At 46.4% G+C, this 72089-nt stretch overlaps 1 protein-coding gene and 1 non-coding gene across 3 annotated transcripts; both read left to right on the top strand.

Moving 5' to 3' along the window:
- Positions 1 to 14275: 14275 nt before the first annotated feature.
- On the top strand, positions 14276 to 70001 carry LOC144140855 (putative Kunitz-type serine protease inhibitor). 2 transcript variants are annotated; one of them, XR_013316365.1, is made up of 4 exons: positions 14276 to 14594; positions 17650 to 17817; positions 25416 to 25607; positions 69892 to 70001. XR_013316365.1 is itself a non-coding variant. In XM_077672364.1 (4 exons), exons 1-4 carry the CDS (start codon positions 14528 to 14530, stop codon positions 29691 to 29693), a joined length of 456 nt encoding a protein of 151 aa, XP_077528490.1. In that variant the 5' UTR covers positions 14276 to 14527; the 3' UTR covers positions 29694 to 29734. The 2 variants fall into 2 exon arrangements, 1 of the variants encoding a protein (XP_077528490.1); XM_077672364.1 differs by lacking the exon at positions 69892 to 70001 and adding an exon at positions 29665 to 29734.
- Positions 28992 to 29064, top strand: Trnat-ggu (transfer RNA threonine (anticodon GGU)). Its single transcript has one exon. It is a non-coding gene; the product is annotated as a tRNA-Thr (tRNA).
- Positions 70002 to 72089: the final 2088 nt, after the last annotated feature.

Here is a 72089-nt window from a genome sequence, read left to right as displayed (position 1 = left end):
CCGTGGGGCAGAGCTCAACAATGGAGATTGGCCGTCTTCTTTGACGAAATGGTCTTCAAAGACCGAAAGTTACCGCTACTTCCTCACAGCCTGCAGGAAATGTTCCAAAAAGCGAAAAACCATTACAAATTGCCACAAGATCATTTTTGCAGAAAGTAATAGTGAGATGCATTTATTTCGAATGGAATATATCGACGGATTCAGTGAAAAATCTCTTAACTGCAAACTGCCGCAATTTAAGAAAAAGATAATTGACTTGACAGACCGCTTCGTACCTACTCGAAAATTATTGCCTAATCCGAGCGCGCTCTTGCATAATCCTAACTTTAAACGCATATCAAACGAAAAGAGAAACGACTACACGGTCTCGTCGCAGTACTTGTAGGTGGGCCTTATACTCCTCCACACTCAATGAATATGTTGCAAAGCAAAACTTCCTGATGCAAAGCTTCCTGCAAAGCAAAACTTCCTAACAAATACTATACCTAATTTTTCGCCAAATTAGCCCGCGAAAGTTTATCGCGTCGTGAACCCTGCTGACGGCTTTGGCATTAGGTTGATAAAAACGGCGAACAAATAATTCATGATGAAAGTGCCAGTGTGCTATACCAGGGCCGTGGCTAAACAGAGTGTTTTCTGATGCTTTCTATATCAACCAAATGTGAAGGCAACGACTATTTACCTAGGTACTCTCTGTAGATTGACCATAACAGAATAATTAAGATTGTTGACTGACTTGTAATTTCTTCTGCTGGCGTTGATGGTAATAATTCAAATTTCTTAAAAGTACTAACGCAACTGTTCTATTCTCCTGGCTAACCAGTTTCAGCAATCATTAAAACAAAGTAACATCTCTGCTGATTAGGACATATGAAAATGGTACTTGTCTTTAAATCAGGAGGTCAGCAGACCCCCATTGAATTTGAGGTCAATATCTATCACTAGCATACCACGCAAAATCTTAGAACATAGCATTTACTCCCACGGTGCCAGCTTTCTCCAATCCAAACAATGCTTTGACACTGAAAACATGGTTTTGGAAGTCGTTTTTATGCAAAACCTGGTTATTTTTTTTTTAAACGCACAAGCTTCATTCTATTCTTGACAACCGTTTAATTCTGGACTGCATTTTTTTCGTTTTTGCTGAACCATTCAACAAAGTTACGCACGCATTTCTCCTACTCAAGATTGTGTGTAGCGATGCATTGGTGTACGTGAATTTCGCACGTTCAACATACGTTTGTTTTTATTTTGAGGATCTTTGTGACAAATGCCAGGTATTGTTATCTAACTGACCTAATGTCTTACCCGAATACCACATTCAAACCTCAGCTGAAGGTCTCACGTTGCAGCAGTAAGATTGCAACCTTACCCGCCGGGGTGGCTCAGTGGCTAAGGCATTGTGCTGCTGAGCATGAGGTCCCGTGTTCGATTCCCAGGCGTGGCGGCCGCTTTTCTGATGGAGGCGAAAAGCAAAAACGCCCGTGTGTACGAGATTTCGGCGCACGTTAAAGATCCCTAGGTGGTCAAATTTAATCCGGAGCCATCCACTACGGCGCGCCGGATCGCCTGCGTTGCGCGGCGCGTTAAACCCTACAATCAATCAATCAATATTGCAGCCTTATTTATCTGTATAAGGTTGCTTTTCCAGAGGTGATAACGACTTCTATTGTGCTCTTTGTACTGCAGTTTCCTCATTTGTTGTATTGTATTTACCTACTTTCCCCTTGAATGCAACTACCTTGAGGGTATCCGAAATAATATAAAATGTGTATGTGCACAGAAGGGGGCAATGCAAAGTACCTCTTTCTTTATTGATTTATTTATTGACACATTGCTGGCCCGATTGTCAGGCTGTAATCTGATGTGGGTGAACGCGGCACAAGAACGTCACCAAAATAACAGTGAGGAGAGAGACATATCGGTGGACTATACAACACACAATACTCTACAACACCGACGTAGCTATATGTGTGGGTGCGTTATGGTATGTGCGTAAAGCCTAGTCACAAGACACGTTAGTTATAAACGTATACAAACACTGTAATAAGTAGAGCCACCACGTACTCGCCACAAAGTAAAAGAACAGAGAAACAGTTGGCAACATTTTTACCGCAATACAAACAGTAAAAAACAATTATGGTAGTTCTCTTAAAACGCAGGTACAGTGTTGGAGTCAGCCGTTATAAAAGGTAAAGCATTTCAATCAGCCACTGTGCTTGGGAAAAGTTGTGTTTGAGAGCATATGTTCTACATCCAAATTCCGTGAACTCTTCTGAGTGGCATGACCGTGTTGAGTGCCGTTGGATCAGCCCAATATATTTAGTTTTGGGTATGCCAAGTTTATCCCTACTAATAAGATAGAATAGCGTTAACCTATCCCGGTAACGTCGGGCAGACAATATGTCAAGTTACCTGTCTGTAAAAGACTTGATGTCGGTGTACGTCAGTTATAAGGGTTAAAAATAGACCTAACAGCTTTCCTATGCAAGTTTTCTATCTTATTTATATTTCTTTGTGTTTAGAGATCCCAAACTGCAGCTAAATTTCGCGCATTGATTTTCAGAGGCTTCTTCTGAAGTACCCGAGCTTTTTCGTTGACTTATTCAAAATGTGTGTAATGTAATCCTTCCACCGTAAGTCAGACGTAAAAATACGCCTAAGTATTTGTAAGTAGGTATTGCCTTTATACATTTATTATTGACATGGAACTGGAACATGAGCGGATGTTTTTGCGAGTTACAGTCAGTGCAGCCATTTTCTCCAAATTTATTGCCAATTGACATGTTAAGCACACTTCCTGTATTTTGTTTAGTGATGAGTTTAGAGTAATTTGGTCGCTAGAAGTTTTCATTTTATCGTACAATATGCTATAACCCACAGACAGTTTTAATTGTTTAGGTACGTTGAAGGCAATACCATTAATAAATATTCGCAATAGAAGTGGTCCTTAAAATGAACCCTGGGGGATTCCAGACTCTACATCGGTGGGGATGACAGTTGCTTCTTCAATGCGTACCAGTAGGCGCCTACATAACAGATAAGCTTTAATCCAGGCGATCAATGAATCATTTTGCAAACTTTATTTTAACTTTAGAGAGAGTTTTGGACGGTACACCCGGTCAAAGGATTTTTTAAAGTCCAAAAAATTACGTGCACTTGCAGTTGTCTGTCTGTAGCGGGTGCAAGATCATGGATAGTTTCCAGCCGATATGTTATCGTAGAAACGTTCCTACGGAAACCGTGCTGTCGATTGTCGAGTGGCCTATTGTTTTAGAGAAACTGTTGAATACTATGTGCTCGGACACTTTGGCATAAGTGCACAATATACAAAGGGGCCGATAAGCAATGGGCAATAATTCATTTGGTTTTTGCGGTATCGTGCTGATTTTTGCTTATTTCCAAGCGCTCGGGAATTCAGCGGGTGAGAGTGATTTCTTAAATTTAAAACATAAATATTGAGCACTCCACTCAGCATACCTAACGAGAAAAGCATTCGGTATCGCATCCATTCCCCGTGACTTCTGTACGTCCAGTTTAAAAAGAGAAAATATCCCCTCCCCTCTTATTTACACGCCATCGATAGGCAGGGCGTCAACACAATGAACAAAACTGGGGATAAGACCGTTATCAGAGGTAAACACTGGGCAGAAGTAATGATTGAGTGCATCACAGGTCCTTGTTCTTTCACTAGTAACAAAATTATCAACCATATGCTGGGTGTCAACTTTTTTTATTTGAAACGTCGCGCCAAAACTTTCCACAGAAGGAAACCAGATAACGTTTTATTGTACCGCGCTGATAATATTATTTGCTGTCTTTATAGTTCCGTTAAGGTGCAGGTGCAGGCTGCAAAACTAATGGGTGTTACAAGCGCTAGGGTTTCGCTTGCTTTGCTTTCTTGATTTTTGAAGGTTGTGTGATAAAATTAATATTCTCATGTTAATCCATGGATTCGAGTTGCGCACCAAATTTGTTTGGAACGGAACAAAGGAGTTGACGCACCTAAAAACGATAATTTTGAAGTGACGCGAAGTTTAGTCCACTGAGTGCTGGTCAGATTTACAGAATGACGCAAATGACGAAAAAGAGCTCACAAGAGCGTATACGTCTGCGCCACCAGCGGGAGAGGAAACCAGGATTCCACTCTCTGTATTCTTTGTGACTGGAACGAATTTTCTTTGCAGTGTTGGGCATACCATTTTATGATCAGAGAAGCCCTCAACAATGTGTACTCGCGGTTTTCGGCGAATGACGTTCGTGTTGGCCAGGAATAGACAAAGGATGGATTCTGCGGAACTTTGAATGCGTCTAGTTTGGTTGACGAGCTGTGACAAATTGTGAAATAACAGAAAATCGACAAATGCCTCCGATGAAGCAGGTAGTGCGCACGGGAAACTGTTGTACCAGCTAATGGAAGGAGAAATTGAAATCTCTGGCTAGCACAATGTGTTACGGACGTTTTTTATAAGGGTATAAAAAGGCATTAATCTTTTCCAGGAATGAATAATAATAACTGACGAATAATAGAAGTTTTGTTAATAATATTAATTAATTGTTTGTGATAATTATGTTGTTCTTGTCAATTAAATATTTTTTTTGTTAATTGTCTAAGTGAAAATTGATATTGTTAATTGTTTTTGTTCAATACATATTTTGTTATTTAATATTAATTTCTGAATAACAATCGAAGAATAACAACCTGCACTGAACTGAACTGAACGTGTTGTCGCTGTTAGGATACCAATAAGACCCCCCTATTAGGTGATTGCAATCGTTTAGCATGAATTTAGCTAACATGGATTCAACTCCAGTGGTATCGGGAAGCCATATCGTGTGCAATGTATTTTTAAACATAATGGAAACTCCACCCCCACGAGAATTCCTATCTTTCCTGAAGACTTCTTTACCGGGGGGGGGGGGGGGGGGTGGGCAGCCGTGGCTGGTGGCATGGTGTAGAGATGATGGTCATCCCGGTGTATAGCGATGTGTAGCCCACAGCTGTCAGTGCCAAAAAGGATGGAATTAACTCGAGCATTGAAATGGCTGTAACAGCCAGAATTTTGTAGAAAATAGAGACACGTGCATACCTAAGCTTCAGCGATCACAATGCAGACCTCTCTTTGAATGTGTAGTAAAAAATAGTTTCCTATAAAAATATGATAGCTGCATTTAAATCTGCCAGCGATGCTGTGCTGTACTTCAAGCATGCCTCCATGTATTGCAGTATGCCGTGATTTTGTAATAGTGCTCATAACCTGTAAAGGCTGGGGAAACGAAACATTATTCACCAGGGTCCAAAAGTACCACACACAAGACCAGGTTCACCTATTTGGCAATTAGAAGACACTCGAAGACACTTCCATAAGTGCACATGATTTTGGCTATGTAACACTTTCCGTTACTAATACTTTTATACACTAATTGAGCTGAGGTTTAATTGTCATTCTTACAAAACTTCAGATCAGAAATATACAAATCTGATACGTTGAAGCTGCTTGTTAGATCCGAAGACAAAAAGCAGGTACGACGCGACACTCACAGGTCTCTTTTGTGGAAGTGCATACTTTATTTAGTACGAGAACAGAATAACCCAAGCGTGCGTGAACGTTACAGAAAAAAAAACTACCTTTACGTTTCCAAGCAGCCCCAAAGCCCATGATACCGCATAAGGTTCAACATAATTGGGGATGTGTCACTTACCGGACTTGAACTTCTCCCGTGTTACACGAGAATCTTACTCCTTCCACGTCACTTTTAAGATGTGCCAGCTCTTTGTAATGTAGTGCAAAACAATTGTGCCAGCCCCATTATGTAATGAAATGCATGGAGGCGAAGTCCCTTGCTACGTCTTTGCAGTGAGCGGCTTTCGCCAAGACTAACGCTTAGTCGGCCTCGTTGCACTCCAGACTGCTTGTGCGCTGCTTTACCAGTGAAGTCTTACGTGCGTTCTTGTCATCTATCAGCCGCGATGCGATTTGTCGGCAAGTTTTTTTTTTTGTTTTTGGCTGTCGCTCATTCTGGGATCTCGCACTCTGTATCCGAAGTAGGGAGGTCATGTTTTCCGCCAAAAAGCACAATATTCAAGTGTTCCTTCGCTTAAATTGATGATGAAATTCTCAATAAATCTTTAAAACATGCCTAATGATTTCTATGTAGATAACTGTGGATAGCTATTTCTTTCAACGGTACTGTGTAAACAATTACAATATGAATTTATTTGCAAAAACTGTTGTTTTATTAATCTGAATTTCACATTCAAAACAATATTTCTCGTTTACTCGGGATCATAGCCGCATCGGCTCCCTCCCGGCTGAAGTCGCCAGGTCACTTGACGAAGCAAGTTAGCTGCAAACTAAATGAAATGAAGCGGTCTTCTTGAACCCGTTCAAGCCATTTCTGATCTTGGAGCCGAATTTCTGAAGGCAGCTCACTGCCTTAGTTTAAGGCAGATCTATGAATTCCGGGGTAGTCGCTGTACGGTTCCAATGTTGATTCTTCTTGGAAAGTAACGTTTGTACCCTTGCAAAAAAATGTTAGTCAATTCTGCTGGTTCACGGGACAGCAACTGTTTTTCTTCTGATGATTAACCATTTAATTTTCCTATTACCTCTCTGGACAAATTGGTGCTCTCATCAGATTAAACGTTGAGCATTGCAAATTCTCCCCACTGGACGAACCACCCACACCAACAGTCTACATGTTGTTCCCTGAGTGTTCCTTGGGGGTCAACTGGTCTTCGATTCGACCGGTTATTTGTTTGTCTGTGCAGTTTTTATGAAGCCATCGGCAATAAAATTTTTTGCTCTCCTTTACGCTTTCTGGAGATAAGCATTACTTCTTACCGGATCAATCGCTTTATCTTCTGAAAGCAAAAATAGGCATAAGTAACCACGGAGAATATTTTATGGACACCTAAAGTAATCGGGACAAGAATTGTTACTTTCAAGCTTTAATAAGCACTGAGTTGGAACTCAACACAGCACATATAAACCGGTATGTAGACTGAATGCCTGAAAGTTGAATTTGAAGGTCTGTTATAGACAATGTAGAACGCACAATATTGACCATTTGTGTTTACATGGCGGATGTCATTAACGAAACCCTGCTGCGCTTGCACGAGATACTTTTCTGCACACAGGACCGAACTGCCCTTCATGTCACTGTCGGCATGTTTGTTTTTGCTAATGTTGGCTAATCTCCTAAAATGGGCATGCTTGGCTTGACAAATGTGTGCCGGAGACGCTGGGTGTTCGCCCAAGGCAGGCACACGCGAACGCTCTGCATTTTCTTGTTTTTTTTAACTGCCAGGAGGTCACTGCAATCTTGGCCAACCAGCTTAAGTGGGTATGCTTGGCTTGACAAACATGCGATTGGACCCTGGTCGGTCGTCGCGAGACACGCACACATGAGGGCTAGGCATTTGATTTGTTTTCTTAACTGCCGAGCGGCTGCGGCAAGGACCACGCTCACGTGTGCACGCTCGGACATTTGTTGGTATTTTTAACGGCGCACGCGATAAATTAATATTTGCTAAACAGCTTCGCTTTTTAAAAAGCACGGGGGTTACCTAAATCCTACTGTGCTAATAAGGACGTCAGGTCCCTCAAGGCTCGACAAAACCACGCGAGCACACATCACAGCCCAAGAATTCATTCTCCGGGCACAACTCGAGCCAATCCGTGCCCAGAGCCTACCCAGCCAGATTACAGTGCACTTCTGCAACACCACCGCATGCCAGGAGTGCCTACCCAGCACCGCACCAGGCGCTCACCCGAGAGGAGCCTGTAGCAGGGCGGCAACTGCATGCCAGCACGAGCCCCACCTTAGGTTACTGAACCCACCGTATACCCACCGCTATATCTACTCTGCAACAAATACCCGACGCCGCTGAAGCTCTGGAGTGAGGGCGTCTCCTGGTTTCGAGCGCGAACTTCCAGTCACTTGAAATAAGTGTTTTGCCTGCCCTAATATTGGTTATTTCTGCCGGTACCACGAATATTAGTGATATCATTACGCCACCACAAGGCAAAGATGAGACAAACTATGATTAAAGATGAAGAGCGATCTACAAAGAATATTTACATTGGGGCCTGACAGAGCCTCTCCCGGGTGTGTGCACACACACCTTCTTACTCAAGTAAATCACTGAGTGGAAACCATGGGTTTTTCGTTGCACATGTCGTGTAGTGATCTCATCTACAAGTTTTCGCCTGTTTTTGTGGGCCCTAAACTAAAGAAGAGCACTCTGCTCATGCATGTCTTCGTTAACTTATTCTTACGCGGCACCACGACTTCATTTCATTTCATTTATTTCATTTATTTTATACTGCAGACCTTCGCAGGTCCAAGCAGGTGAGCACGGTACAAGTAAAAAGTACATATACAGGCACTCAAGTCAGTTAGAAATGAAAAAGGAAAAAGGAAAGAATTCGACACACAAGTACGGGTTTACAGACCCAAACAATACACAGCGAAATAACCAAAGGGAATCTTTATTCAGAGCCTTTTAGGAAGTTCTATTCTTCCACTGTTCGTGGAAAAAAGAAAATTTGAATGTATCTGACCGTTCAAAATAAGGTCTTAATGTTCCGGGGTGATGGTGTCTCGCATGCTTTTCGATATGGGCGTCAGGTACTGCGTCGGGTCTAGTGCTTTTTGTCTCTGAAGAAGGTGGCAAAGAAATTTAAGCCTAAATATGTTCCGTCGTGACTCAAGGGGTTCAATTCTGTAATTCTGTAAGGGGTTCAAAGCTGTAATTAAATGAGAAGGTGAATCAGTGTGACTGAAATTAGAGTATATATACTTTACAGCTCTTCTTCGGATTCGTTCTAGATTCTTTACGTTTTTCTGTGTGAACGGTTTTCATATTACGCATGCATATTCTATCTTTGGTCGGATTATTGATTGGTAGGCCAGGAGTTTGATATCTGAAGGATCGTTTTAAATGCATAGCATTTTAGTAACTCACAATGTCACGCGGCGTTGGCGTGCCTTGTCGTAGTCCGCATGCGCGCCTTGTCGTAGTCCGCAGCCTATGTCCGCAGCCAGGCCACTCACTGTAAATGAGGTAACAGTTTCCGGCGCCCGGTTTCGAACCCATGACGCCGCGGGCGGAACGCAAGGTGCCCGGCGCACTACCGACCGAGCCACGAAACCGACACCGATTTCGATGCACCGAACGCGCCTTATATCCTTCACTCATTTCTCGTTTGTTTCGAAAGCGCCACAAGTTCTCCCGCGCCTCCAAAAGATGGCGACACGGGTCCCGCGATCGAGAGATACGACTTGCCGGCGCACCCCCTCGGAAATGCTGTGCATTTGATCGTGCCCCTGGCGAGGGGGATGTCTTTTTTTAATTTGTGTCGCAAGAAAGACAGTTTACGGAAGGCGGAAGCGGAAATATTGTCAATATGTTGATTGCAAGATAAATAACTTGTGATTGTTACTCCTAAATATTTGAACTCAGAAACTTGCTGTACAGGTGACTCATTTAGTGTATAAGTATACTGAAGTGAATTTTTATTCCGGTTTATACGCATATATACAGTTTTATCTAAGTTCAAAGCCATTACCCAGCGATTGCACCAGTGAAAAACATTAAACAAACTGTCATTTAGGTCATTAAGGTCCAGAAACCTTTCTGTTGCCTTCTTTGTTCACATTCCACTTCTGTACATATCAACCGCTGTATTTTTGCCCATTTCTGCTTTACTATCCTTCCTTGTATGTTGTGCGTTTCTTTGCCTTATATTCCTCGTGTACACACTGCATCACCCTAGAAAACCAAGCTAAGGCAGTGAGCACTTGCAATAAATAAATAAATAAATAAATAAATAAATAAATAAATAAATAAATAAATAAATAAATAAATAAATAAACGCTTTTTTTTTCATGTTATGGCCCAATTGTTTGTAACATTCAAGTTGTGTATTCAAGTTGTGCATGTTGTTTAAGTTTGACTCTGCATTTATTGTTAAATCACTTGCATTGATTAGTGTATATTTCCTTGTACCCCCCCCCCCCCCCACTGTAATGCCACAGGCGCTGTGGGTACTGAATAAATAAATAAATAAATAAATAAATAAATAAATAAAACTTTACTGACACAAGGATGGCGACTCGGCCTATGGGGGTGGGTGGGGAGGGTGATGTTAATTTGGGAAAACTTTACCTTCTCAGATGAACGCCAGTAGTGAGAGCGAAGTCCCACAACGAGGCAAACACCTGCTGGGCTGTGGCTGCGGGTGGGTAGAGCCAGTCTGTCAAACACGTAACTCTGCTTTGTTTGCAAGACGTGCGCTCCGCGTGTAGTCCAGGACACATCCAGAGGAGATGTTCAATGGTCGGTGTGGCTCCTAAAGAGCACGTCACGCACGTGGGTGGTGTCATGGCCGGCGGAGGTGAATTCCTTGCGGTAGTGCCTGGGAGGACGGTTGGCCTCCCTTTCTTTGATATGTAAGAACGCAACTTGAAAAGGATTTCCTCTGTAAGCGCCGCCCTAGCACGAGTCTTGTGGATCAGAATCTGAAGGCCACGTGGCAGTCCTGTAGGTAACGGGTAGTCATTGGCAGGGATGTGGATGCGGAGTCGAGCTCTAGCACATCGCTGGTACGTGGCACGGGCTTCAAAGGGGTCCAATTGGGGTCGTAATGAGGCAAAACTGGGTGGGAGCGGGTGGAAAGAACATTGCTCGCCAGGGAACGCACGGCCTCCATGGAGGAGTTAGCGCAGTACCCTGGCACCCAGTCCACCGAATTTGTAGTCCTGTTGTACAATGTAGCCTCCGGGCAAGCATCTTGGTGGACGCACAGATAGAATCCTGATACGGCACCCGGCGCAATGCGCAGAATGCCTCCTGGCTGGCTGTGAAGACAGTTGCACGAGGCTGGTTGGTAGGCCAGTGAGAAATGTGAAGTTGTCGGACAGCCAGTAATATCTCTTCGAGTTGGAGGTAAGTAGACGATGGCGCAGTTGGGTATTCTTGTTGACAGGCGTCTTGAAATGTCGAGTGAATGGCCGCTAATCCGGAAGTATTCGTGGTTGGGTCCCAAGTGGCGTCGGTATAAACAGTGCTATGTGGAAACCGCTCGGTCATTTCAGCTGTGCGTCTGTGCTGTTAGCGTGGCGAAGAGTAGGACCGCTGACTGGGAGTCGCTTTGGGTTAACGACGATGAAGCCGTCCCGTGGTGGAAGCGGCTAAGGGATGGGTTGTTTTGGTGCCGCGCATTGTGGCAGTACCGTGAGTAGCGCACGCCCGGCGAGAATGGATGCTCGTCGGAAGTCGTGGCCTTCCTGACGGGTTCGGATGACTTCTGTGAGAGGGGGGAGTTGAGCGTGCTTGTAGAGCTCCTCGAGTTTGGCATGTAATAAATGGCAATAAATAAATGACAATAATTTGGTTTGGAAATAAAATGCTTTGGCAATAAATAAATCGTTAAAAGAACAGGGATATGTTCCACTGCCCTCTCCTTTATGTTCTCGTGATATCAGCCCCTATTTGTATCCGCGGTCCGGGTAGAAACTGCAGCACAGTAACCAGTGCGATGTAATTGAGCGATGCGATTACCCCAAATCGTGAAAAAGTGCCTGTTGCCCGCCGAATATGATTATACCACTGGTGATGCCTGATCCGTGTACACCAACGTGAAAGAGACGACAAAACGTCTAAGGTTTCGAACCCAACGTTTGGAAAGGACAGGGATCGGGATACAGCGTGTTCTGTTGGTCCTGTATCGTTTCATCTGCTTACGGGTGGTCTTGATAGGCTGGACGCCCGCAGGGGACCCGGAGCGGTGCACGTGGTCGAGTGGTGGTCACGGCGGAGCTGTGGCTGCCCGACACGACCCGCGAACTCACCACGGCTACGCCAGGGTCGAGACATTGAGAAGCTGGGACCTGCATGGGGATTACTCCGCACCATCCACCAAAGATGAGGCAAAGGGAAAGATGAAACGAACCATGATGAAAGATGATGAGCGCTCTTTTACACTATTTCCAGGGCGGCTGTCACGGAGCCCATGCCAGCTGCGCTCGCACACATCTTCGTCCTCAATCGGCTCGACAAACGCCGAAAAAGAGGGCAGAAGAACATCCCGCCTGCCCTCTTCTTTGTCTTTTCGTTACATTATCTTGGTTCTCGTGGAGGTCTTCACGTACAGTTAGTCATAACTATATACATTTGTTAACTATATCCGATATGGATCGTTACATGAACGTAAATAGTCGTATACCGAAGTTTCGACACCAAACTCCGGGAACAATCCCCATGAACCTGCTGATCCTCTTGCCAAATCAACCAGCGTCCGGGCGATTTGTTCCATGATCGGCACCAGACTTCGGGAACCAATCAATCTTCACGGATGGAAGGAGGAAGCAGCAGAGGGCTCTCATGTCTTCTTCCTCTTTGTCCCAGCTTTGGCATACTGAAGGTGCTCTCTTCTGTCTGATTTTATCCTATCCTACCCTATTGTGCTATATTAGAGCAAATCTTTAAGTACTCAATATATAGCTAAAAAACAGAGAACTAAACTTCTACTTTCTTCACTACACTTTCATGAAAATATTTCAAAAGTGCACCGCTATTTTACTGCACTATACCATTCGACTATTCCGGCAAAGCATTACCAAACTGAAATACTACTTTGCTGTACTACAACCACCCACTCCTACAGTTTACACAGCACTGCACCAGACACAAATTTTCTACAAATATTTGGTCTGACCTCTCTAATTTTCATTCTCTAACAAACAATATATTATTAACCAAGTCTATATTTCCTAGGTATCCCATTTCAAGCCAAGTCGATACCGTGTTTTCAACCCGCTACATTGATCTCAGGCTTCATCTTTACCTTTGTTCACCTCTTCCACTTCACACCTTTGGCTATGCTATCAGTTTTGTTCTCAGAACCAGGTGTGCTCACATCGGTAACGCACTCAAGGCATGAAACCCGGACCAACGGTTCCGCTAAAAACCAGGGCCATTCGGTTTCATCCACTTCTTTTTCATTGCGAGGGATTCTCAGGCCAATTTATGAGCTCGCCACCAGAGGGACGCACCGGGTACTTGGCAACTTGCGCTGTCCAGCTTCCGGTGCTTACGCTGGACCATTATTTTTACTGCTCGGCGTTATGCTTTCTTCCCATCCAGCTTCACTATTCTATTTCTTGCCTTACACAAGACCGTTAGTTTACGTTTCGTTTTAGGCCTACCCTCATCAATAGGCGTGCTCCTCAATCTCCTTGCTTAGCTCTGTTTTTCGTGTCAAGGAAGGGTTGATACCGCTTTCTCCAGGCAGTGTGTTCGGCCTTTCATAGGTGTTTGCATGGTTTTCCCGTGACCTAGTGGCCCCCTGCACGAACACCCTGTCTTTTATTTGAGGGCCTTTGTTGACCTCGAATACTTCTGTCAGAGTTCGGGGTCCCAGTTGGTTAGGCAGCTCGAGCCACGGCTGCGCACCGCTGCTATTTCCTCGCCTTCCGTGCGTGCGCAGCTTCACACGTACCGGTAGCTTCATTCCATCGCGGCTTCATACCATCAGTCCTGGATGCATAGTATGGTGCTTACCAATGTGCTAAATCCCTATACAGTAGGCCGTTCTCGCTGTAAAGTATTCGACTACGCTTTATAGGGGGAATCTTGCACTACTTTCGTACGATGTGCCTTCGTTCTCGGAGCCACCAATCGGTCAATTTTCAAACCATAAGAAATAGAAAAATAGAAGTGCAGAGATTGTTTTGTGTCTAACGTACATTAAAGACACCGTTTCAAACCTCTGTATTGCCAGTAATGAGGGCAATGATTATGGCCACTGCCAACAGGCAAGTAACCACGGGAAAACCAAATATATAAAATCACTACCTGTAGAGTGTTGAGCGACGTGAACTTTAAAAAACTGTGTGAAAAAGCAGTATCTTATATTGCAAGTTCACAAAAGCTAGTGTTATCACACAGTGTTATAAATATAGGTGTGAAAATGTGCTATCTAAAGAACATTTTTTTTGTTTTCAGCACTGAATACCGGCTGTTGCTTTGTTTTGAATTTCTTGGTAGAGTCGTAGCTTGTTGTCTTCCTATCGCGCAAACCACAAAGAGTCTGAGAGCTAACACAAGCTTTAAGGCAGGTCGTTGCTTCCTTCGGGATATATGGTTACCACAGCTTTGTACTTTACTCTGGATGAAAAAACACCTGGCTGTCTCACAGTTCACACAATAAACAATGAGCTCAAATGATCGCAGCCAGCCGCACAGTCCACTTGACAGCCCTAATGCACGCAGGTGCATCGTGGTTTTCGTAAGGCAGCTGGGAGCAACGGAGCACTTGCACCTTAACAAAGAGTGTGAAAGGGTCGGCGCTAGATAGAGAGTAAGGTTCACCCTGATTGTGCCAAATACTTGGGTTATTAAATACAGTAGAAATACTCCGTTAATTATCATCTTCGAGCCAACTCAGTGACAGAAAGAAGTTCCTAGTACTTTAGGACTAGAAAGGATTTCATTTTGTGCATCACGCATTTGACGATTATGGGCTCACTGCTAGTGGCAGCAGTGCTTTTCATTGTACACGCCGTACAAGGGCAACATCCAGTCGGTAAGTAGCGTAATTCGCTGTTGCCTAGTGCGGAAAGTTTACCATACCGCAAATGTTTCATGTTCACTTTTTCACTTCCACAACAATTATCAAGCTATCACTACTGTTCCGCAATAGGTATTGACGTTTCTTTATATTTTCAGGCTGTGCGACAGCTATGGACACAAAACATTTGAGTGTAAGCTTAGACAGTTGACAACACAGTGTCAAGGCTTACAGCATGGTTATTAGCACACCCACCTAGGAGCGCTCCTGTTTCCCAGTGCCCCGTGGCCGTCTGATGGTTCTGTAGGAATCACTGTCATTACCGTGGGCGGGAAAGAGGTTGCACTGCAAACTGTGGGTAAAGCGATATCTTGCACATTCTCGGAAAAAAAAGTAGCGATGAGCCAACTTGTGGGTTTAAACCTCTAATACAACAGGGAAGAAATTTGGAATATTGTTAGTTTTATGGCTGTTTCAAATTGCACTTCTCGAGTAAGTCCTGATTCTTTTGAGAGTCACGACAAGAACGTAGGTAAAACTAGGAGGGTTTTTCGTGGGTTTGTGTGCAGATCTGAGTTCCCAGAATACGGTAAGAGTGCCATCGATTGAAACCCAGCCTATAAAGGCCCGCAAATTCCGGTTCCGTTCCAGGTCTATATAAAAAGGCCTAGAAAACACGAATAGTGTGGAAATGAGGGCGGAAGGAGGATAGGGAGTGGGCGGGGCAGGGGCTGACTTCGTGGTGTCGCTCTATTTTCCTCTTATCCCGTCAATACTTTTCTGGCCTCGGTCCGCGCCTAACGTAAAAACGCGTGCCAGCTAATGATTATTCGCCAGCACTACCTTTACAGCATCAAACATAGGAATTAACCAAACTTCGGCAGCAACCTAAAATTCACCTTTTGCAAGTATTCTCATTGCGACAGAAACTGGGAACTGATATAAAGATCGGCAAGCGCTCATTTTGTCTCCGCTAAGAGCGCTTTATCATAACAAGGCGCTTGCCGAGCCTGGCTGCTAGGGGCTGCTTGCTTTAAACGCACAATGGCGTGTATTCGTACGCCCGGAAGAAAATGAGTAGTACCCCGATATTGCTGCTTTGAATAGGAAAGAGGCAATCAGTGCTAACGAGCAGGGATAGCTGCACGTGATAGTGATAGCTGCACCCTATCATAGCTGCGTAGCTGCTCCAAGGGGGCATGCGGGAATGCGATGTGGCGTATTGCTTCTAACGCATTCGGCAGCCCGAAGCCGGTGTTAACTGTGGGCTTGGAGCAACAGGAAGCTCGCGCTCACGTGTTAGTGCCGGTTCAAACTTTTTGTTGAGTATTTCTTTCATGATATCCTAATACTTCATCGTGGCGGTGTAACTGATAACTTCTTACAAGAGTAATTGCGGACATCGACGATGTTTTCATAAAAGCAAAAAGTGAGTTCGCGCAGTACATAGTTTTTCTAAGTTATACGGAAGCAGTGTTTCATCACAAAAACTAAAGCAAAATACAAAAGGTTAATTTGCGACGATTATTCGGGAAACGAAAATTTGGAAAAAGAATTTGTGTACTTCAATACAGTAAAAAAAATTCTATATTTCATAAAAATATCTCCTGTGTAGCTATTATGCTCATTTTCGTCTCTTATACCTTGGCGTATAGCTGGTAAATACGTAATGTGCTTTTACTGATAATATTATAGTTCGTAGCCGAACAGTGACCATATCCAAGCATAAAATCGTTGCGGAGCTTAAGTAATTAAGTAGTGACAATCGGGAGACCAATTAAACACTGATACTAAATTTTTAATTTTATCACCAAGCCGATAAGGTTGCGACTACGGTGCCAGTAAACGTTACAGGAATAACTGCAGGATAGTACTTTTAACAGCGGCGCCATTGTAGCTGGCCGCACTGTGTGGGGCGTATTGGGTAACGCGTTAGAATTATTACCAAGAAAATTCCGAGTGCTCGTGAGCGCGTGCCTCGAGGTGACCGCCGACCGTCTCCGGAACACGCAGTGGGTATAGAATAAAAAACAGGCGAAAACCACGAGGAGCGAGAAAAGGCCAAGCGTGCCCTACACCGCGGGCATCGGGGAAAACTTGCCAAAATCTGGAGAAAACTACCCTTCAAACCCAGGCCTTCCCACTCTTACATACGAGCAGTGGGAGAGGGAACTTCCCAGGTCGGGTCTCCGTTAGCAGCTCTGGCTCGCTGAAAAGGCGAAGACGGCAGGCCGCACCAACGGAGTCCTTTGATTTAAAACCCCGCCCACTTACCAGCTCGATCTCACTGTCAAATAAATCTTCTCCTGCTCATGCTCACCCAAGGAGCTCCTTGCGTTCTATAGGAACCAACAACGCCACAGCTGGAGCAACAGTTGCTCCACGGAACGTCGACGCGACTCCAGTAACGTCGTGCATGCTTCGTGCATGTAGGCGTGGCCGCTCACCCCAGCTATCGTCAAGCGCTAACGCGCATGGGATACTTCGCATGAGGAACATGATGGTATCGGTGCATATGACGATGACCATTACAAGCACAGGGCAACGCGATGAAGAAACATGCAGATAAACAATTTCTAACATGCTCGAATGCACGGTGATGTGTCCTTCAGTGCTCACGAATAAAAAATTCCTGCAGCTTCGTTGCGGTTCAAGCGCTGTGGGACATAATCCAAACTTCGGCAGTTTTTTTGGCAAGTAATATAATTTAGCGAACTTCAGGCATTTCAATGTGGACATGCTGTGAACGTTTTCTGTCAAACCGTGAAGAAAACTCCTCCGGGTGAATGTGGAGCTTAGGCAGCGAGCTACTGCCTAATCCTGTGTCGCGTGATGTGTATACATTACGTCGGAGTGTTCTGGGATTCCTTAAAAAGCGAGCGAAGAGGGGTTTAATGATGGTGAAACTGCTGCGACTACCAAAAAAAAGAACACTTCGTGTCAGCAAAAGTACACTCTACGGCAGGAAAATATAACGATGTTTTTGTTGGATAATGTGCGAGATACGCCTAATATAGTTAATTTTCGAAATTATACACGAACCCGTGTTTTGTCTCCTGTCAACATGTAGCAAGAAATGCCTCTTGCAACGTGGAACCTACCTTAGAGGGCTGCACCATTATACGGTTGAAATGGAGCTTCAAAGCAGACTCTGGTGCCTGCGAGCAGAACTATGTTTGCAATGACCACGCCAACAGCTTCGAAACAAGGCAAGACTGTAGTAACGTTTGCCCACCAAGTAAGTGAAGCCTTCCCTATTTCTTTAAGCCTACTAAGAGTACCTTGCCCAAGAAACATTTTCTCAATTACTTAAACAGAAGCCTAAAAAATTCGTTTAAATTGATGTATACTTAATTACCAGTTGACCGGAGTATAAAAAACATTTTAGGCTTTCCAATTGGAAGTTAGCAATTCCTAACTGTAACAATCTATAAGGAAATGCATTTTCAGTAAGTAACACTCACTTCAAAAACGATCCTTAATAAGAGCAGCCCAAAAACCGCGAACGGGGATACAGTTTTCAAAATGCCTGAAACGACAACAGTTGAAACAACGTACACAGGAAATTTTATTGAAAACGTAACAGCAGCTTTCGATGGCCAGTTCGAATTTAAATATTTTCCAACCTCCATCGACCACCCAATATAAATTTGTATAAATTAAAGTGCGCTTAATTTACCCCACCAAAATAAGTAGACCTTTCTGCGCATCGGGAACCGAGGTACCGAAAAGTGTATTTAAACAAGTAATGGTGCGGTGAATGAAAAGTAAACATTGTGTATGATCATTTTTACACACGAAAGAAAAAATTCGGGGTTTTCAGGAATAGTACCAAACATTTATAATTAATTACATGGCAAAAAGGTATGTAATGTTATATAGCGGGGAAATGTTTATATGGACTGTAAATCGTGCAGATATCTTGAACGTGGGGAATGGGGGAAATTTAGCGTAATTTTGATCTTGCGTTCTTTGGGCATACAGTTGTTATTGCTATATGCGGGAGCGGCAAACATGTGCCCTTGATGATAGAAACCGGATGAGGTAATTTGCGAAAAGCTAGAGGATGAAGAAACTTATGGTGGTTTTAAAATTACCACTCTTCTTGAGTGGTTCAGACTGGGTTGAAAAATCGGGTTGAGAAAATGCCACTTTCTACGTGCTGTCCAGAAAGCCTTACAATACTACTGAAATTGAAAATTCCATTGCCGCGGGACAGCTAGAATATTGTGTTTCTGCGTATTTAAAACGATTTCGTTTTGTTTTATACCTCGTAATAGTGCTATGTATGACTACAACGTACGACTACTGATATATATTCGACTGACTTCGAGCATACATTTCCCTCATCCGTACAACCCTCGACTATGCTTCTATTATTTGGAACCCTCACACAGCTATTCTGTCCGACTGTATCGAGTCCATGCAAAATAAGGCTGCCCGGTTCATTCTGCGCTCGTACTCGCCATACCAAAGTGTATCGGCATTAAAACAGATTCTTAATCTTCCAGACCTTAGCACTGGTCATAAAGTCTTCCTTTTGACCTTTTTTCACTCTCCTTATCATGGTGTTACATCTTTTTCGTGTGCTCATATTTTTCCAGCCCATTATGTGTCCAATCGCACTGACCACGATCGTAAAGTCTCGCCCATATTCGCAAGAACCAAAAAGTACCAAAATTCCCCTTTTGTGCTATCCGTAAGCGAGTGGAACGAGCTACCCCGCGATATTGTAGCGGTGGATGACCCGTCTAACTTCCAATCTGCTCTGCGCAAATTTCTGAATGTGGAAAGTTCCGACTGATACTTCTTGTGTGCCCTGTTGTATCTTGTGTGCCAGTGCAGCGTTGATGTTCGGCTGCCATGTGTACTTCTTGGCATTGGAATGTACTGCGGGTATGAGATGCGCTGTGTGGTAACTCCGTGTCGCTTCTTCTTCTTTTTGTTTCCTTCTTTTTTTTTACGAATGTATCTTCCGCCCAGTTTTTCTGTTCGCTCAGTGCGGTCTTTTTTACGCGTGTTCACGTATGCCTTGTATGGATAGTATCCCCCCCTATGTAATGCCGCTCGGGGCCTTTAGGGTATTCAAATAAATAAAAAAAATTAAAATATATTCACCCTAATTATTTTATTTCAATGCGTCGCGCCTGAGTAATGGGTATGTAGCAGTTGAGTATTTCAACACATATTACGCCAGTGAGGGGATGTTTTTATGTAAACTGAAATTGTTCTCTTGTCACACACAGACAAAACGTTATGTGCGGTACATTGGGAGGTTACTTGTCAATTTAGATTAGAATAAGGACATTAAAAGCTGTCGAAAAAAGTGTTTTGCTCTATGTGGGGAATCGGGGGTTAAGGGACAGCAGGCTGGTACCTCTTGGTGGCTAGCTGCGGACGTGCCAATAATTTCTACCGGTTTAGAAAAGCGCTGGCCAGGCAAAGCAGGGTCGCGGGTCAGTATGGCAATGCTAAGCTAGCAAAGGCACGTTTATTCTCGCCCACCTTTTTTACAATTGTGGCAATGCTACATTTACATTGCTTCTACCGTCGTTTCCGCTGCTCTCCTGCGTATTGACCATACGATGCCAATGGTTTGGCTGTTTTCATGGTGCCTTGGAGGTTAGGATGGGAGAATGACAACAATCGTTAGTTTGTCGAGGTCAGAATGTCAAGCCAGCCTACAGCAAACTTAACAAGCAGACGGAATGCTCAGTTATCACACTGTGCGCATGTGTGCCACAGCAGCCTGAAGAAAGAGGCAATAGAGGCGAGACGTGCCTGGCTGCAGCATAGCAGCGAGACGCCGCCTCCTCGTTCTGACTGGCTGGTCATACCGTCTTTATGCGTTGCCATGCAACCAAGACGATCTGATTCTGGTTCGCATTGTTTTCTGAGGCCAGCTTCCCCCTTAGGCATTTCGCAGACGGCACACATGCTTATCTTAGGTTAGCGTGAACTGTTATAGGTTGATGTCACTGCTACTAGCATATGCAGCTAAAGCTCGTAAGGGAGGTGTAATGTAAGCGTATAAATACTCTTCAAAGTTCCAAAAAAATACCCTGTTGCAGGGGATAGATGAACGCAGAAGGGCGCTCCTGCCACGCTTTTTATTCTGCAATATAATTAAGGCTTGTATTGAAAGCATGCACGTGAACGAGAGATTCATTACGTGACATGAAGTTAGCGCACTATCAGTAAATAAAAACCTTACATTACAGTTGCGCTTCGTACGCTGCACTAGGAAGATATTATAACAAGCATTTGGCGGCATTCATCATTTATATTGGTGTTACTGTGGTAAAAAACCCCATACCAGGAAAAACCGTCAATTTGAGGGGCCGTGTCTTCTGGTGCTTTGTTAACCAAAAAATGCTAATAGGTTTAGTGTATACAAAAGTTTTCCTTTAATTGAACCCAATGCTATTTCATTTATGGTACAATAACGCTTTGAACCAGCGGTTGGTAAATGCTGCAAAGCTGTGCTGTCTGCAGCTTTTCCCTACGATAGAAGATGTTTGAACATCTACGTTCACCTTTTCACAACTGGTCAGCTAGGCAAGCAATAAAAATTACACGCCCATTTCGGAAAAAAAAAACAATATTAAAACTGTGCCTAGTATATGGCAAAGACATGGACGTCTACAGAAGGGCACACACACGCACAGGTAAATGGAGTAATGAATTTGAAAGTGTTATTCGCCGACCACAAACAAACGGGCTACGAACACATTGCGATGCGAACGCGGCAATGGACGAACGGCGACGCGCAGAAACATATACACAGAAAAGTTTATATAGGAACATCGCATAATTGTTTTTCTCTAACGCGCGGTTTTAAATGATACAGTTACACATGAGGCTGTGCGAGACAGTCGGAGCTCTCGATCGACTGTAGTCTAATAAATTAATATTTCATCATGAGTTACCTGGTGGATAGTTACAAATACACAATTCTTTTTTCTGTTGCAAGTTTCTGAGATGCCTTAGGTGAAACTTCATCCTCGCCGCGCCAGCTGCGCTCTCCTCCGCTCACCCCCTCTCCTCTCCGATAGCGGGAAGCCAGACTCACACTTTGTTTTGTACTCAACATAGCCTTCACCGCAAAGTCATTGATTGGTTATGAGTTTTAACCCGCTGATGCTACACAGATGATGGGGCGCGCCGTAGTGGAGGGCTCTGGAATAATTTGGCCACCTGGAGATCTTTAACGTGCGCCGAAATCTCGAACATACCAGCGTTTTTACTTTTTGCCTCCATCACAACAGCGGCCGCCACGGCAGGGAATCGATCCCCCGTACTCCAGCCGCAAGGTATCTGTTCTCTGCAGTTAATGTGGTGAATTAGTATTAATATTACTACTTTATTTTCAACACAAAATAGAAAGTGTACAGAGCTCAGGCCTGCAAAGATATATAGAGCTTTAACGGCAGTGCCTGGCCGCGGGGACAAACGTGGTAAATAAGAAAGCTTATTTAACAGAAACTTCCAGCCAACTCGCAAACAAACAGAACACTGTTTACTGCACAGGCACTGAGGCAAACATACCCAGCATACTCAAAGCACTTATACAATAACATTCCTTGATGCCTTCTTTAGTTTATAATTAGTTTGAAAAGAAAGGTATTTTGGAGAAATTTGAATAAATTCCAATCCTTTTCCCGTATTTTGCTGCGGATCCGAGTATCAGATACGGTTCTTTTAGGGCGGAGGCAGAGCTTCAGAATCTACCGTGTTTAAAACGACTACTCTAGAAATGCTTCAATGAAATGGTCTCTTACAATAGCGAGTCGAAGTTTGGCCTAAATAACCGGCAAATAATCTAGTGTCCCTACAAAGACACAGGTCGTACGCCACATTACGCAGGCAATTACAGGAATTACAGGCTATTCGGGACTTGTAAACGTGTTTCGCGGCTTTGCATGAAAACGAGAAACTGATTCTTTTTTAGACGCTGGAAGAAATTTCAGTTACAGAAACATCGTAGTCTTTTATATAGCTGAGCCACCATAAAGAGGCCAGCTAGGCATATTTTTGGTCGCACTGGTAGAAGAGCCTGTGTCATGTAGAAACCCTTTTTGACACACGCTGGGTTGTCGGTGAGCGAGAAGAACGTTATTTGCGGCATTGCCTTCTGAGCTACACGTGAATGTGTATTGGATTGGTTTGAAAATTTTTAAAGGGCAGACAGAATCTTGGACAATAAATTGAAACCCTTGGCGTCTGTAGGGTGTTTTTTAAAACATCAAACTGCTGCTGCACCCTGATTAACATAAGGTACTAGAACGCAAATTCCGCCATAGAGCGACCATTTTTTTGGCATGGTGAACAAATTTTTTGGTCGCAAACGGCATGCGGCATTGGTTACCGAAGCGAGTAAAAAAGCAATTTTAGTATCCACCGGCCGTTAAGGCCTTAGTTTTTTAGAAGTATACTTTCTTGATTGTGCTATCAACAACAACAAAAAAAAAACAAATATAAACATGTCTCTGAACTTCAAGTTTATCCGTCAAAAACAGTTCGTAACTTAACATTTTGCTTGACTTTAGGGTCTAGAGTGCCGTTCGGTGGTAGAATAGGCAGTCTACTAAAGCGACGTCCACGGAAGGTTTGTGAAAAAAGGTCTGCGTCTGACATTTTCTTTTGCTGTCTGACGTTATGTGACGTAACCTTAGCTAACAAAATCTAACGATCAGAAAGCAACCATTTAAAACTCTTTAGGCTATATTGAACCCCGCAAAATATAATTTAAACTAAATATGAAAGAAAAGCTCAAGAAGGCAGTGGCCGGACTCGAACCACCGTCATTGGTATTTGGAAGGTAAAAGGGAACCTCGGCACCAGAATCGCATACATTGTGTCCTGCCAGCCTAGTCGAAAACTCGGATATCGTCGGACGGCACTCTAGCCATGCCTCCAGCTCTGAGCTAACGCGTCACGGGACGGCACTCTAGACACTACGATCCAGGAACGGGAGCTGCATATAATGGTCATTACGTCATTACTAGTGAGATCCCGCAGTTTTATTTCTGCATTACAGACCTCGCTGTTCTCCAGACATAAAAAGTGGTAGAAGTTTCGGGTGGTTCATTGATGCGCCTTTGGTGTTTTGGGACTGTCTTGGCAGTTGTATCGCATTCGCTACTCACAGATAAAAGCCAATTTGGTTATTTGAAAGCGGAGCGGTTTGTTTTGTCTGCATTAAGGACGGGGGCTGAAATAAACTAAAACAAGTGCTTTCGGTTTATACGTGTAAAGCGCGGGCGCCCCGCTTCCTTCACCTCACATAGAGAACAGAAACTGTTGCATGATACGGGTTTTTTATATACCTATTACGATGTTGTCGTAGGTACAGACATAGGTAGAACCAGTTACACAGAATGTGTTTTAGGCGCTCCGTTATGTGGTTACGGCCGGTGCTATGCTGGGTCGGAGAAGCAAAGTGGCGAAAAGACGCACAAATTGATACACAGGAATGTATTTTTCTAAAACCTTAAATCATTAAACATATCTAGTGGTCGCGCCAATTCGAACTTAGCTTTGTGCCACGGAAGAAAACTATTTCCTAGATGACGTTAGGCTAACAATGTTAACAAGATAGCAACCTTACAGATAAAAGCTGCCTTACTACAACCTTACATGTTATTAGCAAATTCACGCGTTAGAACACTCTGTTAGGCCGTTCAACTTATTCGTTCTTCTAGGGGAGTGTGTGCACTACAAAACGCAGATATCCGAGACGTTTGAGCAATTATTCTAAAACTAACTTGGATATGCCGTTCAATAAAGGCATATCCAAATGGAGCATATAGTATCTGTTTTCGCTCAGGATGTTTCTCCACACGAGTGCACGTATTCAAAATATGAACGTGCGAATTTCAGAAGGCGACTATGAATTAATAAGTGTAGATATCGTAATACTGCAGAATTAGCAAGTACCATTACCAGCAAAACAAAGCGTATTTCCTTTTAAGATTCTTTACCCGCCGCGGCAGCTCAGTCGCTAAGGCGTTGCGCGGCTGAGCACGAGGTTGCGGGTTCGATTCCCGACCGCGGCGGCCCCTTTTCTGGTGGAGGCGAAAAGCAAAAACTCCCGTGTGTACGATATTTCGGCGCACGTTAAAGATCCCCAGGTGGTCAAAATTAATCCGGAGCCCTCCACTACGGCGCGCCTCATCGCCTGCGTTGCGTCGGCGCGTTAAATCCTACAATCAATCAATCAACCTTTAAGATCCTTTAAATACTTAGGGAGAAGAATAAAATTAGCCTCCCTAAATACCGCCTTTGAGTTTGAGTAACACGGGACATTTTGTTGCCGTAGATAATTACTGCAACCAAATTTTATTGATGCAAGCTATTTGGAGAACTTACACTACGAGTGCAAATAAAGAAAAGAAAACTTGCTTTTTATATTGAGCCCGCTTCAGCTAAAACAACATGATGGGCAGTATACCAATAGCAACATTAACAAGCCTCGACGGTGTAAAACAATATAAAACCACAAAAGTAGAGTATTTTACAAATCTGTGAATAAACGCTTTCGTGTGTTGGCTGCCGCAATTTGAAGATCGCCACTGCCTGGTTTCTGTCTTGACGTGGTATTCAATTTCGTTTCATTCACAAATGCACACTGGCAATATTTCACTGCGAATTTACAACGTAAACCACGTGATTGTGGTGTTGTAATGCCTGTAATTTAAAAGTAAGCCGTGTCAATGGCTTCCATCTAATAAAATAATTTTTGCCATACCTATTTGTATATGCATAAATTTATGTACGGGTTGACGCTTTAATCCCGTACATTGTTCTAATACTCGTCCTCCTTTTGTTGCCCAGCCACAGGTCCCCGGCCGGGATTGCAACGGAGAGACTGCAAATACTGGCTCGTACATGGCGCATCTTGTGGAAGACAGCTCACAAACTCTTATTGGGGTGGCAAAACGTGGTGCTATGTTGTGTTGTACACCGGTTGTGGAACATCGAAGAACAACTACTATGCCTACAACAGCTGTTTTAAGCAATGTATCGGTAAGTAACACCGTAGAGTTTTGAAAATAATATTTTGGGGGGTTACCTAGCGCCTTTGTCTTTGTGTCTGCCTGTCACTTCATTCCAAAACCTGGCAATTGTGATAGACTTTATGAAAACAAGGAATTAAAGGCGGGACCTTCCCAAACACCTAAAACTGTTAACACACTTTAGACATGTCAACATTATTCCATTAAACGGGAGGCATATTTGAGGCAACATACGCCAACAGCAGGCTTTTATAATCAGGAATACATGGTGGACCTATTTTTACGATAGCCCTTCAGAAAACAAAAAAATGTCCTAACAGCGGTGTCGGATACGACAGCTAAGATAACATGAATTACCAGAGCGCTCAAGCTGTTGTTAACACGTTTGCTCTCAACGCTCGTGCTGTTGAGGACAAAAAAGTAAACATAAATGAAAATGCGCTAGCAGCACCAACATCGGGCTTGCCAACGGAGGGAGCGTTGGAAGGATAAATGGAAATTAAAAACAAAAGCGTTACATTTATCATATGATAAATGCGAGGCGAGGGGAACAGCGTTAGTGGTCGAAGAAAAAGAGACTAGAAATATGTACTTGTCAAGGGCAGCAGACTGCCCCGTCTTTTTACGAAATTTGCTTAAAAGGGAGAAGTTATGGAACTATTTTTTGCAGGCAAACATTAGAAATTTTAATTTAATGCCAAAAATTCACATGAAAAACAACCATGACATCGAATAAATTGCCCACAATTTTACTAAATTGTTACGGGAGTTCGCCGTAATGACCTACTTCTGATGCCGGCGGCTGTATTGTCATTCTCCCTAGAGCCAAGAGCGCTGGGTAAAGTGGGCGCACTCAATGGCGAGTGATTTGTGTACTGACGTCATTCTTTCTACTGCGCATTTTTATCTGGGCAGAATGTTTCCTCACATTTTGGCGTGTTGTTCTTTGTTGGAGTTCTGGAATGTACACGTACGTCGTACGTGTAAAAAATGCCCACCCGGCGGGCAGTTTTTCTCCGCTTTCTTTCTTTCCAAATTGTTTATTTGACCTACCATATCGTCCCCTTTGCTTACCGAGGTTTTCTTGATTGCCAATCATTATTTCTGTCTTGTTTTCAACCAGCCCCTCACTTCCCATTCTGATTCGTTATGTGCATAGCGAGGGCCTCTGTTCTGGCAGTCTTGGTGCCAAAGGTAGCTTAAGGGGGTTAAACGCTGGTCGACCACTCTCGACATGTCGTACACACTGGAGTCCCGGCCGGGGTTAAAAAGACGGCCCCCTTAATCCCGTGTAGTCTGAATGGCGCTGGCTACCACCCCCAAGCACAGAAAACAAAAATACCTTACCATCAATACCCCAGAAAGTGGAGGGGAAAATAACCCCGCTGGTAGTGTAGTGGTCATGGCACCAGACCGGTATTCTGGAGGTCGTGGGTTCAAATCCCACCTGGCGGGCATTTTTTCCCCACTTTCTTTCTTTCTCTCCAAATTGTTTATGTTGCAATGACCTACCACATTCTCCCCTTACTTTCCGAGGTTTTCTTGAATGCCAACCCTTATTTTTGTATTATTTTCTACGAGCCCTCTCATTTCCTATTCTGGTTTATATATATATATATATATATATATATATATATATATATATATATATATATATATATATAAATATATATATATATACATATACATATATATATATATATATATATATATATATATATATATATATATATATATATATATATATATATATATATATATATATATATATGTATACATATACATATACATATATACATATACATATATATATATATATATATATAGTTTTGAGGAAGTAAGTTTACAATGGGCCAAATGATACCACAAAGTAGAGTCCGCCGCACGTCTCCAACAGCCTCCAATATACCACTATGGGGCGCCACCAGATCGCACTAGACCCGTATTCTGACGGTTGTGCCTTCTTGCCTGTTCCACCCGGCGAGCATATTTTCTTTCAAATGTTTGAATAATAAATAACTATACCTGATTCCCCAAGAATAATGAACTTAAAACCCTTGCTCTTGTTTCTGTCTCTGTTTCTTCCCCTTTAACCATGTTAATCGTGTTATATATATATATATATATATATATATATATATATATATATATACATATATATATATATATATATATATATATATATATATATATATATATATATATATATATATATATATATATATATATATATATATATATATATATATATATATATATATATATATATATACATACAGAAATAAGTGTTGGCAGTCAAGAACACATCGGAAAGCCAAGGGGAGGATGTGGTAGGTCATTGAAACAGATAAAGAATTTGGAAAGCAAGCAAGAAAGTGGAGAAAAAATGCCCGCCAGGTGGGATCCGACCCCACGACCTCCAGAATACCGGTCTGGTGCGATAACCACTACGCTACCGGCCGGGCTATTTTTCCCCTCCACTTTCTGGGGTATTTACGTCAATGTAATTTTTTCCTGTGCTTGGGGGTTGTAGCCAGCGCCACTCAGACTTTTCGTGGTGAACGGGACCTTCATTTAACCCCCGGGCCGTGACTCGCGTGTCTACGACATGTCGAGAGTAATCGACCAGCGTTGAACCCTCTTAAGCTTCTTATGGCACCAAGACTGCCAAAACAGAGGCCCTCGCTATGCATGTAGCCAATCAGAATAGGAAATGAGGGGCTCGTTGAAAATAACACAGAAATAAGAGTTGGCAGTCACGAAAGCCTCGGAAAGCCAAGGGGAGGATGTAGTAGGTCATTGAAACAGATAAAGAATTTGGAAAGAAAGAAAGAAAGTGGAGAAAAAATGCCCGCCAGGCGGGATCCAAACCCAAGACCTCCAGAATACCGGTCTTGTGCGATAACCACTACGCTACCGGCGGGGCGATTTTGCCCTCCACTTTCTGGGGTATTTATGTTTAGGTATTTTTCTTTCCTGTGCTTGGGGGTGGTAGCCAGCACCACTCGGAGTTTTTTCTCCACTTTTTTTTTCCAAATTCTTTATCTGTTTCAATGAACTACCACATCCTCCCCTTGGCTTTCCGAGGTTTTCTGGACTGCCAGCTCTCATTTCTGTGTTATTTTCAACGAGCACCACCTCATTCCCTATTATGATTCGCTATATGCATAGCGAGGGCCTCTGTTCTGGCAGTCGTGGTGCCATAGGAAGCTTAAGAGGGTTCAACGCTGGTCGACCACTCTCGACATGTCGTAGACACTCGAGTGACGGCCCGGGGGTTAAAAAGAAGGTCCCCTTCACCCGAGTCGTCCGAGTGGCGCTGGCTACCAACCCAAGCACAGGAAACAAAAATTTCTAAACATAAATACCCACGAAACTGGAGGGGAAAATCGCCCCGCCGGTAGCGTAGTGGTTATCGCACCAGACTGGTATTCTGGAGGTCGTGGGTTCGGATCCCACCCGGCGGGCATTTTTTTCTCCACTTGTTTCTCCACTTTTTCCCCACATTTTCTCTCTCTCTCTCTCTCCATATATATATATATATATATATATATATATATATACAGGAGAAAAGCTTCCTGGCAATAAGGTTAACCGCACGATAGAGTTGTCACATTGAAAAACAACAATAGTTATTATAACGTTTCGACCGGGGGCCGGTCTTACAAAGACTGTCCCCCGGTCGAAACGTTATAATAACTATTGTGTTTTTCAACGGGACTTCTCCATTATATATATATATATATATATATATATATAAGGTTAGTAGAGGCAGAGACACACGAGAAAAACGTAGAAAAAATAAAAATAAGTTTTCTGACGTTTCAGAAAGACGACCTTCGCCAGACGTTTCTTTGCACTCTGATCTAGAGCGCTTCGAAATGTTTTGGTCATGTCATGCACGTGGGGACTATTGCGAATACCTCTTTCGGATTGCAAGCGCTCGCTCTGAGGTAGACAAAACACTAGGTCAAAACATTCTACCATATTGAAGAATGTCTTTGAAAATGTTTTTATTTATGTTCTCGCATCCGATCCACGTCTAATGCTTTCTTCGGATTTTGCAGAAATTGTTCCAAGAGGTCGCCAGGCTTAGGAATGAAGCGGTGCGAAATAAATTGTGATGTTTTAACCCAATTTCCGCATGTACATTTTTTTACACAAATTCGCTTAGTGCGTGCCTCGTGTTTTAAGTATACGGTGTTTCTAACACAGTTCTATACTCATCGGCAGAATTCTATATATTTCTCTATGCAAATTTTATGGTACGTTTGTGTTGAGTTGTTTATGAGAACATTGGCGATGTACGCGCATTTCAAGGGTAATGATAAGACACAGTCAAACACAACTTGTAGTAAACACTGTTCGTGTACATTCAGATAAATATATCATCAGCTTAAACTTTGTTAAAGTTCTAGAGGTAAACGTCGCAAGACTCCTAAAATGACAAAACAATTGTAAAATTTTAAGGTTTTAACTACACCCAAACAATGAGAACTCACAAAAAAATAAAAATAAAATCATTGGTCACGGTACGTATGCTGTGTCGCCCTCATAGTGTGATAACTTCACGTAGCCGCGGCAACAGAACTCTCTTGTTAGTCATTCGCCGAATTCCTTGTGTTGAGAGCACGTGCATTTTGTTCCTGAGTACGACGAGTGGGCAACCACAATATCGGTGCGAGGGCCACTATGTTGACATTTTTATCAAAAACTTGTTTCAATAAACAATGTTGCAAAACATAGTAACTTGTGAAAAAAAGGTGTTATCGTGTTTCTATTGTTAGTCATTTTGTTTTTGTAACATAAAGGTTTGAACAACGCGGTGTGATTCCGAGGCTGCAAGTCTAATGAGTCAATAAATAGATAATATTATAGCGTCTTACTTTTTTGTTTATGAGGGCAGCTATTCGTCCTTGGTTCAAGAATTTTCGAGACTACCTTGCAATTGCTTACAATATTTTGCGTTTTGGTACTCCACATTAGGAAACATGAAAAACATACAACGTGGACGTGAGAGTTACAAGGGCTCACTGTAATTTAGACCATTGATTCTGTTTTTTAAACATTGGCTCTATATAAACACCACATGAAACAAGACGTAACAAAACATACTGAATTTTGGGGTGTCTTCACATTGATAAAATGCGCTTAAAAGTACGTTCCCCGACTGCGTCGATATGACACTGGAAACTTTACTTTTATCATCAAAGTAGACTGGTTTACTTGTGCGGCACTTCTTTGTGTCTATGTGACTTTGTAAACTAGTTGCTGTTATCATCAAAGTGCATAGATTTACTTGTGAGGCACTTTATCGCATTTTAATATTTCTCCATATCAAAGCGTTTCAATTTGACATCATAAAAACAGAGTTCTTTTATCGGCGAAGCTTGGACCCGCCCTATAAGTTCGCGAGAGAATAATGCATAATGGTAATATTAGATAACATCGTTGTATGGACGGTAAATAAAGAATACCACAAAATTTCTAAAGGGTGATTCCAGTTTCTAACATGGATACATCGTCGCTCTTTCTTTTAATGCCGCAATTTGCAGGCTTGCACGGTCAATATATTTGGCACTGCATGCATATCCCCATGTAAAGCAATTTAGCTGGCTCCACAATCATCTGTTGTTTTTTGAGAACGTGAAATTTATATTATCCTTGTTTATCAAGCGTCGTTTCAAGAACCTTGTGAATCCTGCTGATACCGTTCGTTCTACAACAGTAGGTTTTTCTGTAACTAAGACACAAATTGAGCGTCTACTCTACCTCCTAGTATTCTCTTAGGAACACCCATAACTTTGGCGGTGTTATTTTGTTCATAATTGTTCCACATTATGGGAGTTTCCCGCTGATAAACTGTTATTATTCTGTATTTAAAAAATCGCCAAAGGTGTTATTAAACTCGTACCGTCTCAAGTAGGCGGCCGTACAGCTGGTAAAAGTGCGGGGCCCCCCTCGCAGGCCTGGAGTTGCAAGAGCAGTATATGACCCCCATGGCTCCAAACATCCGTAGAAAGCTAGCGTATCCACATGAGCTTCCGACCTTCTGTTTGTGGACATTCCGCCTTGGGGGCCGCGCATTCTTCCATTGTTACAGCTACGATGACGGCAAAGCTTCGCTCCCCTTTGTTAGGAGTGGGAGTTTTCACACCATGCGGGACGATAAAAGAACATCCTGACGTCGTTTCTATATTAGGGGTGTTTCTAAGCAGTAGAACTGCAGCCTCTGTGATGAATTTTCCTTAGATGCCACGTTCAGTACAAACTACAATAAATGGCTCGTATACCTTGCAGTTGGAGCTTATCCAACTTTTGCGCTGTACAAAACTTGGGTGACTAAAAGGAGCCAGCATCTTAGATCTTAAGTTGTGTAACAAATATGTACCTGTGAAAGTGCGGAAACATTTCACTGGTAGAAAACGACAAGGTAAGCCGCATATTTAAAAGCAGCAACAATGACGCCTCTTACACGCTTCTGACCCAGGACTCACCTGTCGCGCACGAGACGTACCGGCTCATGTCAGCGATATATGGAGCTGTGCCCGAGCATCCATTTTCTTGCATTATTAATTCACACCAGTGCATAGCAAGTTTCAGCCTTAGCCAGTCATAACGAGTAAATTTACCTTTACCGTTCAGCTAAGCGCTCGCCAACTAACGAACGATGGGCCACTTATAAAATCGCATCTAGTATTTACGCCAGGGCACTCAAACAAGCTAAAGATAACTTCGTTTCTAACGTATTGCCGTCAATGTTAAAAACAAATGTAAAAAAGTTTTGGCGGGTTATCAATCCTCCAAAAGATGATTCCATCTTATTGCAAGACTCATCTGGTGACACAGTTCCCATAAATCAGTGTGCAACAGCCCTCAACAACGCATTTGCGGCGCAGTTTACAAAAACATCTGATGTTCCACTTCCTTCCACCTCTTGCTACAATCACCTCCCCATGCCACCAATTTTAGTAGATGTTTCTGGTATCGCTTCCCTTATCAACAAATTAAGCAACCATTCTTACCCTGGTTATGATTCGATTAGTAGTAAATTTTTAAGAAATACTGTAGAAATTAGTTCCATCATATTAGCCAAGATATTCCAACAATCGCTCGACACTTCTACTCTCCCATCTGAATGGAAAATTGGAAAAGTGGTTCCTATTCATAAATCTGGTAGTAAAAATTCCCCTGCTAATTATCGCCCCATTTCCCTCACCAGTACGTGCTGTAAGCTATTAGAACACATAATATTCACGAACCTTGTTAATTTTCTTGAAAGTAATTCCTTCTTCACGTCATCTCAGCACGGCTTTCGCAAATCATACTCCTGTGATACACAACTGATATCTTTTACTAATAGATTACACCGCATTTTGGACAACTCATCGCAAGCTGACTGCATCTTTTTGGATTTTTCTAAAGCATTCGATAAGGTCTGTCATAAACTGTTACTTCACAAACTAAGCCAACTTAATCTTGATCATAACGTGTTTAAATGGATTGAATGTTTTCTCACAAATCGCTCACAATTTGTTTACGCTAACGGGTATAATTCTTGTTTTACCGAAGTACACTCCGGCGTTCCTCAGGGATCGGTAATTGGGCCTCTCTTATTTCTAATTTATATTAATGACCTCCCCTGTCACATTAAATCCAGTATTCATTTATTTGCTGATGATTGCGTTATTTTTCGTGAGGTAAATAACATAATTGATTCGTGTACTCTTCAATCAGACCTTAACACTGTTGCTAACTGGTGCCGTACATGGTTAATGGAATTGAACATAAACAAATGTAAAGTTATGCGCGTGTCCCGCAGTGTTTGCAGTCAATTTACTTACTATTTAAGTGACATACCTCTTGAATCTATTACCTCGTACAAGTACTTAGGCGTCCACATAACAGCCAATCTCTCCTGGGCACTGCACATCGAACAGATAATCAACCTCGCTAACCGCACGCTCGGGTATCTACGCCGTAACTTTTCCAAAGCTCCATCTTCATTGAAATTAACCCTGTACAAAACATTAGTACGACCTAAACTAGAATATGCTTCTTCGGTTTGGGATCCCAGCCACGTTAACTTAATTACATCGCTTGAGCTAGTTCAGAATAATTCCACACGTTTCATATTTTCGAACTACAATCGCACTGCTAGTATATCTGCAATGAAAAATAATCTGTCTCTGCCTACTCTGTCACTTCGAAGAAAAGTATCCCGCCTATCAACTTTTCATAAATTGTATCACCACCCCACCTTGCGCGACGAACTCATTTCGCAGCCCCAGTATTTTTCCCACCGCGTCGATCACCATCATAAGGTTGGAATTATCACCTATCGTACTAACACAGCTGCGCAGTCGTTCTTGCCTCGTTCTTCTCGCGAATGGAACCACCTTCCCCCTGAAATTGTTGCTATTCATGACAACCATATTTTCCGTGAAACCGTAGCTAACATTGTATACGCAGGATCTATTTAATGTATTGTGTTTGTACGCTGACTTTTGCTTGTAATCGTACTAACTCTGTATTTTTTCCTCCCCACCATGTACCATGTGTTTATTCAATGTAATCCACTCCCCTCTGTAATGCCATTTGGCCCTGAGGGTATTATAAATAAATAAATAAATAAATAAATAAATAAATAAATATTGCAGTGAAATAACGTGTTTGTACACGGGGTTGTTCCGGTGTAACTTGCAGTTTGAGCTATCTTTCCGAGTAATTAACGCGTTAATAAGGTGTTTACACGCGATACGTCGCGATATTTCTGATACAACTCCTTACCTCTCGGGTACGTTGCTGCACCACGATGGTTGTCTCACCTGCGCCTATTTCTTCATTCGATGTTAACAGGCGCAACTGTCTCAGCGAACACGAAATTCTGACCACAGCATCCCCTCCCACATAATAGCCACGCCTTCTCCTCGACTGTCAATCGACTTTTTCACCCTTCTGCGAGTCTGGCATGTCTTCTGCATGTACCCTAGCATGCGAATCTATTTGTAGAGCCTGGGCAGGAGTGGCAGCATGGCATCGCCAGCACGCCAGCCATACGTCTTAGATGTCGTCCTTGGCGCATGCACCCACTCAGACTAGGACGCGCTGCGAATGGTAGTCTTGGCCACTTCGCAGATGAAAGATAACAGTTTGCATAATTTTATGGATGGGCTATCTAGCCATGTTTTATGCTCCTGGCACCAGGCCGTCTATCGTTTCCTGGAAGCATTACGCGTCCAACCCGTCTACAGTGATAACGGACACGCGATTCCACGAGCGAACAATTATATGTCGGATTGAATGTGACATAATCAGTTACTGACGCATGACCGCCGCTTTCAGCGGTAGCCTCGGCGCGGCTCAAACTCTCTTATCCTAACAGTGCACAAGAATTAAAATAGTTGCCGCACTTGCCGATTAAGAAGTTTGCTGTCGTCGAAATCTGGAAATCCTCGTTTTCACCAGCTGATGCCTTGGAGGTGATGTCACAAACAATCGCGGCACACTTACTTGCAGACGCTGGCTCTACAGCGTCGGCGATTTCTAAAATCTTTTTGTGGCGAGCACGATAAATCCTACTGCGATTTTTTTCTTTGTTACATGCTGCCCCTTAAGCCAATTGTAGTCATTTAATCACATCTTTGTAGAATGAAAGCGTATTCCGTGAGCTACACTTACCCATTTATTTACTTCAGTTGCGAAAAGGGTTAAGTGACTTCCAGAGAAACCTATCCAGAAAGTACCATCAAAATTCTCATCGGCTGCGGACCCTGTTATTTATATCTTCCTTTTACCTACGGTGGTGGTTCAGTGATTCGGTGTTGGGTACCACGCCAAAAAACGAGGCTTTGAGGCTGGAGATGTGGTCGGTTTCCGTTTTTATGGCAGTGAACAATGAAAGCTCCCGTGTATAGATGTTACGGTCACGTGGTTACGGTTATTAGATGCGAAAGCATCTTATGGTCTCGGCATATCCCGCTTCGGCGTCCGCACTCACAGTGCGCATGCGCAACTCTCCTCCCTACACCCACAGCTGCGCGATACTACACTATAAAGAAGAAATAGTTAGCGGCACCCGGTTTCGATCCTACGACTCTCTGGCCGCAACGGGAGGTACGTGGTGCTCTTCCAACTACGCTACAAATCCGGGACAGGAACATGTGCTACGAACGCGCCTTATGTCCTTGACTAATTCAAACTACGTCAAGAAGCTACTGATACAACGAAGGCACGCGAAGCTGAACGTTAACGGAAACGACTGACTGAAAACTTTAGAGGAGGATGTTGAATTTCCCGTTGGAAAGCTGCGGAGGGAAGCGCAACTTGCCTTGCAGGTCAACCAGCCCCGTCCGCCGCGTTTCTGATGGTGATTGTGGCAGGATGCCCCTAGGGAGTGGCCAACCAAAGAATCCATCACGAGATAGGTTCGCGTTCAACCACCATCGCCATCTTCCCGTAGGAGAACCGCCGAAGAAGGAGAAGACAAAGCTGCGAAGAGGAGGGCACGTACATTGCTCTCAGCCGGTGCACCAATGTCAACAACCTTTACCTCACCAACGCTGACGGAGCCTACCGATTCTATCACAGAGACAACATCGACAAGAACATGATGGACGAGTTTCGGCGCCTCGAGAACCACCGCCTATTCACCGTAACACAACAGTACTTGCGTGCCTTTGCCACCGGTGTGGACCCGGACGCGGAATTCCCTCTGGCGCTAGTAAAAACCAGATCACTCAACATAACGGCAACACAATGGAACCACACGGAACCGCCACGATGCTTCGCATCCTCATCAGGGTTCCCCACGGGAAGATGGTGTAATTTTATTCCCTGTTTCTCTGCTACGTGGGCGCAAGGCCCTAGCGGAAATCCTGTGCGGAAATCCCCAGATTTGTATTGTGAAAATTGAAATTAGCGTCGTGTAGCCCGATACCTGCTGCCGAAATTTCTATTCACTGAGATGCCTCACAATGTTGATTGCTTTTTGAAAGTCCGAGGGTTTAATATGTCGAAACTACAGCTATGCTATGAAGCGCGCCGCATATGAGGGCACAGGAATATTATTGATGACCTGGGTACCTGAACCGTGCGCAGAAATCTCCACAAACGGGCGTTTTCGCTTTCCGCCTCCACTTTAAAAGCAGACACCTCGTCACGGATCGAACGCGTGTTCTTGAGGTCAGCAGCAAAACGCCCCAGCTACCAAGACACCGCGGCGAGTTGGCCTGACAACGTACTATGGCGGTCACACTTAGTGGCAACACGGGATCACGTGGCGCAAGCTACTACTGGAGCATCCTAACGGCGCCGCGTGGAAAGAGCGCTCATAAGCTTTGCGGGGGCATGGATTTCGTCACGCGCATGGCGTCATCAGGCAGGAGCACGGGGCGGCCTCTCTAGCATCCACAGTGGTCCCGCGTAATTCACGCCAACAGCGCCAAATCCTCACCTAGTGGTACGTGGCGTCTGAAAAACGTTGCATTTATCGTCATGGCAACGAGTGGAGAGGGGGAAATGAGGTTGGTGACGTCGCGGACGCTGTGACGTCATTTTTTCCGCGGCAGCCGGGCTGGGCCGCCGGGCGCCGGCCGCAGCAACCGACGCTCGCCCAACTTTCGCGCCGGCCGTCTCTCATGGGCCGCTCGGCAATGGCACCAGGCGCGAAAGTTGGACCAGCGGCGGTGGTGCCTCGGAATAGCCGCCGCCCGTCGTTTGGTATGTGTGTGCAGTAACGCGTTTATTAATTGAACGAAGGAAACATGTAGGTAATAGTCCGTTTTCTGGTGTCGAATTGTTGTCTTTGTGGCGATATTAATTGGAGCGTTACACAAACATTCTTTTCGGTTTTCTTTTATTCAAAATTCATATGAGGACATCTTTGATTCGAAGTCATGAAAAAACATGCACTACTCTCATATATTGCACATACATTTATGAACACACTATTGGACTCTAAGTAAAATTATGACATGCAAATTTAGGCATACAACACTGAACAATGGGAAACAAAAACGTGCCAGATATACATTTAAATACAAAATAATTGGTTACGCAAGCAGAACTTCAAAGTTTTAGTCACTAAAGATTTTTTTTCGCGCACACCTCGGCGGGTAGAAGAAAAGAACTTTACAGGTCCCACTCAATGTATACTTATCTCTTGGGCTCGCCTCGAGACAGGAATATTCTTAGACATTCAAGAAATTCGTTTCAGTTAAGAGACACAGTAATAGGGAACCTATAAAATTAAAGAAAGCACGCACAGGTATGCTTCAAGGCCGGCTGTTTTGGCCAGTTAACGCAAACTCTAAAAGAAAGCGTTAACCCGGACTTAACCTGCATACACTGCCGAGAAATCATGTTCGCACCAACAAAATGCAGCGAGAAAAAACTGTTGCAACACAATAACCGCACTATGGACCAGTCATTGCTTGATTATATCTGCGTACAAAAAATAATGTGCGACCACGTCGTATAGCACAGAACACAATCGCAACACAAATGGAACGAACCGTCTTTTCTTTTAATGGCTCGTGAACAGTCTCATTACCGGGGGGGGGGGGGGCGGCAGAGAGAAGACGTGCAGAAAAAAAAAACCGTTCCTCTATTGTAAGCCGAATGTACCGTGGTCATTACTTCCAGATGTCGGCTAGGTTGTCAGAAGCTACTAGAGAGTTTTAGCTGACCGTTTTTGATGCTCCGCTATGCTCCCAACGTCCCGCTCAGCACAACCGGAGAGTCAGCAGCGGCAAGGCTTTTAGCTAAGCGATAACCGTATCTCCCTTGACGGGGAATGATTCGCGTGACTGGTCGTTTCGCGTGCGCCTTTAGACCAAAACTTCAACCTAAAGGGAACATAAGAATTGGTATTTGGTCGCCCAAACAAAGCAAAATACCGTGTTTTTTGGCCTCATTTAACCTTTTTTTGTATAATGTAGTCACCGAAATGGTATGATTTTTCTAAATAAAAATAAACAAGCCGATAAACTTTGGAATAGCCAAGCAAAGGCTGCCTTTCTCGGCGCTGCATAGAAGCAGCCCCGCGCTTCGGTCGACGGTTTTCGCTTCCGTTTTAAAGATCTTTGAGGTGTGTGGCACCATTGCCTATTCGAAAGCTCTTTCGCGGCTTCGTCGGTCGTATTTCAACTGAAGCAACGAAGTTCGCCGGAGCGCGCTCGCATTGCGGGGGCAGCCATGTTAACATTCCGCCCGGTAGCGTAAGCTGCGGCGACGGTCCGCTAAGATGCCCCGGTTAGCGGAGCGGGGCCCCGCTCCGGTATCGCCGGTAGCGCGCTAGCGTGCCACGCATGCGCAATGGCGCTCCCGCTTGCTATCGGAGCGGAGCGGACTGTCAGAAACGGTCATCTAAAACTCTCTACTCTCTAGCTCGTGTCTGGGCAGCGCCTCTTATCTCATCCTCTCCGATACGACATGACGCTTCTACCTTAGAACTATGGAACAGCAAGGCCACTCGCGATAAGGTGACAAGGCGCGGGCGCGCACGTTAGATTGAAGAGCAAAGCCGGCAATGCTACTTTGTTTTTTTTTTTAATGATCGAAAAGCTTGCAATGGGGGCTGCAGACAACACATGTATTTCGGCTTGGCCTTCCACTGATCACTGTGCAAATCGAGTGGCATTGAACACCGCGGTATTCGCCAGATTTTTCGGAGCGCAGAAGGAAGCAACACTTCGCAGCAGTTCTGTCGAAATATCCGTTTTTGGAGCAAGATGGCACAGGAAAAATTGGTCACGGCACACCGCCCCCACGCCAACAATCGCCGTGGTAATAGTTACGAAGTCAATGACAAGAAGCGCGTACAGTTGAGCTTGCCTGCTTTATGAGCAGGTGCAGCGTGATGACTTTGGAGGGGTTGAGGAGATTCACCAGAGGAAACGTCCAATGAAGTCTCAAACCTTCCTCGACTTGGGGCCCCAACCAAGACTCAAACACACTGCACGAAACAACAATAAAAAATACATTGATAAGATTCCCGAATCGATGTTCAAGCAGTTACTAAGGCAATCATAAAACGGCAATGCCGCCTCAAATTCACCTTTCGACCAAGAGTGTGCGCGCCGAAGGCGCATTTACTTCTATTAAAACTTTTGGTACCTGCAAGGCTGGGATATATTTACACATTAGTTTCCACTCCAAGACGACTGACATGTCTCATTAACTACCAGTTACATGCGCGAAGTATTTTGAAAAGAGAAGAGTGCGATCGGTCGGCTTTTTTTGGAAATTACTATAACTTGTACAAAGCTAATTTGCTTACCTGTCACCTTTGGAGAAGACGAGAAACTTGGCCGACCTGTTTCGCCCTGTGTTGCTGCACCACAGAGCTACGCAGCACTGGGGACGCTCCTTCGTCCGCGGCCCCATATTTAGAATACATTCGAATATATTTTATAATGCAGCGAAACTTTCAGCCCGTGGAGGCGTTGAGGCAACCCGCGCAACCCTTCGCACGCCGGCTCGCTCACGCAAGCACCGAACTTGGCCGCCGCGGGCATAGAGTTTCTTACAGTATTCACTAGAGAGGAATCTGGCGCTAGCGTCTATGTGGCTCACATCAAGGTCGTCTGTGTCGTCATGGACCGCCATTATACATCGCGCTCGCCTTAGTTTCATCATTGGCTTGGATTGAAACGTTTTAGTGACCGCAAATTTAAACAAACTGCCACAAAAACGCGAAGAATAGTGTTCAATTATGTAAGTGGAAAATAAAAACAGGTTGTTTTAAAACTAAGAAAAAAAGAAGTAAAGCGTAATTTTGCCGGAACGGTTGTGCCTGCTATTCCGCAGGCCAATGTAGTAGTTTCGAACAATGTTATTATTTGGGGTGTAACTCATTAGAGAATGTGATTTTATTAATTTTACCACTATTTCAAATAATAAGTCGCTTGAAGAGTTTGGAAAGTTTTTTGAGCGTGCCTATGAAAACGTTGCCTTCGTGGTGAACCGGTGCACCAAGGTGGGTGCACCGCTACCGCCAGTTAGTATAACAAGAAAAATGAAAAAGTGGCGTTAAACAGTCGTGGACGATGACAAGATAGGACGCATACAAGCGCCCGTATCTGCCGTATCTTGACTTCGGCGAAGTACGTTTTGTTTCTTCTTTTCGTCGGCTACGAATTTCGCGGTGGCATATTACCCTCTCAGTCATACATCCTTCGACTGCGGCATGAGCAACGTCAGGTGCGATCACGCATTGCCTGCAACTTCACTGAACACGGCTACCACAGAAACGGGAGGATTTCGGCTTCCTTGTAGCTCGTAAACGCGTGAATGCATACTAAAGAAAGCAAATCCCAAAAACCGCTTAAGAATCCAGTTGCCATGCCAAGCCCAAGCCAAAAAGGATGTTCTCCCATGAACCCCCACGACGACATGGCTTACGAGACGCAGTTTCCTCTCTAGTATACTTACTAAGAAACTCTATGCCGCGGGAGCCGAGGGAAAGAAAAAAAAATTGGCGCCGGTGAACTGTTGCGCATGCGTGAGGAGGCGCGGAAGAATGCACGGCATAGAGTTTCTTAGTAAGTATAGTGTATACTGTAAGAAACTCTATGATGCACGGTGTGGAAAGAAAGAAACGCTGAGGGAAAGGGAAGGGCCACGCCGCAGCACCCTGCCGCTAGGATCGCCAGAATTTCAGAAACCGAAACTAGCCAGAGTCGCCGACCAGTGCCGGGAGCGCGTCGTCTGCTACTTTAGAGCTGATGATGATGATGATGATGGTTGGGTTTTATTGGCGCAAGGCCGACTATGGGCAAAGAGCGCCAAAGAAGAAGTTACTGAATTATGATGAGACGTACATACTAAAATATCTGACTAAAAGTAAAGGTGATGCAAAACAAAAGACAATGGAGATGGCTGGTGTATAGGGCCAGGGTGATTACACATGATATGACAAGAGCTGCAGAAAGTCTACCTCAGCTAAAAACTTAAAAACACGTTGACTAGAAAACATGGGTTCGTCGGCTAAAAAGTATGATGGGTGCAAAGGAATGTGTCGTCTGTATAATTCAGGGAAATGTTTGTGTCGTGTTGTGTCAAGTGCCTTGCATGTGATTAGTATGTGGACTACGGATAGGCCCTTTCCACACCTGCTACACGTGGGTCCCGAAGTTCCAGTGAGCAGGTGGGAGTGCGTCGCATGTGTGTGACCTATCCGCAGCCTAGCCAGGGCAACTTCAGTGTATCTGTTGTGTGAGTCAGTTATGTAGCGTCCCAGTTGTGGTTTTATTACGTGTAGTTTGTTGTCTGTTTGTTGACTCCAGTGTAATTGCCATGTGTTACGAAGCTGTCGTCTGATGTGTGTCTTTAGGTCGGTATAAGGTATTGTTGTTATGTCAACTGTGGTGATGAGAGCAGCAGCACCAGCCATTTGATCAGCAGTCTCATTGCCAGGGATTCCACAGTGACCTGGTACCCAGCATATAATTATTTGAAGATTTGAGGCATATGCAGTCATGAGTACCTTGAAAAGAGCATTGATCACATAGTTTTTTGACGACCTTCCTGATGACAGTGCCTGCACAACGCTTAGAGAATCTGTGTAGACGATGGACTTTGGAATCTTATGTTCGAGGATGTGGTTTGAAACGAGTAAAATGCCATAGGCTTCTGCCGTGTAAATACTGCTATGAAAATTCATTGTCTTAGTTACGGTAAAATTTGGTCCGTGCGCTGCACAAGATACTGTAGAACCAGTTTTGGACGCGTCGCTATAGAATTCTGCGCACCTGTACTTGTCCTGTAGGAACAGGAAGTGCTGCAGAATTGCATTCCTGGGTACCCTATTTTTTTCTACACGAATGAATGACAGGTCGCATGTTACAGGACGAAGATGCCATGGTGCGATGAAATTATGAATGGGTGTCTTGTGCGTGTCTGATAGGGGGACATGGAGTGCAGAAGCCTCTTCCCCAACTCTGAGAGAGAACGGTAAGGGAATAGATGGCCTGTTTAAAAAGAGTTGTAAATTTGATGTATCGTTCATGATGGGATTAAAAGGATGGTTGGTCAGAGACACGATCTTGGATGCATACAACAGGTCAACATACTCCCGCTGATGCCCTAGGCACCATTTGTCGCACTCGACATAAAGACTTTCAACAGGGCTAGTGCGGAATGCGCCACATGAGAGGCGAAGGCCAAGATGCAGCACTGGGTCGAGCATTTTCAGTGCTGTTTTTGTAGCCGACCCATACACGACACTGCCGTAGTCGAGCCGAGACCCCACCAACGCTGTGTACAGGCGCAGCAGGAGTTGTTTGTCGGCCCCATAAGATTGATGTGAGAGGACCTTAAGAATATTCATCGTTTTTAAGCATTTGCATTTGAGCTGCCTGATATGTGGGATGAATGTAAGTTTTTCGTCGAATAAAATACCTAAAAATTTGTGTTCCTTGTTCACAGGAATTGGCACATTCGCAAGAGTGATGTCTGGGTCCGGGTGGACGCCACGCCTCCTGGAGAATAGAACACAAGAGCTCTTCGCGGGATTAAGATTAAAGCCATTCTTGTCAGCCCAGCCGGCAAGTTTCTTGACGCCGAGCTGGACTTGACGTTCGCAGATGGAGAGGTTACACGATTTAAAGGATATCTGCACGTCATCTACATACATGGAATAAGAGATTGTAGGTGGCAGTGCCTTTCCAAGAGAGTTCATTTTTGCTATGAAGAGAGTGCAGCTCAACACTCCACCTTGCGGCACGCCATTTTCTTGCACATGTACCTTTGACAGTGCAGAACCAACTCTGACGCGAAAGGTTCTCTCCGACATATAACTACAAAGGATGTTCAACATGTTGCCCGCAACACCGATTGACTTTAGGTCACTGAGGATACCGTACCGCCAAGTGGTGTCATAGGCTTTCTCTATGTCGAAAAACACCGTCAGACAAAATTGTTTATGCACAAAGGCATCCTTTATATATGTTTCAAGAGCTACGAGTTGATCGTTCGTTGATCGCCCCGCCCTGAAGCCTGCCTGGCAGCTCTCGAGAAGACCGTTGTACTCAAGGAAGTACACGAGCCTGCGATTTATCATCTTCTCGAGAAGCTTGCACAGGCAGCTGGTCAGGGCAATGGGTCGATAGCTAGCAGGAGAGGAAGGGTCCTTCCCTTCTTTCAAGAATGCTACAACTATGGCCTCCCTCCAAGACTTTGGAATGTGCCCCGAAAGAAATATCTTGTTGTAAAGGTGAAGGAGTGTTACAAGAGTGTCTGCGTGTAAGTGCTGTATCATTGTATATGTAATGTTGTCTGGGCCTGGAGCTGAGGGTTTACACGTGCTTAAGGCAGCCCTCAGCTCATGTAGTGAAAACAGGGAGTTGTAAGTGGTCTGTGATTTGTTGTTGTCGCGTAGGGACTTCTTTTCACAACATGCTTTATGTTTCAGGAAAGTGTTTGTGTAGTGTGCTGAACTGGACACGAGTTGGAAGTGTTGTGCGAGTGTGTCAGCCTGGTCTTCGAGTGTGTCCCCTGCAGTGCTGACCAGAGGCAGGCTGTGTGTTTGTTGTCCCTTGAGTTTGCGTATTCGTGTCCATACTTTCCTTGTGTCTGTGTAGGAGTTTATTGATGTTATGAATGTACGCCAACTCTCTCGTTTTGCCTCACGGCGCACACGTTTTCCTAACGCCTTGGCCCGTTTGAACAAGAGGAGGTTTCCCGACGTGGGGTACCGACGAAGGATACCCCACGCCTTGTTCTGGGCCTCTCGTGCCCGCCTACAGTCCTCATTCCACCACGGCCTCCGCTGGTTGCGCGGGGCACCAGAGGCGTGGGGAATGGACCTTTCGGCGGCGTCGAGGATGTGCGCCGTGAGGAGTTGGGTAGATTCTTCAACGTGTAGGTGTCCTATGGATGTGTGGTGTAGTTTGGATGTCTCTGTAAATGTATTCCAGTTAGCTCGTGTTTCATTGAACCGATTATGGGAAGATGGACTGCATGGGCCTTTACCTATGTATGTAAGTGAGGTGGGGAAGTGGTCACTGCCATATGGGTCAGTTCCCACACCCCACTCGAGAAGAGGAAAGAGAACTGCGGAGCCAATAGCCAAGTCAAGACATGAGTATGTGTTGTGTCCTATGTTATGATATGTAGGCTGTTTATTGTTGAAAAGGCATGCTCCAGAGGATGTAAGAAACCTCTCTATCAGGCGACCCCGGGCATCCGTACGAGAAGAGCCCCAAAGAGAATTGTGAGCGTTAAGGTCGCCTGTTAGAATGTACGGTTCGGGCAGCTGGTCAACCAGCGCCTCGACGTCAGAGCTTGAAACTGTAACATCAGGAGGAATGTATATGGAGCATACCGTTATCAACCTATTAAATATTATTAAGCGTATTGCTACAGCCTCAAGGATAGTGTTTAAAGTGACAGGGTGGCATGCTAAGGATTTCCGGACGATTATGGCCACACCGCCAGAAGAGTGTGTGCAGCCATCCCTGTCCTTTCTGAAGACCATGTAACTATTCAAGAAATTTGTGTGCTTGGAATTCAAATGTGTTTCCTGAACACACATTACACTTGGCTGATTAGCATGCAGTATTTCGTATACATCGTCAAGATTTTTAAGAAGGCCTCTACAGTTCCATTGAATTATGTTTTCTCTTCCCATTATTTAGTGTGAGAGCTACTGGAGTGTGTGTGTTTGTTTATGTGTCGTCTTTCGGGGCTGTGACTCTCGTCTTTTTTGGCTTGTCGGGAGGCTTTGGCGTCGGGACGCGTTCCTTGCGCTGCGTTGCAGGCAGGAACGGCCCGACATCCATGTCGTCATCGGATGTCCGAGGGGTGCCCGACGGACCGGGCCCCCCGGACTTGGCCCCCCCTCGGGAGCCCTTCGTTTGAGCCGCCACCGCCGAGGGCGTCCGGGGCGCCAGAGGTGGCACGGGCGGTGCGGTGGCGGTGGGAGCCGGTGCGGGGCCCGTGGTGTCCATGGCACTCTCCAACGGACTGGAGGACGGGGAGGCAGGGACGGGAGCGGCACCGGTCCCGACGGAAGAGGTTGCCACCACAACCGCTGCTGCCTCAGCAAGCGGCGTGGTGGCGGGTTGGGCTGCCAGAGGCAACCCAGGGGGGGGCGGAGGGACCAGGTCAGACTCGCTGAACTGGGTCCCTGTGGAAACCAAACGCCGCTCCGCCCCCCGGCGAGCTGCGTCGGCGTACCTCCCCAGAGGGAAAGAGGCGAACCTCTTCCGCGCCTCTGGGAAGGTGATGTTTTCTGTGACCTTGAGATTGATTATTTTCTTTTCTATTTGGAACTTTTCGCATTTCCTGGAGTAGGCCGCATGTGGGCCCCTGCAGTTTGCACAAGTGAGGATGTCAGAATTACAGTTGTCGGTGGGGTGGTCCTGCGCGGCGCATTTCGCACACGTTGTTTTGCCGCGGCAAGAGGTTGTACTGTGCCCGAACCGCTGGCACTTGAAGCAACGGCGCGGGTTCGGAATGTAAGGACGAATGGAGCATCGAATGAAGCCTGCATTTATATATTGTGGAAGTGCCGAGCGGTCAAAGGTCAGGATAATGTGTTTGGTGGGGATTATCTTGTCATCCCTGCGCATCGTGATGCGCCGCACAGCTGTGACGCCCTGATCCTTTAGACCTGCGAGAAGGTCTGCATCTGTTTCCGTCAGGAGATCTGTCTCAGAAATCACACCCTGGGAGCTGTTTAGGCTCCTGTGGGGCGTGACCCTGATGTCCAGATCATGGATGCGGGTTTGTGCAAGAAGAGTGTGGGCTTGTTGTTCAGCATTGACTTCTACCAGGATTTCTCCGGTCCTGAGCTTTTTAGCTTGATATTTGCCACCTATGGTGCTTTGCAGAAATTTAGATATCAAGAATACAGACATGGAAGCGACAGGTCGTGCTGAGTCAGCTGACTCAATCACAAGAAAACGAGCATAATTATTCGAGGTTGTTGACAAGACAGTTGTTGAAAGAGGTGGGTACGAAACTTCGGTGCGGCCCCTTTTCGGGGGCCGATCACGTTTGGGGGGGGGTTTGGAAAATGCCATATGACACATTGGAAAGCAGGGAGACGGGGGTACTTTCTTCTTTGACCTTACCCTGGTAGCCAAAGAGGTCCCGGAGCTCCCTGCCTGGTGAACAGACAGGGAGCCCATCCGCCGGAGCTTGACCTGGGCTCCGACGGCCACCGTTCATGGTTTCTAACCCTTCACCTATAAACACATTGCCACGGTTGGATCCAGCGTATGTTTGGGGGCTCGGGGTCCGCGGTATCGCCAGTACCGTCACCAAGATTGCTCAAGGTGCCCCGTGCGGGGTACTTTAGAGCTGCCGCCACTCAAGAAGCACTGGCCGCTGCCAGTGGCTGTCGTGAACGGCAAAAATAAATACTGGGGCTCTGGAAAAACAGTTGAGATTTCTTTTACACCCAAACAAAAACGGTTGATGCAGGGAAGCAAGAAAGAATCGCTGTCTTTTCCTACGACGCGCATGGTCATTCTTCCGCCATGAAGATTGCTAATACGAGCCGTCACTGCAAGCTGCGACAGGCGTTGCAGCCGCATAGGCGTAGCAATATATTCAACCAACGTGGTTGAAGAAACTACAGCGCAGTTTCTCGAATGTGAATGTGGAAGCAACAAAAAGCATCACTAAAGCGTTCGGCGCTGGCTCAAGTGCACCTTGATTGTTCTAATAGTTTCTGTAACTGTAACAGTTTAACTGTAACTGTAGTTTCTTCTGTAACAGGGCTAGGGTAGACTGGTGTATCCTCACCCGAGATTTAAAATTGCCCCCAGACATTGGTCTTATTTTTCACGTGTAAAAAGACGCGCGCTACACGTTGGCCGAATGTTGGTACCAGATCACTTGCGAGATATCGCCTGCAGCAGTAGTTCTGTGGTGTTATTATAGAGCGCTGCTGCTGACCCCGGGGGCATATAAACAGTGTTAAAATACTTGTACCTGAAGCCATGTGAAAAACACGATTTGTTCCTAGCTCCCATGCCACCCCTCTCAATAAATTTCGCGGATGACAGCGGAAACTGTTCAGATCGGCTTCACTCCACAACTTACAATACTTTCACTGACGCCCAGACGGGGAAGTTGCGTGTGCGTTTTGCAAGAAAACCAAGAACGGGACACTACCACACCGTCAGGGTTGTTCCCCAATATAAGCTGTGCTGGGCCGTTAAATAAAACTATTTTGATATCAAGTGGCTCGCTTCCCTGTAATGCCCCTGTGCTTGAGGGCTTCACTGCAGATCTTCTTATCGCAGCATGGCTAACTTCATCAGTTTAACGAAGGTCGTTCTCAACCTGCAGTAAAGCTAGCTATGCCGCGTGCCATAGCTAGCAGATGACAGAAAATACACAAATTAAGATGCAAACTAAGACCTACTGTTATTCACAACATTGCACACAGCCGACGAAGACACAAAAAAGTAAAGAACAGAAGCATCGCACGGCCGAGCCTCGCCTTTTTGGTTACAGACGAGGTTCGTAATCAGCTGAGATACGTCCTTATTTACGCTCCCAAAGGTAAAAGTTCAGTAGATTGCGACGACCTCTGCAGACAATGCGCGTTGTGGTAGCTTGTTGTCAGGCTGGTGCAGCATTAGCTTTCCACAGTTCGCAGTGACAGCTCGTGCTAGCGATCTTCATGACTGAAGAATGACGATGCACGTCATTGGAAAAGACCGCGATTCTGTCTTGCTTCCATGCATCAACCGTTTTTGTTTGCGCGTGAAAGAAATCTCAACTGTTTTGCCAGCGTCCCCGTATTTATTTTAAATGCAGAGCATTTCTTAGCCTCGCCTCTTCCTGCGTCGGACGGCGTCCACAGCTCCGCGTCCGCAGCAGGTGCGCGCATGCGTCGTAGTCAGCCCGTTCGCTCGTCACCCCCGGAACTCTCCGTCGCGGTCTCGGCCACGGCCGGGCTGGAGGAGCGGCGGGCGCGCACTTTCATATGAAAGTGCGTGCTCGCCGCTCCTCCAGTCCGGCCGTGTTTCGGCGTAACAGGTGCGTGATAGCAGCGCGGTGGGGCGTAGAAGAGCGCGCGCTGCTTGCGCATGCGCGCTCTCCCCTCGTACCGCTCTCCTTCTACTGCGCGCGCTGCAAATATAAAGCCGCTAGCGGTCGCTCGTGCTTCAGTCACTGCGTTGCTCCTTCCTTCCTTGGTTGACGCTCGCTCCCACGTTTACTCGTGTCTGCTACTCCAGCATTACGGAAGAAGCGATGGAAGCAACACTGCCTTCAACCAGTACTGAGGCCCCAATGCTCTGCATTTACTCGTGTTCCCCTCGTGGGAAGGCGCGGGAATTTTTTTTTACCATTCACCGCGGCCACTGGCAAAGTCGACTCCTTCTTGAGCGGCGGCAGCTCGATGCGCACCACGAGATCGGTACTTTTCTTGCCCCCGCAACGTGCATTCGCGCAGTTTCGACGCGGCGCCATTAGGATGCTCTACCAGTAGCACGCGCTACGCGCTCCCGTGTTCCTAGTAAGTGTTACCACCATAGTGCCCATTACGCCCGATTGTGGCTGTTTCAACAGCACACACAGACGAACTACGAAGAAGGATACCAACAACAGTAGGAGCTCGTGGAATCTCGTCGTGTTTTTAGCACGAAAGTGTTTCATGCCGGGGTACACAAGCATCAGCGACGTCATATCCATCATGGAAATGACATCACTAGGAAACGTTCCATTGGCGCGGTGGCGCTTGGTTTCGATCCCAAGATCATTCTGGCCGCAACGAGAGGAGTGAAAGGCTCTACCGACTGAGCCATGAAGTGATGCCCGCGTAGCTGTACGAACGCGCCCTATGTCTTTCCCTCTAACTTGTCCATTCAGATGGTGCCGCCGTCTAGGAGAGGTGAAGCGAAGTAGTGCGTCATGACCCTAATGAACACCGATAGTAGGCGCTAAGAAAGGACAGCATGCAGCAGCGAAAGCTGCTGTGTTTACCCGTCCTCCGCCTATGTGGAACGCCGCTCAGCTTTTAAATGCGGAGCATTTCTTAGGCTCGCGATGTCACTCGTCGATGTTGTCGGCGCCGTCCTCACGCTCCCTGCGCATGCGCGTCGCGTCGAGGCGCAATGCGCGCCTCTCCCCCGTACCCTCCTCGCTCTCAACAACAGGTGCGGCGGTGCGGGAGGAGCGCGTGTACCCCGTGCGCTCCGTCGCTCTCAACAACAGCGGCGGCGGTGCGGGGGGAGCGCGTCTGTGTGCGCATGTGTCGTACCTACCCGTGCGATGCGTCGCGCTGAACACTAACGGCGGCAGGGCATGTACACGTGATAACGGCGTGGTGGGTGCGTGGAAAGTTCGCGCGCTTGTGTACGGAAGTGTGCGCATGCGCGTCTCTCCCCCGTACTCCTCTCCCTCGAACGCGGGCGGTGTGTATATAAGCGGCGGAGCGCGCGTTCGGAATTCAGTCAAGGGCGTCTTTGCTTGGCTTTCGCTTGACTTGACGCTTTGCTTGACGGCACCAAGCAATACAGACAGACTTTAACTTTACACTCCTTGCCTTCGCTTCTCCTTCATTCAATAAATAAGAATAATAAAGACGAAATAACAACTAAGCATTCCCAAACCATACCCAATTACGCAACATTCACGCGATACCCCCACCACTCTGCAGCGCATTTATTCGAGTTCCCCCCGTGGGAAGATGCGGGCGGGGTTTTTTTGTCGAACGCCGCCGCTGCGTTCCACAAGCCGACCTCGTCGCAACGCAGGTGTCTTGAGTACACCGCACGAAGAAGGACCAATGTGGTCACACCTTTGCCTAAGCGATCCGGCAGCATTACGTCTCTCTCCAAGAACACCCAAAAGACTGCTGCCGAAGCGCAAATCATGCTCCTTTCGCTGTAGCGTACTGTGACTTCACCAAACGATTCGCTGCAACCCCTTCGGTTTCGTTCACATGGTTTGCGAGCGCCTAGGGTTTCAATTGGATTTACGCAATGCTCCGGCGCGTGTAATGCAGTGTCTAATGTTGAGGCGTCTAAATATAAATAGCGATGTGCAAGTTGATATCGACGCTCAACAAACATTCAAAGCACCTAAGAAGGCGCATTTCATTTTCATGTTTTACCGATTCCTATGAAAGATGGATGAACCGCATTTTTAAATGCAGAGCATTTCTTAGCCTCGCCTGTTCCTGTGTCGGACGGTGTCAACAGTTTCGCGTCCGCAGCAGGTACGCCTCTCCTTCCCTCCTCTCTCTCAACAGCAGCTGGCATGCGCATGCGTCGTAGTCAGCCCGTTCGCTCTCCCGTACTGCTTTCCCTCTACTGCGCGCGCTGCAAATATAGCGGCTAGCGGTCGCTCATGTTTCAGAAACTGCGTTGCTCCTTCCTTCCTTGGTTGACGCTCGTGCCCACGTTTACTCGTGTCTGCTACTCCAGCATCACGGAAGAAGCGATGGAAGCAACACTGCCTTCAATCAGTACTGAGGCCCCAATGCTCTGCATTTACTCGTGTTCCCCTCGCGGGAAGGCGCGAGAATTCTTTTTCTTTGTCGTTCGTCTGTGCCCGCCATCAGGGGACTAGGACGAGGAGAAAAAACTTTATTGTGAGCCTGGTGATGTGGGAGTGGTTCCTCACACCAGACGAACATGGGACGACCATGCTTTTCCAGCCCTGGACACCAGGAGTTTGGGTGCATCCAAGCCGGCGCTGGTCGTCAGGATCTCCCACAGCTCATGGAGAGGAGGGGAAGGGGGTAAAGGTGGGAGGACTGGGGTGTGTGCGCATCCCAACATCTTGAGTATGAGAGTACATGAATTAGGACAGAATTGACATGTTCGGGGGTATTGGGCGGGGTACGTCCGATGTAGCCAAGTTGGGTGACGAATGGAGTTTGAGCCTCCGGAGTATTAATTCTTCTGTTTTAGTAAGCTGCGGGTGAGGAGGGGGAAATGTTGCCTTGATGTGCAGTAATGTTGGGTGATATCTTGAAATGGGAGCAAGAGAAGTAGACTCGATGTTTCCTTAGAGGTCGGGAGGAGGGTTCTTAGGCTTGTCTTTGGGCACATTATTCCCCTTTAGCAAGGAGTGTCCCGGGGTCGGATCCCCACAATGTCGATGTCCCAGTTCGGGGCGTGTTGATCCACAAGGTTCCACGTAATTCAGGCATTGTAACCTTATAGAAAGCTGCGACAGAAGGCTTGACAGCCCGTAATTACCAGCGTTGCTGGTGTTTGACTGATGGCGAGGGCCACAGCAAATTCTTCTGCGGCCCAGATAGATGTTGTCTTGATTGCATTAACAGGTAAAACCTCGCCCAGAATTTTACTCTTTTGCAGGCCAGTGATTGGCCAGTGATGGGGACAGAAGTCTTCGAAACGGCACGGCATAACAAACTATTTCTGTATAGAAGAGAACAGGAATGAGGCAGCCTGGAGTTATTCTTAATATTCAGTTTGAGACGATTCCACCAGCCAGTGTTTGAGGATAATTTTTTTTTGTTTATTGGGGAGCACAAATGTTATACCATCTTTAACCCCTAGCGAATCATAACTAGCGGGGTAATTGCAATGAAAAAGCAATTGTATTTGAAAAACGAGTGCACAGTATAAACCAATATCACACTAAGAGAATGCAAGCAGCGCTGTGTCCATTTGTATCCTGATCATTTGCCCTTGTTTCACGTTGTTTACTTTTTCACACCATACCAACTCGCCAAGCTGAGATTTTAGGAATACGAATTCTCACCCAGAGCCGCAAAGCAATTGGACCGAAAGTTCTACACTTGCTGAAGTGAAAGTGTGCTTTAAAAATGAATGTTTTCGTATTTCAGTTTTTTAACCACCTACTGCGACGCCTTTGTGTAATACAGGGCCATGCCTAATTAAAGAATAAGCAACGCATGTGCCTTTTGAATGACTGAATCAATCGACCAAGTTCCCGAGTCGGGAAAGGCCATTTTCTCTCGACAAGACTCTTCTTCCGCAACTGGAATATGGCTCAGGCACACCGCATCGCGCGCGATTGCTCTTCACATGCAACGATATTCCGCACGATCTGCTCGAAAGCGCCTTGAAGTTGCTCGCAACTAGAAGACGTATCAACACGGCGGAGCTTTCAAGATGATTAGAAAGCGGTTCATGACCTGGATTGACACGTCACCCATTGTTGAGCGACTACGGAGTGTGTAATTATTTTGAAGGCACGAAATGGATTTCATAGGGCGAAGCGACGCTGGCAGCATATGGGAGGGTTTGATGTGCGCATTGCGTACGGCAGCTTGAGCAATCTTGTGACTTTTACCAGCCACACCGCGTACCCACATTACCTACACTTAATGGATTGATTGAATATGGGAGTTAACGCGCCGACACTACTCCCTGGTCTTTTCTCACGTCTAGAAATATCTGACGTCTAGCAATTGCGGTTCTTTGAAAGTCGTGCTGTTGACCGTTGTGCTTCTTCGTCGGGCGCAAAAAAGTGTTTCCTGCACCCTAGTTTTTTCGCTGTACGGTAAACTCTTCAGTTCATTTTACAACCTTAGTACCTATATTGACTTCGCTGACTCTTTTCCCGCCTTCAAGTGGCCTTTTATTTTCCTGCTGGCGTACCAGTCAGCGAAGCGTCGCATGTGCTCTTGTGCAGCGCTTGTGTCAAGCGGCGTTGACTTGGAGCTAGATAGTGTGTACAAACTAAAAATGTTAAGAAAGGCACATTCTTCTATTCAGAAACGTGCCCGGCTTCGTTTCAACTGAGTGAATGAATTGCGACGACCCGTCAGCGGCCGGCGGGCGAAACGCTGGGCCGACTGACTCTGTCGGAAGGCCGGCGAGCCGTGCAGTAGCGCAGCCAATTGCCAGATCATCTCCTCCTGACGTCACGCCAAAACGCCACAGAAAATGGGTGAGGGTGCGAAGAGGAGGACAACATTTTTTTCGAATTGATTTTTCTACTAAATAAATTCGCGTTATCACGCTCAGAGTGGTCGAAACAGGGCCTAGGGACTCCGGACTACAATGTGCGCTCTTAATCCCGCAATGTTTAGAAATCACTTCAGTGTCCCTTTAAGTTGGAGGCTGCTCAGCCATTCACGGCACTTTAAGATCAAGTTGATCTTCATTTGGCGGTCCAATGCATTCGTCTCCACCTTAATTGTAATGGCTCCCTTCTCCTATCCTCACTTCATTAGGAAGTACCTTTCTTACCCCCATTACAGTGACATACCCCCTTGGTGTCCCCTCCCTCGCATAACAATTCCTTCTATTCTAACCAATGTATCCGCAACCTCACATCCAGGACGTCGTCCAGCTCGAATATGCACTCTTCGCTACCACAATGGGGATCTAGCAACAGTGGCGTACACAGATGCCTCCTTCTCCAAAGAAGCCCGAGGGGTCACAGTGGTCTTTCTTCCTAGCCACCCGGCCTTGCAGAAAAGATACTCGGGCGTTCCTTCCGCCCTGTCTCTTGAGGCGCATGCAATCACTGACGCAATCTTATCCTTTGCCACACCTGGTAACAACGTTATCCTCAGCGACAGCCAGGGTGCTCTCCGCTCGTTCCAGGAGCAGTTGCTCCCCATCGAAATGGCGCATCAGCTCTCCCGTACTCCGTCCCCACTCAGAGACGCCTGGCCAATCCCTTTGCCTCCACCCACGCAAGCGCGACAAGCCCGTCTCCATCGACGCCAGACTGTGCAACATTTAGTCGGGGATAGGCAGACTCTTCCGTCTCCCTCTCACCTGTTACCCCGGGAAGATACTTGTCTTATCCGGCAAGCGCAAAAGGACAGCCTTCAACCCCGCACATACTACATTCATTAGAAGGCGATCGCAGCCCTTCATGGTGCTCTAAGTGTTCTGGATTTTCCAATATGCTGTATAGTCTTTGGGGCTGTTCTGCTTCGCAACCTTCACTCGCAACTCATGTCAAATCCCTTTCACCTTCTGCCTCTTCTCTCTAAGACTGGCTCGCCTCGCCGGAGAGAACAGACCGAGCGGCCTGGTGGCCAGCTTTGGTGGCTCACGTTCGTCAGGTTCTGCCGTCTGTATAGATAATGTTTTTTTCTTTTCAGAACCCTGACTTTGGGTTTTTGTTACCAACAACAAAGCAACAACAACAACATAATAACAAAAACAACATATCCAAACCAATCGGTGTTACCTAAGCTTCCGGAAAAAGCTTGTTTGTGGTCACCTACTTGTCAACACTAATGCTAAAGGCCTGAGCAAGGTAACATTTCGATGAAAATGTGAATTGCGTGGCTCCCGCTCAAGAAATATCTGTATCCATATCCAAGCGATGAACTACCTGCAATACATTGGAAGGTCATGCTCAGAGGTGTAGCGCATAACATCCGAACATCAACGGCATGTTCTTATGGAATGCTAAGCTAAAGTAACAGCGCATACAGAACTTCAGGAACCAGTGCTTTTGTGGAAGGCAATAACTGCCCAGGTAAAGATCAAATTTTCTCTGGCTGTGTTTCGGGTAACATTAGGATAATTGTGCCACGCAAAAAAAAAAAATCAAATATCTTCGAAATATTTTCCACACACGGCAGGAAATTGCAATGACGAAAAACTGAAATATTGTGCATTCTTCAAACTTTGGGCGACTATGCAAGCCAGTGTTGCCATCGCTGGGCGTCAGGCATCCGCTAAAAAGCAATGAGAAATCCGCCAGATTCCGCTAGATTCTAAAACATATCCGCTAAATTTCCCGCTAGGGCATATTTTATTTAAAATAACAGTGTAATTTCGTATGATAAATACCTTTATCATTCTTAAAAGCTCCCCAAAACTACGAGAGCTGAAATAATATATAAAAGAGTCTTCCAAGGAGCCTAACAGAACACTTCAGGTTTCAGTGCTACAGTGGTCGTCATTGGTCACTCTCATCACAGAAGAGGCTAACAGTTATAAATGTTCACACTGATGAAAAAAAAATCACAGGTCAACGAAAAACACATCGAGGTCATCGTCGCCGCTGTCGTCGTCTGACACCATCTTCACAGGACCGCTGGTACTCGTTAAGGGACCAGAAAGGTGACTTGGTTGCACATACGTTGCAGATGTCCCGATCGCACTAACAACTGCTGCGAGAAGTTCGTAATCAAAACAATATTTCTGGTGTCACTTCAGTCCCGCTCTTACGACGCGGATGGAGTTTGTTGTTTCGGGCTTCGGCTTGTTCCTCATCTTGGATTTTACTATGTTAAGCGGACTAAACCTTATCTCTACTTCGGCATTTGAATACGGCAGCCCGAGCATCGACATGGCAAATCCGGCCAGCTCCGCGAACGGGTTTTCGCCGCAGGCGTCCTTATAGAAGTGAACTTCACACCAGAACGACTGCGTGGACGATATTTGATTCCAGTCCAGGAGGGTGATTTTGCTCCACTGGTCTTGAATTTTTTCGATTGTCTCAGAGCCGTTTTGAAACCTCACGGATTTGTTTGTCTGAGATAGGCGGAGCAAGTGAACAGGAGCCCTCCTAACCCCTGAAGTTAAGCAATTTCTGCATTTTTAGAGGACACGGAAATGGTTTCTTGCAGGGCGATTTTGAATCGGTGCACTGCGTGAGGTATCCGCCAGAAATCCGCTATGTATAAAAATGGCCCGTAAAAAAATCCACTAGCCGCTAGACTGATTTTTCCCCGTCAGAATAAAATGACATCCGCCAGATTTAGCGGAAAATCCGCTAAATTGGCATCACTGTATAATGCAACGACAATATCACCGGCTACGACAACGTTCTTAAGGGAAAGTAAAGTGCGATTTTTTTATGTTTGCGTTTTGGCGTTGTTGAACGCATGCAGACTTGTACAGCCATCGGTCGGTAGCATCTGGGACTATGCCTGTTCGTTTTTTAGTGTAACCGTTGGCGCCACGCACCAGGGCGCGTCCTTTTAAAAGATGGCACTGCATGCCTTGTTATCGATCTCCAGGACGGTCGCAACTATCAGCCTTTGTCGCGTTCACTATCGTACAAGGAAATAAACAAAATCAACTATTAAGAAAATTGGGCTGGTCAGTGGCAGCGAAGAGCAGTAGCAAAGCAGACACAAATTGATTTTTAGCTGCAGCGGCCTTCGTTTGCACTTCATGAATTACGGACAGCGTGCGGAGCCGTTCTACCCTCCGCATGTATCTCCACATTGCAATTTTTGCTATCCCCAATTGGCGATAATAAATCAATTTGCGTAACTCATCATTTGTGTTTTTACGTTCTGGATACAAAACCACCAGTGTGAAAATTAAATGCAATAGGCCGCTTCTAATTACTGACTTACGCAACATATTCTGCAGTATTGTACAAGCGGATCCAAACCACCTAATTGGGATACCAAATAAAAATCCTTTATTTTGGTAGAGGCTATTGTTATACTGAAGACACAGCAGCGAACCTCGGTGATTATTATTAGTTGAATAGGCTGCCGTGAAGGGCTTGCTATTATTAGTGCAATAGGCTGACCCGCCAGGCTCATACTACCTCTTAAAATAAACCAATAGACGTACTTACTACACGTTCACCAAGGATGCCACTGTTCACCCTTCCTGCCGATTCCCTCCGCCTTGGTATGGAGGTCGGTGGCTGGCCCTAAAACAGATGGGCGGTGTCTGCACTGTGGGGAGGTGTCCGACACCTTCCACACGGTGTGGGCATGCCAGCGCAACCCTGCGTTATCCCCCAAGCCTTCCCCTACCAGAGAGGCATGGGAGGCAGCCCTGCTCAATTGCTCGGGGCTGTAGTCTCAAAGGGCTCTAATTCGACGGGCGAGAGTGGCGGCCTTGACCAATGGGGTCCCGCAATAGGGACTGCACCTGTGCCGAGGGCCACAGGCCCTTAGTCTCTTTTATTCTGATCAAAAATAAAGTTTCACTCCTCCTCCTACTCCTCATACGGAGCTTGATTTACGCTGTCCTCTTATTCCGCGGGAAAGGAGCTGTTTGGAGCGCAACCGGTTACGTTCAACATATTGACATAACACAAGAAATAGAGCGAGGGGTAATGCCGGCTTCAATTGTGCATTTTGAACAGAACAGAGTTACGCTAGGACCTTTATTGTGCGTCCTCTAATTTAAACTGGCGAGGGCCCACGATGAGTCACTTCTTCCTAAGTCAACCAGAATACCCTGTTGCCAAGTCCATCAACTAACCATAAAGATTCATTGGTGGCAAGGTTTATTGTGGTTGATGGTCGTATCGGAAGGCTTGATGTACGTAACAAATTGTAAAGGAGGCTGCTGGAAGAGACGCTCGAAGGTACTTGCTGGCGGGCACGCTGCACAGTGACGTCAGATGTTGGCGTGACGGCAAGCTTGAATGCTGGATTGATTATGGAAAGTCATATTCCGAACGAATGGTGACAAAAAGTCAAGATTTATTCGATAGCGAAGCGGTTGTAATGACAGAAACATAGCGATGGCATTGAACGTACTGAGAAAATTACAAAAACTGCCTCGTTTAAAAGATGTTGCCGAAAACGTTGCATATTTCACAAAAGCTCCTTTCGATTGATTGATTGATTGATTGTAGGGTTTAACGCGCCGACGCAACGCAGGCGATGAGGCGCGCCGTAGTGGAGGGCTCCGGATTAATTTTGACCACCTGGGGATCTTTAACGTGCGCCGAAATCTCGTACACACGGGCGTTTGTGCTTTTCGCCTCCATCAGAAAAGCGGCCACCGCGGCCGGGAATCGAAGCCGCGACCTCGTGCTCAGCAGCGCAACGCCTTAGCCACTGAGCCACCGCGGCGGGTACAAAAGCTCCTTTCATTAGCGCTTCTTTGTTTAAGCCAGAAATTGGAGGGATTGTATCGAACTGTATGCCCTTCGCCGTTTTTGTGTGAGGGGAGCAGTGCCCAGCTCTACGTCGAAAATGTGGGCAGTTTTTTTTCGCTGTGGCAGGGTCAAACCGTGTTCATTTTCGCTGTGCTTTCATTTTATGCGGGCTGAGCCCTCGGACACAACCGTCGGGGGCGTTGCTTAAATTGTATGCGGAAGAGACAACGGGCCTAGCGGTTCGCTGATCCTCCATACTTGTAATCAGCTTCCTTGCGACAGATTCAACCGCAGTATTTTTACACAGCACAATTTTCATTCCGGGCGCATGCCATTTCATCCTTAGCTACGGCGGCTTTCGTTGGGGAGAACGGGGTTCTCTGATATTTGTTTAATGCTGAGATGGCTATCTTAAACGGGTTAAGTTGGGCCTCGTTTTGAAGGTACGTTACTGAAAAACAAGCAGTATGACTGCCAGAATGGGTGAAAGCAAGAAAACTAAACATCCCTTATAATATTTCTTAATTTGTTGACAATCCGATTTGATAACCTGTATCAATGCCGCCTGTTGGCAACGCGTATCGCTCCGTGACTGTGGTGCAGAAGATTCTACTTCCAAGGAAAGGTTTTGGAGGGCCCTTTGGCCCGCGGTAACACGGCTGCTGTTTCTTCAAACGATACTTAGCATTATCAAGTTATGCAGCCTCATCTACCATTTGGGCTATCTGCCATCAACGCAATTGTTTTTTCACGCATTTATGAAAGGAAGACCGTACATGGTTGAAGATTTTCGCGATACGCTGGTTTGTTTGGATTTGCTCACCGGGGTTATCTCGTTGGGGGCATATCAGATGATCCATGTGTGGGCGGTTAGGTTCAATGATGCGGAAGGGGTGAAAAAGTTGGTTCTGCCAGGGAACTACCAGTGAAGGACCGTCGCTGCCTCGTCATCAACCCGATGAACCAGAAGGTGCGCCTAAAGGTCCATTGCGTGCTCCATCACGTCCCCGACGACGAAGTTCGAGCCGCCCTAGGGCCTTACCGAAAGGTAACTGAGGGGACTAGGGACCGGTGGCGAGTGCAGGGCTGCAACGCTCAGTCGTCGACAACACGCCTGGTAACCCTCAGGTTGGGAGCGGGCGTCACTGTCGACGACATTCCGCACGAAGTACAGTCGAAAGCTTCATGACAGTAAACACGAGAACGCGTGTTGCTCAGTACATGCATTGCGGTCTAACGATCGATGGCGAACTGTCGTTGTTCGTACATTTGGCAGAACCACTTCCTGACAAGTGTTGATTGCGCTGTGGCGTCCTGCGGTAGCTAAGTTAGATATCTGGAGACGGTTCCAGGGTATACGCGTGCCGATAAGGTTTTAACAAGCAAGTGTTTTATTCCGGGGTCCACCTACATCCTTTACGGAAGTGACACGGCCAGAAAAACTTCGATCGACGCGGCGCCGGGATTGGATCCATGAACTCGTCCGTCGCGACGGGAGGTACGAAACGTGCTCCCGACTACGCTATGAGCAAACGCGGGAATAGGCACCGGACACTGGAGTTTGCGCACGACAGCAGCGCCTCCTCTCGCCGCAGCTTAGCAACTCTGGGTAGGTGGATGTCGCGACCACTGAGGTCAGTGGACGCGACCGGCCGTTCAACGCACGTAAAAACATGCGCGCTGCTTGCGGTTTCACGTTGTGTGGAGGAAGTTTTTGAAGAAACATAGTAATAATTGCAAGTTGCAAGGTCCGAAAGGATCAAATTGCGACAGGGTAGAATTAGTGGCAGCGCCGGTACTGCTGCGTGAAGGACTGCCACAATCGCGAAAGGCAGCCTGCCATCGTTCTGCACAGGTTTCTCGGGCAGCCATGGGGAATAAGCGTCGCAAGAAATGCATTTTAGCAGTAAGAAATCCATGACATTTTTTGTCAGTGGAAGGAGTAAAATTATGAGTGCGAAGACACGAAGGGCCGTAAAACTTAAACGCTTGCTTTCAGTGTTCTATACACATCGCGCGCTGTAATGAATCGCATGCTGTCGTAATATTTGCATAACACAAGGTATTGCGGCTTCCATCACTATTGTTTTTTAAGCAGTAACACTTTTTTAAGCCACATTCACGACACCGAATGGATGCCAAAACGCGGCACAACGATATGGTCACACCGCTTCGCGGGTGATGCCAAAAGCAATGTCAAGACGGTCAATACGCATCCCGCTTACTGTTCTACTTTGTTCCCCGAAGTGTACAGAGTTCGGCAACGCATTCCAAGCGGGAGCATGGCAACCTATCAAAGGCAAGGTTACATTCACTCGCGCTGACTTCTTTATTGCGTTTTGCGTATTATGAAAGTTGACTTTACTATTGTTTAAGCAGAGGGTAGGGAGGAGGAGGACATACTTTTTTGGAGAATTCTGAACGGCCTGAACAAACTTTATCACAGTTAGCCGCAAAGACGACTCTAACATTACTCACAAGAAACTTAACGGAATCTTCGTAAAGACAACCGCAACTCTGCAGCACGTTTCCAACTATGAAACTGTGTTTACTTTGTGATCAGCTAATAACGTTCGGAATCCGTTGTTAATTAGTGGCAAAACCAACCAAACTGAAGAAGGGCAACTGAAAAAGTAACTGTAATGTGGTTGCGCGAACAGAGGAAACAATACAAACACGCTTCTGTCGTGGAGCGCCGTTGTGGTGAGTTTATGCTGTGTTGTTGTTGTTGTTGGAAAACGTTTATTCAGAAAAAGGGAGAGGGGAGGGGAGAGAGAGAGTTAGGAGCGGTGGGTGGCCATCCTATTCCGGTAGGCCGCGCAGGGTCGCCTCCGCGTTCGCCCGAGAGATCAGGGCTTCCTGGTCCTCGAGCTGTCAACTGCGCAACGCGCTCTCCCATCGCTCTACAGAGGGGGGATCGGGAGGTTGGGGGTTCAGTGGGCACATCCAGACAAGGTGCAGGGTCGTGTTGGGAGTGTCGCAGCTTGAGCAGTTGGGTGCATTGCAGGTGGGGGAGATGCGGTGGAGGGCGACGTGGTTGTAATATGTGTTAGTTTGGAGTCTTCGCCAGATGCGGGCGTCGGGAACGGAAAGCGAAGGGTGAGCAGGGGGATAAGTGCATAGGGAGGCCCTGTAGTGGTACAGGATGTCGGTGTAGGTTTGCTGGAGAGGGCTCAGAGCAGGGGGACGATGGTCTGGGTTGGGGCGGCAGGCCTCGTCTGGGAGGGCCCGGGTGAGAAGATCGCGGGCCGTGGCGTGATCCACTTCGTTCCCAGGGAGGGATGGGTGGCTTGGTGTCCACACGATGCGGGTTAGCGGTAGAGTGCTGCGTTCGGAAAGGATGTTGAGTGCCAGGGTGGAAAGTCTGCCTTGAGCGTAGCGGCAGCAGGCGGCTTGAGAGTACGTGAGCACCGTGACAGTTGGAGTCATAGCGTGAGCGAGGGCGAGGGCTATAGCGGCTTCTTCTGCTGCGCTCGTTGATGCTGTCTGCAGGCTGGAAGCAAGGAGGGTTTTGGCGTCGCAGCGCACTGCGGCAACTACGTGTGCTCGCTGTCGGGGGTAGGGAGTGGCGTCGTGTAAAGGGCAGTTGAATCACTGCCGTACTTTCGAAGAAGGAGGCGGGTCCGATGCTGTCGTCGTCCAATGTTGTACGTGGGGTGCATATGGCGTGGGATGGGAAATACCCGTATGTTCGCGCGTTGAGCAGTGAGTATTCGCTGGGGGGTATCGGGAGTCTGCTCTACATGTCGACCGAACTTATGCAGCAGGTGCAGGCCCGTTGGGGTGAGCGGAAGTCGTTGCAACTGGTTGTTTGTGTGGGCCTCCATCAATTCGATGACAGTATTATGGAGACCGAGTTGCAGTAGCCGTTCGGCCGAGGTGTACACAGGCAAGCCAAGCGCTGTCTTGTAGGATTTCCGAATTCAATTTTGGCGTGTTCTCGCGGTTTGAGGGCGAGGTATGGAGCTCCGTATGTGATCCGACTGGTTAGCATTGCTTGGAGAATGCGGCAGGTGTCGGCTTCTCTGAGACCGTGTCTTCTCGAACAGGTTCGTCTAATCAGGTGCGTTAGTTGTGACACAGTAGTTTGTAGTCTGGGGAGATATGCAGCTCCGGAGCCGTCGTGGTGGTAGTGAACCCCCAGAATGCGCAGGGTCTTGACGGTGGGGATCAGTTGGCTGCCGATGTATATTGTGAGGTCGGGTGTCGGGTTCGGTGGTCGTCTTCGCCTCCGGTTTCGGAAAACGAGGAGGGCAGATTTAGATGGGGCACATAAGAAACCGCACGTACGGAAGTAATGCAAGATGACGTCGACTGCTTGCTGTAAATTGTCTCGTTGGTAATCTGCGGAGCCTGTGTTGGTCCAGAGCGTGAGATCGTCAGCATATAGAGCGTGTGTACGTCAGGTATCTGTGCAAGTTGTTCCGGAGGGCCTGAAAGGGAGATGTTGAATAGCAAAGGGGAGATTACTGATCCTTTGGGCGTTCAAGGGCGGGGTGTGGAATTTCTCTGTCTTGTACGGTCCTAGGTGTAAGGTAGCCGTCCGGTTTGTGAGGAAGGCGCGAACAAAGTTATAAGTTGCCTTTCCACATCCCGTGGTTTGGAGTTTTTGTAGGATGGCGGTGTGGATTACGTTGTCGAAAGCCCCTTGTATGTCCAGGGCTACAATGCAGCTTGGGTTCGTTTTGCTGAGGTGGTCAATGATTGTTTCTTTCAATTGTAGGTGTACGTCTTGAGCAGACAGATGTGCCCGGAAGCCGAACATGGTGTGGGGAAAGCGGCCAGTATCTTCTAGGAGTTCTGTAAGGCGTCGAGCGACCAAATGTTCGTATAGTTTACCCACACATGAGGTTAAATAAATGGGTCATAGGTTGTCGAACCCCAAGGACTTGTTTTGTTTTGGCAGTAAGGTAATATCAGCGTGTCGCCACTGCAAGGATAGTGTTCCTTCTTTCAAGTGCCGGTTTTAGCAGTCAAGGAGGGAATCCAAGTGCTCGTCGTTCAGGTTCCGAAGCAGCGTGTATGTAATTTGGTCGTGCCCCAGCGCCGAATTGCGTGTTAACCTTGCGAGTGCTTGTAAGAGTTCCTGGCACGTGTATGGCTCGTCAAGTTTGGGGTTGGGAGCCCCTTGGTAATTAGGGTGGGAAGCAGACAACGGAGTTAGCACGGAGCCAAAAAGCTTCTTTTGAAGAGAGGAAAGCAGCTGGTCCGGTGGTTGAGAGTGATTGTGAATGAGGCGGGTGATGTGTTGAGTAATGGCGGTTTTGGATGGCGTATTGCCCAACAAGGACCGAATTATATTCCATGCTTTCTCCGTTGTGAGGGCTTCCGCTCAGTTGGTCGCTAAACGTGCGCCAGTTTTGGATTTGGAGATGCTGGGCGTACGTGAGCGCCTCTTGTGTAAGTTTTGCGATGCGCCGTTTGAGTGAGCGGTGGTTCTTGTTGCGATGCCATCGATTCAGTAAGCCACGGCGGGCTTCCCACAGGTGGTCAAGGTGGGTATCGGCTGCTGCTAGATCCTGTGTGAGTATGATGTTCTTTGTGTAAGTCTGTTGTAAGTCGGCCAGCTGTTGAGTCCATTCTTCAATGTCTTCCGTAGGTTGTATGGAGGGAAGGGGAGCTTTCCGGAGGGCCTCCCAATCGGTTAGTCGTGCCACTACGGTGCGATGGCGGGACGCATGATTGGAGACAAGTAGGGCAATTATGAAGTGGTCACTTCCTAAGGTGTCCAGCTTCCGTTCCCAGTCTATTTGTGGGACATGTCGTGTAAACGTGAGATCGAGGATGGAGTCTCGCGTTACGCTGTTTCCGAGCCGGGTAACCTCGGTGAGGTCATTTTGCAGGATGAAATCGTAATTTTGCGTAGAGTGAAGGAGGGCCATTACTTTCTTGGATGCGTGAGGATATCCCCACGTAACATGCGGCGCGTTAAAGTCCCCGAGGAGTATGCACTGATTGTTTCCAGTGTGTCGGGCCACTGTATGAAGTAGCTGTTCTATGGCCGTGAGAGGCTGGTTTGGGGGGGGGGGCTGTATAGGTTCAGGATAGACTTTTTTCCCGCTTGTCGTGAGGGATGAGCTCTACCAAAACGTGATCGATAGGGGATGCCGTGGGTATCACTTGGGCCGGCAGGGTACGCTTGACAAATATTTCCGTGCGTTGGTGCGGTGGGTTGGTGTAGGTTTTGTAGTCGCGCAGCGTGGGTGATGGGGTTTACGTTTCTTGAAGTGCCAGAACGTCTGCGGGGCTGGTGGCTGCGTAGAGTTCAAGGGAGGTTTTCTTGCTTTCAAATAATTGACAGTTCCACTGGCATATAGTTAGAGGGGGTTGCACTGTGTGCCTACGGGTCATTTTGTCCTTTTTGTTTTTTGGTTTGGGGTGGGTGTTCGAGGAGGAGAGTTTGCTCCAGGGAGGATAATCGTTCCGTCAGAAAACGGAGGGTGGCGTCGGTCGCATCCGTGATTATTTTAGTGAGGGATGCCGTGGATTTTTCTATATACTGTTAGACATATGGAACAATGTGGGCTGTGATTTGCGTGTTCACAATTTCTTCTACTTGGGCTCTCGTGAAGGGAGTGGGAGCCTCGGTAGCCGGGGGGGGGTAGATGAGGTAGTGCAGCGCGTTCTGCTTCCAGTGCTTCCACTCGGCTGAGAAGCTTATCGTTTTGTTCTTGCAGTTGTTTGATGAGATCGCGGAGTGGTAGTGAGACGGGGAGTGAGAGTGGAAGTGGGTGAGACGAGGTAGGGAGTGGGGGGAAATTGGGCATGTCGCGTTGGAAGGAGGAATGAGCGGTGGGAGAGCGCGCAGCTACAGCTGACCAGCTTACCTGGTTGTCGGCGAGAGGACGTGTCTTGTTGGTCGGCACGGCTGGCAGGAAGCGACGCGGGCAGTCCTTGCCCGCTGTGGTGTGCGGTTGTGAGCAGAGTTTGCACGTTGGTTAGCACGCATGGTCCTTGGCTGGCGAGGGTTGGCCACAGTTTGAACACTTGGAGTCCTCAGGTTGTGGACACACGCCCATTCGATGCCCAAGTTCACCACACACGCGGGAAGCTTGCACACACCGGCGAAATGGTCGGCAACGGAGGAGGACGCTGACCACCTTTACGTAGAAGGGCACGTGGTTACCTTGGAATGTCAGAAGCACCGATCGGTTCTGACCCATGAATCGTGCGTGGCTGAGGGCCAGCTCGTTTCCTAGGAGATAGTCGTGGAGGTTTGAGTCAGTAATGGTGGCTTCCAGACCGTGGATGACACCCCGGCAGGTGCCGGGTGGCGGCTTTATATAGGTGGCAAATTCGCAAAGTCCTGTTGAGATCTGAAGCGCTGGTATGTGGCCGAGTGTGATGGCAAGGTCAGGGTCGGGCGTACTTGCGACGATCACATTCTGAGTAGGTTGCACAAGGAGGGTAACTTTCTTATAGAAGGATGGCAGGTCATGCTCACATTTGGCTGCAAAAGCTTCGGTGAGTGGTGTGGTGGTCTGCCTAGCGAGGTTGTGTCCCGCGCAGACGACAACCCCACCCGGAGTTGTAGCAGACGACAACCCCACCCGGCGTCCAACAAGTGACGTCATTCGTAGGTGGCGCCACGGTATGTCCTCGGGGAAATAGGGCGACAAACGCGCCTTATCTAGGAGAGGCGCCGAGGCGCAGACAGTTGGTGCCTCGATGCCAGCGCCTATGTGTACGGGGGACGCGCACCCTAAGCTGCGGAGAAGGGGACTTGCTGAGGGCGCGCTCGTGTTGTAATGTGACACGGTCCGCTACAGCGTGTGTTCACCAAACGATTCGCTGATAACTCGTTTGGTTTTGTTCGCGCCGGCGGTATGCGAGCGCCTGTGGTTTCAGTCGGATTTACGCAATGCTCCGACGCGTGCAATCCAGGGTCTAATGTTGATGCGTCTAGCGGTGACATACCGACGAAATATAAATAGCGGCGTGCAAGATCATGTCGATGCACAATAAACATTCAACTGCTCCTGTGAAGGGGCATTTCACTTTCGTGTTTTACCGGTTGCTATGGAAGAGGGAACAACCACATTTTTATCAAGCGCCAAAACGAGCGAACGCCTTAACACGTTGGCTTTTTGCTGCCCGTTTGGGTGATAAAAATGTGTCATCCTCCGTGATGTAACCAATGCAGCAGCCAGCCACGCGATAAAGCGCTTTCAGGGAGTTCGCCCGCCAACCGCACAAACTCTGAGAGCACGCCAGCGTCTCACCAGAGCGCTCTGCATCTATTGAGCGGAACGCGCTCTGGTGTTTAATGTCATAAATCTTTCTACTGTACGGGTCGCCGGAGAGCAAGCCCTAGTCGTGGTGCCATAGCTACTGCCCCTCTGCCTGCGTTGTCACCGAAGCGGACACATCAGGCGAGAGTGTTGAGTGCCACGCTGCGCTCGTATTCGTCGCTTCGGCCACAGCGAGGGCTAGTGTGTGCCTTCCTATGCTAACGTACCCGGCTCACCGCCGGGCACGGCGACGGTGCCGTTCGTCATGAACGGAGCCTAAGCTGAGGACGACGCAAGGAGTGGGGACGACGAGCAGATGAAGGAGGTAACGCCCACCGAGCCAGCTACTTCTCCGTGGAAGACGGCAGTCAAGCAGAGACGGTGCTTCCCGAGGAGAAGATAGATGAAACGACGAGTGTGTTCAATGAGGCGGAAATGAAGGACGACGAGACGTCAAGGGATGACAAACTAGAGAGCGAGGACATGGAAGAAGGTAAAAAGGGGACCTCAGGATTCGTTGCGACTACGAGCAAGAGGTACTTGGAGCTCAACAGGGACAGCACACAGTGCGCAGGTTCTGCAAGTCCCGAGGAGGCTTTCGACCAAGTCAAGGCCGACTGCGCAACCGGAACGGCACAAAGGCAAGGCGACAACCGCTTAGATCAGCACGACGAAAGGTGGACAGGGGGTGGGCATGCGCGACGCCGGCAGGGATGTCTGTGGTGTAAATTGTAAGTGCAGTGCTATGGACGGGTGGCGGAGAACAGAGGCCGTTGGGGCGGGGGGGGGGGGGGGGGGGGGTCATAGGTGGCACAGGGAAGTGCACAGACAAAAGGGACCCCCACTGCAGAGCGCTTGGAATTGTATGCGAATACGGAGGCGCCTCCAACAACAAGGAAATGACCTGAGTGAGATGTCGCAAGGCAACTTTTGTGTTTACTCTTCTCTCGTTTTGTTCTTCACTAAAAAATATTAAATGATAGTCCTAAAAGACCATTCCGTATTGCAACTTTGAACGTAGGAGGCCTTGGGGAAAGGCGCAAGCAATTCCAAATTAGAATAGTCTTAAATGAAAAAAAAAACAATAGACATCCTGGCTCTACAGGCAACAAAAATAGAGAGAAGGCGAACCCAGTTGATGGACCTTTTGCAAACATATATAGTGTCCGTTAGCCATGCGCGTGGGACGTCCGCTGGTTGCTGGCAAAAGTTCTGTAGCATTGCAAATCGCCAAAATTTATTCTTGTGAATCTGGTAGTCAAGTGACGTGTACAATTTCTTACTGTGGAACATAGATTTTTGTAATATGCTTCTACGCCCCGTATAAGGTAGAGGAAAGAAAACTGTTTTTTGAAAAGATAGCAAGGAAATTGTAGGACAAAGAAAACGTTGTTCTGCTCGGCGATTTTAACTGCGTCTGTGCACGAGAAGCCAGAGCAGGCTTAACGCGGAGGAGGGACCGCAGTGCACAACCACTTCAGATAATACTGCAGCAGCATGAGTTAACAGATGTGGCTCACTGCAGCAGCAAAGGCAGACGTCCCGTACACGCACTGGCAGGGAATCAGCCATGCCCGGCTTGGACAAAATTTGTTTTACATGAATTAACCCCATCGTACAAAAACTACAAGGTTGAGGATGTTGCGTTCAGCGACCATTGTCTGGTGTACTTTTTATGGGGGGGGGGGGGGGAGAAGAGGAAGGAGCGAAGGTTACAACACGTTTGACGGTAATTTATGGAAATTCAATGAGAAATTTTCAATCCAAAAGACGAGAAGTTTGGCAGGCGGAGAAAGGAAGTTTTGACAGGAACGCAAGGCTGGAAAAAGAAAGCTGGGGGGGAGCAGAAGGGAGTTGTTCAAACGAGAAAGAAATGTGTGCCATAGAGAGAGGGACAGTTTTGACGCGTTCAGAAACATACAAATTCGCGCCAATTCACCCTGGGAATGAGGTTGGAAAGTAAAGCTGTAAACGACACCCACATCAGTTAAGAATTCACTCACGTCGCTCTACAAATAGCGAAACCAGAGCGAAGTGAAATGCACTTACCCGCCCCCATGATCTCTTGGAGATATTCTTGGTAAGGTTAGATCAATGATGATGCATGAACGGTGGTTGGTGGAGTTGTATTGGTGTAGCACATGAGTGGAAACTTTTTTTATAAAATTAACTGAAGCTCAAACCCGGTGTTACACGATCTCACTTCTCCATGTCTGCCGCCGCGGACGGGGTTGACGAGATCGGCGGCTGAGACGGTGGAGGAGGACGAGTCGAAAGAGGACGAAGAGGAGGAGCTGCAGGAGGATGTACTTCTATTCAGATTTCTGAACGGCCCAGAGTAAGGCCCAGGGGAGGGGTTCCCTCTTCACTGGAGCCCACGTGCAGTTCGCGCCGCCTGTGCTCTGTCCACCAAGGAAGCTGGGTGGGCAGACATGGGGCTGGACAGCAGCATCTCCCATTGCTGTTGTTGGGTAGTTGACTCAAAGAGAGGAGGGTGCTCAGGGCTAGAGTCTCACACCCCGATTATGTGGTGGACTGTCCCTTCTTCTGAGCAATATTTCCATTCAGCGTCGTAGCGATTCGGGTGCATTAAGTGAAAAAGCGTCAAGTGTGGGAAAGAGCCGGAACAAATGCCGATCACTTGACAATATTGGACGGGAGATAATCAGTGCGGTCAGATTATCGTGCCTGATCTCTAGGGAACTGAATATCAGAAATTTTATTTTAGGGGCATTGACTACTACCTTGTTCCTGCCGCAGCACATGCTACGGTTACTCCGGTTGTTATTTAGCCTCTCGGGTATTTACCTCAGGTTATGTAACATTGAGTTCAATGTAAACTTAAGTTAGTTATCTTAATTGACTGTGATGTCATAACTTGTTTTATGACAAATTGAAACCGGCTGAAAGGCAGCGAGTGCTTCAGAAAACGATGCTGCAGTGAGAAATCTACGAGCCACAGAAAAATATCTATGGCACTATAAAGGTTATAACCACTAGAAAAAATACCAACCAACCCTTAATATTTGGCGGAAATAGTTCTTACGACATTGAGGCTAAAGTTAAGTACGTGAAAATGCCTGCTGTTCGTAAGATATGAGACCACATTTAATTACCTGGCCTTGGACTTCCCGGCAGTCCGACGTAATAAAAATGACTAACCAAGGTGTTCACATTTGTGAGTGTGGTATAATGTATTAAGCTTACGAAGTCATTTGTGGCGCCCTTTATTGTGTCTGAGGGTTCAGAGTTCGAGCCATTTCAAAGTCGGTTAATGATTTGTGTATTGTCCGACACGTGAAACCCGTGTGGCTTTTCCAGCATACAGACCAATCGGAGAGGCCCCGCGAAGAAACTGTTGGCACTGGTTGGTTCAAAGGCTGAGGTGTGGAAGGAGGTTTGTTAAAGTCTACTGGAATGGCAGACGGTGGTGCTACCTTCTATTTTTCACTGCCTGTCCCCCGTGGAATAACGACTGGTACCTTTACGACGCATGCCAGAGAAGATGCATCCGTAGTAAGTAATAGGCAAAATACTATAAAGACTACACTATTCCAGTAGAACAACGTTATCCACAAGCATTATTTTTGACACACACGCACATAAACCTGATGATATTGTCCCTAGAAATGATGAGGATACACTGGGGCTCGATTAGGCTAGTAACAACATACTTCCGATTATTGCTGGTTGTAGAAAATATACGAACTGTGTAGGCATAACGCATCAAATAAATAAACACGAATAACTCTTTGCAACCTGTTGAAAATAACAAATAGCAAATATTGCACCCTGAGGTCTTTCTAAAATGTATATTTACTTGTACCAGAATGCTTGTCGGCTGATTTGTGTAGGCATAATTTTTACGTTGGGGTGTCTTTCTTGCAGGACTTCAACCTTGGCGTAGCTGATAATAACAACTCTGCCGACACAAAAAAAACAATAAACCTATGAATAACAGTTTGTTTTTGCTGAAGTGGCAATTCACTACACTTCCTTTGCAGCATCCGTGCCGTGGTCAACGGAGAAACTTAACTTGCTTTATCTGTTCTTTATTTTTTTTATTTTATTTCCTCAAGGTTATTTGTACGGGACATTAAATGAGAGGTGGAGATACAAATGTTTCAGTATTATACAGGGAGAAGAGTAAAAAACAGTGAAAACAGCAAACAAACGTCTGTGTAGAGGAAGACACAAAAATGTGCGAATACACTTGGAAAGTTGAGTAACACAGGCAGAATTTTTTGCACGGTTGGGTGGATATTATCGTAGTGTCTGAAATCGTTAGGACCTACAAGTGAACAACAAGCATGCAAATACACTCGAAATGCTACGTGACACAGCAAAATCCTTTACACGGTTGGGCGAGACATATTCGAAGTGGCACAAATAATTAGTAACTACAAGTAAGACCAACCGCGTAAATCAGTACTGAATTCAACATACAGTATATAAAATAGTTTGAAGCGAAAAAACTAGCACAAAAACAATAAACGCAAATGGTCACTCGGGCTCGGCGATGTTTGTTAGTAACTTTGTGAATGTTTCTGTATCTTTGGTATTAGCAACGCTATCTGGTTGAGCGTCCCAGTCTTTTGCATTTCGAATAAAGAATGACTGCGGAATCGTGTTGGTTTTAGGGCGAGGGTAAAGAACCTGCTTCGAGTTGCTACCACGATCACAAGAATGGGGGCGTTGTGTGATGTCGATGCTCGTTGGGGATGCGTAGTAGAATTTGTGAAACAGAGTAAGTCTTTACATTTTTCGACGGTGGCTTAGGGGAGTGAGGTCGGCACGTTTTTTAAATTCTGTCCGGCTGGTGAACGATGAATATTGTGAGAACGCGAATCTGGCAGCGCGGCTCTAAATAGCTTCAGTGAGGTAATTCTTTGGTAATTCTGGTGTGGGTCCCACACTACTGCCGCGTACTCAAGTTTTGATCGGGTTAACCTGGTAAAGGCTTGTATTTTTAAGGGGGTTGGAGCAAACTTCAAGATACGCTGCAAATAGCCTGGAGATCGATTAGCTGCAGAAATGACGTGTTTAATATGGACTGACCAAGATAGATCGCTTGTAATGTGTACGCTGAGGTATTTGTAGCAATTAGTGGATTGTAGGGTGGAACGGTTTAAAGAGTAGTTATGGGGAAGTGGGTTAATGTGTCTATGAAAGGAAAATGATTTACATTTAGACACATTGAAAGACATCTGCAACATCTCGCACCAGTGTTGCACGGCTTTAGGGTATGTTTATAAGGATAATTGATCGGCTTGACTGTGATGGTTGCATAAAGAACGCAGTCGTCTGCAAATAAACGGATGTTGTTAGTAATGCATTGCTGAAGGTCATTATGCATATCAAGCTGAGTAGGGGACCAAGTACTGTTCTGTGAGGAACACCGGAAAGGACGGGAGAAGTTTTAGGTCGGGCATTGTTTATAATGACAAACTGTTTCCTATTGTTCAGGAAGCTATTAATCCAGGATAAGAAGGACGGGTCAAAGTTGAGCAATGAATGTT

The sequence above is a fragment of the Haemaphysalis longicornis genome, unplaced genomic scaffold (assembly GCF_048455015.1).
Source record: "Haemaphysalis longicornis isolate Haplotype H1 unplaced genomic scaffold, Haemaphysalis longicornis Haplotype H1 scaffold_52, whole genome shotgun sequence".
NCBI classification, from domain to species: Eukaryota; Metazoa; Arthropoda; class Arachnida; order Ixodida; family Ixodidae; genus Haemaphysalis; species Haemaphysalis longicornis.
Note: the sequence above shows the minus strand (reverse complement) of the source record. Positions and strands in the feature narration are given on the sequence as shown.

What these genes read in the sequence shown, in the direction of transcription:
- LOC144140855 (XM_077672364.1), top strand. Translation starts at nt 14,528, where the DNA reads ATGGGCTCACTGCTAGTGGCAGCAGTGCTTTTCATTGTACACGCCGTA. An exon ending in ACAAGGGCAACATCCAGTCG is followed by an intron (nt 14,595 to 17,649) that starts GTAAGTAGCGTA and finishes GTCAACATGTAG; the next exon opens with CAAGAAATGCCTCTTGCAAC. An exon ending in CTGTTTTAAGCAATGTATCG is followed by an intron (nt 25,608 to 29,664) that starts GTAAGTAACACC and finishes CGGATTTTGCAG; the next exon opens with AAATTGTTCCAAGAGGTCGC.